We start from the raw sequence: 72089 nt of genomic DNA, 5'->3' as shown, positions 1-72089 counted from the left end.
CAAACTCCAAAAATGATAATCTACTTCCACGGAAATGGTCTTAACTTATGCACGAACCCATTAAGACCTCAAATACGACAACTTTCTGCCTTAGGGACTCATTTAACACTGAGAGTGGCAACTCTAAGTCTTAGAAATCGGATTGACCCTTAAAGCTTCCACCTTTGGACCAAAATGGTCCAAAAACTCACTCTAAGAGATCTAAGAAGATAACTGATCAAGATCAAAGCTTTATACCTTCATCAAGATGAGAATGAGTCCCAAATGCTAAATCCACAAGCTCATCCTTGATTCCCATCTTTGCAACAAGTTCCATCTTCTTAAAATGCACCAAAAACCACCCAAAATGCACCCACAAAGCTCACAACACTCTTGGATGAAGCTACCACTCGAAATTAGGGTTTAAGGCTATGAGAATGAAAGGGAGGCGCACCCCCTTGGACTTAAGGTGCTTTAAATAGTGAGCCAACCCTAAAAATTAGGGTTTAGGGACTCTGAGCGTACGCCTCCAACACCTGCGACTCCTCATCCCCTCTACGTTGGGCGTACCCCAGCTTAAGTTGGGCGTACCCTTGTGTTGGCCACCTTCCTTGTCACTTGTCTCCACTAAGGACTAATAATGCCAATACCCCCAAAGTACTATAACTTCCTCATTATAAGTCCATTTCCTGTGAACTTCATATCCACACAAAGGTGGTGAGAAACCCTACGTTCCCAGCTCCACACCCGAGCTCTACAACCTTCCGTATAAGACCCGAGACCCATAAAATATCAAATCGTCAAATTACGCTTATACCCTTGGTCTCTGAAGACAAAATCGAATACTTTCAAAACCGGGTGTTACAACAACACTTGTCAAATGAAAGGTATTTCGTTACACCTCGATCCATGGTTGTTTTAGTTGTTTGTAATGCTAGATCCATGATCCTCAATTCAATCTTTGTTATCAAAATTGTTTTGACACTGATATACAAAACTTACAACTACCCAATGGCTAGACTTTAAGAGGTGGAGTGGGTTCACTAAACTTACAACTACCCAATGGCTAGACTTTAAGAGGTGGAGTGGGTTCACTAACCTCCTAAATGCACATATTCATGCGGTACCACACACTTCAAAATGATATTCATGAAGATACCAACTATACCTCATCTATCTATCTCTTCATGCCGCACCACTCCCTCGACCCTTATAACCTTTACAATAAAAGAACTCGATTATTTTAAAATAAAGTTTTAGCATCACCCTTTAGCATATGCAAAGAGAGTAGAATAAGTAATACCCTTAACTAATCTATAAAGATATACTCAAAACCTTCACCGCCAAATAAAATAAAGGAAAAGCTAAGAAAAACCGCAAAAGTCACGCGTTGATTCCAAATCTATAACCTTCAACGATGGGAAAAAGTCGCACATACATACCTCACCCAGAAGCTCCAAAGAACTTTCTTGCTGATTTCACAAAAAACCCCCTCCACATACGTACATATCGAGACGATTTTTGATTGATCGCCAGAATTAGGGCAAATCGAGGGCGAATTTGAGGTTCTTTGGATTTTTCGTTTATAGCAGTAGGGGGATTTCAAGTGATAACAATCATAACTTTAAGTATTATTGTATCACTAACAACCGCGGAAAAAATTAGGGTTTTGAAGGATTGCATGATTTTGGGGTTGTGATGATGATGACAAACGGCGGTACCCCCTTTGAATGGCATGATGATGATGATACTGAATTAGGCGCGGATGATGGTGCGCTGAGCATGGACATTGAATCGTTTTTAAGTATTCTTGACGAAGACCGTCCCGATGATTCTTCCCAGGTGAGTTTCATTCGTTGATTTATTATATGAAATTAAGTGATTTGGAGTGTGATCGTTTGAATCATTGTTAGCATGTAAGTTAGTCTATTTTGCATATGTATGATTTTGTAAATTTGTGTCGATAAACTAGATATCATTCTAATGTGTTGCTGTAACATTTTCTGATTATGAATGGACTGATATGGTCATGTTCATTAAGGCTTTCTACGATTGGAACTAGTAGGCTACTATTTCAGATATGGGGAGTTTCTTTAGGGGGTTATTTGTCTCTCGTACAGTTTCAAACTTATAATCTGATATATATTTTTCAGAGTGGATTGGTGGATCCTTCTTTAAGCATTGCACTCTGTAACGAGTCAGCTTCAAATGTTGGTGCTAATGAACAATCCCAAATCCATGATGGTAATCTTTTCTCCTCATGAACAAACTTATGATTTCATTTGACATGTGAAGTGTTTTCTAGATTTTTGGCTTCAAAATATGTGTTATAACTTATAACTCAGTCATTAATCACTTGCTCTTTTCCCTTCAGATCACTCAGAAGCTTCAGCTTCTAGAACTGTTTGTTCAAGTGGTTCATCTGATTGTGAGAGGCAGACTGTTAATTATGGGTTGACAAAAGTGGAGCCTTTGCCAGCTGTCTCCTCCATGCACTTTCTCCCTGCTGATTGGGGGATGCCAGTTCCACCAAGTGATTTTTCATCATCTAGGCACTATGACAATAGGGAAACTAACTTTGAGAGAGCTACTGAAGGTGGGAGCTTCGGTATTAGTGATGATGATGGTAATCACCAATTAATGGATAATTCTGGGATAACTGATTTTGCAAACCTTTCTACAACACCAGAGGTCCCATTTATTGATGTAAGTGGATATTCTGACCTTCTCTGCAGCCCAGATGGTGAATCTTCAAGGCTATACAGAAACGACCCATCTGTGATTTATAATAATGGAATGTTTTTTAGTGATAAGATTGCATCCAATGAGTATCAAAACTCTGGTATTGAGCAATATGCAAGTGCCAAAAGTGGTATTGCTTGTTTACCAAGCAGTGAAAGCTCATCAGACACACCTGCTAAAGTGTCTACAAATGGAAATCATTTCTCTGGTAAGATGCTAAATAGAAGACAAATTGTTTCTATAATGGAGAGGACAAACAATGGGCCCTTCTCAATGAACAACCGATCAGCAACATCACATGATTTTTCACTTCCCACATTACCCCGTGTTGTGCCTTTTTTAAGAAAGGATCATGTTATGCAAACACCTTCACAATCTTTTATCCATCATGATACTTCAATCAAGAAAGAGAGTAAATTTGCTGCATTTAGTAGTATGGGTTCTATGCCTCCAAAAATGGGTCATGTTACATACATTGATGTTGATGATCCTGACATATGTATTCTAGAAGATATGAGTGAACCTGCACCCAGGAAACCTTCTCCAGTGGATTTGAGACCACCTATCCATAGGTCTTCAATTGGTGTTCCTCCAACCCACATGGGATATAACAATGCAAGGATCAAGGCAAATGATGAGCAGGTTATTTATCGGGTTGCATTGCAGGTGAGTAGTAATTCATAATCATATTCATGAATCATGTCATCTTAAAATTTGAAATTGCTTTTTCTTTAAGTGTTTACTTTGATGAATTTGGTGTTGTCCAACTGCAGGATCTTTCCCAGCCAAAGTCAGAGGCATCTGCACCAGATGGTTCATTGGTGGTTTCACTTTTGAGACATCAGGTTTGGAGCTATGCACATGGTTTTAATTTAGTGTGAAGACTTCTTATAAATGTCTGGTTACATAAAAATTTACTTATAGTTGTTGATTTTTTGTATAACATTATACTTAGGAAAAGACACAACTTCATTAGCACTGCAGGTGGAATGAATAAAATGCGTATTCATTCACAAAAAGGCTACAATAGAGTCAACTAAAGTATCTTGTTATGAAACCTTAGTTATATCCATGCTCCCAAAACTTGATGAGGTGACATAGTAACAGCCAGAAGATAAACTATCCTGGTTAGGTAAAAATGGAAAAAAGAAACTTTTAACCATGAACCCAAAAGAAAACATGACAAGTTGAACTGATTTGGACTTGGGGAATTAAATGATGTCTATTCACACACTCTTATATATGGCCAACTCCTTTGGCATAGTAGATGATTCTTCTGTTTGTTAGAGTAATGATATATAAATAAAAATCCTTGATTTTTATGAGTTTTTTTTGGTCATGAGGATTTGGAATTTTAACTTTACAATGAATTATTTGACAGCGAATTGCCTTGTCATGGATGGTACAGAAAGAGACTAAAAGCATGCACTGCTTTGGAGGAATCCTTGCTGATGACCAGGTGGCCTACCCTAATTGTCTATTTACAATTTTAACCTTTTCAATTACATTGAATCTAATTTGTGTCTACTGTATGATTGCTCTCTCACAGGGACTTGGTAAAACTATATCAACAATTGCTCTTATTCTAAAGGAAAGGTCTCCATCTTCTAGTGTCCGAACCACTGAAGTGAAAAAGATAGAAACAGAAACTTTAAACCTAGATGATGATGACGAGGATGATGATGTCACTGAGCTTGATAAATCCAAGAAAAAAAACAATTTGGAAATTAAAGGGAGTGAGACTCCAATCGATCTTAAAAACACTTCTTCTTTGACAAAAAGTAGGCCAGCAGCAGGGACTCTTGTTGTATGCCCTACCAGTGTTCTTCGCCAATGGAATGATGAGTTGCATAACAAAGTAACAAGCCAAGCTAATCTCTCTGTTTTAGTCTACCATGGTGCAAACAGAACAAAAGACCCTTCAGAATTAGCAAAGTACGATGTTGTCCTTACCACATATGCAATTGTAAGCATGGAGGTTCCAAAACAGCCACTTGTTGATGAAGAAGAAGACGAAACAAAGAGGCGAAGTGATTACCCTCCTGTTGGGCTTTCACCTAGTAAGAAAAGAAAATACCCTCCTAGCTCTAAAAAAGGTTCTAAAAAGGACAAAAAGGGTAGTATGGACAATGAGCTGTTTGAGTCTCTTGCACGTCCTCTTGCCAAGGTGAGGTGGTTTAGGGTGGTTTTAGATGAGGCACAGAGTATCAAGAATCACAGGACACAAGTAGCTAGGGCTTGTTGGGGACTTAGAGCTAAACGTAGGTGGTGTTTATCAGGGACTCCTATTCAGAATGCCATTGATGATCTTTATAGTTACTTTAGATTCTTGAGATATGATCCGTATGCTGTATATAAATCATTCTGCTCACAAATCAAAGGCCCTATTCAAAGAAGTCCTGGAACTGGTTATAGGAAGTTACAAGCTGTCTTGAAGACTATTATGCTTAGGCGCACAAAAGGTAACAGACATTCCTAAAACTTTCACTTTGAAAGAATATGCTCTTAATCTGTTTCTTGGTTTCTTATGTAATTTCATCAGCTACACTCCTTGATGGAGAACCAATTATCTCTCTTCCACCCAAGACCATTAATCTCAAGAAAGTGGAATTCACAGCTGAGGAACGAGATTTCTATTGCAGGCTTGAATCTGAATCCCGGGCTCAGTTTGCAGTATGTTTGTTTATATTTATCTTTTTTCTTCTCTATATTTATTAGGGTTATACTTTCATTTATTTGATAATTATATCCTTCCAATATTTGACATGAAGGTTTGATGCATTGTGTCAGGAATATGCAGCTGCTGGAACTGTGAAACAGAATTATGTAAACATATTGTTGATGTTATTGCGCCTCAGACAAGCTTGTGATCACCCTCTACTTGTTAGAGGATGCAGTTCAAACTCTGAGTGGAAGTCATCTCTTGATAAGGCCAAAAAACTTCCTCCTGAAAAACGAGTTCGTCTCCTAAATTGTTTGGAAGCTTCATTAGCCATTTGCAGCATATGCAGTGTACGCACATTACATCTTTTTTTATTGGTGTTTCGCTATTTTATTTATTGATACTTTTATTTTTCATGATATTCAAAATTATTATTATATGTTCCACAGGATCCACCTGAAGATGCTGTGGTGACAACTTGTGAGCATGTCTTCTGCAACCAATGCATTCTTGAGCATCTTTCAAGTGACGACAGTCAATGCCCATCTCCAAAATGCAAAGTCATCCTCAACACATCATCAGTATTTTCAAAATCCACCCTCAGGATTTCTCTCGGTGACCATAACACCCTTGATTCTTCTACTTCAGTGAAACCCGAGCCTCTCGAGCAGTGTTCATCAAGTGGATCAGTTAGTTCATCAAACATCGAGGCTGCTGAGGCACTCGATTCCTCAAAAATCAAGGCTGCAGTTGATGTCCTTACAAATATCGCTAAACCAAAAGAGATTCAATGTTCAAATGATTTAGATCTTAATGTGAAAGAAACCGTGGTTGTGAGAGAAAAAGCAATAGTTTTCTCACAGTGGACAAGAATGCTGGATTTGCTTGAAGCTTGTTTGAAAGATTCTTCCATTGGTTACCGAAGACTCGATGGGACCATGTCTGTTCTTGCCCGAGATAAAGCTGTCAAAGATTTCAACACTCTTCCAGAGGTTTGTTGGGAAGAAACAGCAACCAACTTTTATATATATATATATATATATATATATATATATATATATATATATATATATATATATATATATATATATATATATCTTGAAAATAAGTTGAGAAAAATTGTTGACTTTTGTAGGTTAGTGTTATGATCATGTCTTTGAAAGCTGCAAGTCTTGGATTAAACATGGTGGCAGCTTGTCATGTGCTTCTTTTGGATTTATGGTGGAACCCAACAACCGAAGATCAAGCAATTGATAGAGCTCACAGGATAGGCCAGACTCGTCCGGTTTCAGTTTTACGGTTGACTGTTAAAGATACGGTTGAAGACCGCATATTAGCTCTTCAGGTGTTAATATTATACTTACTCTCTGATAGGTAAATCTATTGAAATTACTAAAATACCCTTGGGTTTTTGCATTGCAGCAAAAAAAGAGAGAGATGGTCTCGTCTGCGTTTGGGGAGGATGAGACTGGTAGCAGTCAGACGCGGCTGACAGTGGATGACTTAAAATACCTATTCCAAGCATAATCAAAATCAAGGTTCTTTATGGTTTTGGTTTCCCTTGATAGATATATCAACCCGAGTAAATACTGAATATAATCACTGCTTTCATGCCATCAATATATAATGTGGTACAACAAATACAAATACAAAAACAAATACAAATACACATACAACTTTGTTTTGTTGTACTGATTATATCAACATGGTTGATGACATGATGCAAGTGTTGTGTTGAGTATTTTCTCTTTATCTTGGAATTTGACTTACAGTATATTCTCTTTATTAACATAAGCGGAATTGAGTACAGTTGAAAAAAGGTTTTTCTTGATAGTTGTTGGTTAGGAGGATTATAGAAAGATTGAATTCATTTTGGAAAGTGTTGCTAAGTTGTATAGAGATATGGATATTTGAACTCAAATGGTATATTTACATCAGGTAAAGATAGCGGGTTTTTGGGTGAACATGTTCAGTTTTCCTTTCTTTTGTTTGTTTTCACTTATTTTATTATATTACGTTTCTTGATGTATTTTTTATAACTTAGGGGAAATATCATTTAAGTCTCGTTATGCAAGACATGACATGGTAGTGTTTGTATTGATGTTAATAGAATTAAAATTTGTAATTATTTTTGGTCATAACCAAAAAGGTGAAAATGTACTGGCATATCATCCTTAGTAAATCATAAAAGTAAGTGGTTTGCAACTTGTGTAAAGATAAAAGGAAGATAATGGAGGTCATTATCCGTCTTTTGTGTATACGAGAATAGGCATCTTGTAAAATATATACATTAATATTCCATCAAGATTTTTAGTTTCTTATGATTCTATTTTATTGAATAATAAAGTGTATCTTTAAGTTTGGGTAAAACGACAACACTTTTTATCAATGAAAAATTGAAAATGTGAATGTAACTCATGAAAGTTAGGGTTTACTTTATTGTATCTGACTGTATTCGGTGATTGATGCCACTCTAGGCTTGTTTACGATAATTGCATCCAATATCTTTTCCAATATTGTATGATTGCATTCTCATATCCACAGCCTATATCTTCCTATCATGTGTCTTTTTTATCAACCAACATTCTGATCCGCATGACATAACCGACACCTTGTAAATATATCCCTTTAGTTTCAAGAATCAAATGCCTATTTTGTCGCACATAACTCTTGTGGTAACCTTCCTGTTTTAATGCAATGAGTAACATTGTCGTGTACATCTCCTTATTTGTGGATTATAGATCCCACGTTCTTAAAACTTTCATTTAATTAACACATTCACTAATGCACAGGGATGGCCCTATGGCAGTTCAAGATGTTCGACCGCGCATGGCCCAGAAAAATTAGGACCCGGAAATTATTATTCTATCAACCTTAATAATATTATAGACAAAACTGCAAAAATGGTCCATTGGTATGTATTTTTCCAAACCCCAATTTTTTTTGGATTGATGATTCTTTTTAACATGTTTGCATGCGTTTTTGATCCCTTGAAAAACTAAAAAAACTAAATTGCCTTTTTGATGTATTTTTAATGTTTTTTCTATTTAAGTTAAAGTTTTATTAAAATAAATGTAGGTCTCTCTCTCTCAATTTTTTTTAATTATTAAATTAAAAAATGTAAGAAAATTAGAAAATAAACACACCAATGGTATTATAGTCATTTTAATTTTCGGAGGGATCAAATATGCAACCAAACTAGCTCAAAAAGACTATGAACCAAAAAAAATTAAGGTTTGAACCAAGATCCGGAAAAATTCACACAATATTATATTATATATAACGTTATTGGAAATTATTTTTCAAAGTTTTTCTGCTGCTGTTTGGTTATGGGCGTATCACTCAGAATATATTCACACGTGTTCGATTCTTCCTATACGCGTTCATTAGTTTTTATTTATTTCTACGAGTAAATATATATTATACAAATTAAGAGGGCTTGTTTTGAACAAATCTTGTTGGTAAGAGTGCATTAGCTTTTAGTAGCCCACTATAGTTGCGGTCCATATTATTTTATTTATTTATGTATTTATTTTTTTATGTTTTCTACTTTAAACATAATGTGTATAGTTAGTTGGTTTCTAAATTTTTATGTTTTCTTTTAATCTAAATGATATTTGTTTTTTTGTTGTAATTAATTCTATATTTAGGAATTTTTATAAATAAACCTAATTTTAATAGGTATTTTTTTTTGTGTTTGCACAGACCTAAGATAAGTCAAGGTATACTTCTATTTCATTACCATTATGCACCCACTCCCACTGAAATTAAACAACATATATTCCATGTCATATTAATGATATGTAACCATTTTTTTCTTCGAACATAGTCCTGAAATATCTAACATGTCATTTAGCATGGCCCTATACTTTGTCACCAATGCAACATCATCTCTAAAAAGTACACACCAAGCCATTCCTCCCAGAATCTCACTGAATAATATCATCCATAACCTCACCGAGAAATCTCATCCAATATAAAAGCGAAAACTGTTCACTCGAGTTCGGACACATGTCGATGACATATCCTCTTTGAGATAAATTATCATGTCTTCTCAAAATCAATAAATACCATTCAAACATCTCTACCAATTTCTCTATATTTCTATCAAAGGTGTCCGAGGAGGCCTACGTAGTTGACCTCAAAGATATGCAGCCAAATTAGTTTTCAGTATTATTTGTTTAATGTTGCGACCTAATCTCCATTTTTTTTCAAAGTTTCATGACATGACTAAAAAACTTATTGCCTCCATATCTCAACTAAGCCATATGATATTTAAATTATAATTATAATAATATAAATATTTTCTTTCCACCAATTTTCTTATATTGAGAAGGGTTTACTCTTAAAAATAGATTTTAGATTATTTGTTTCACACCCATTACATCTTACATGTATACAATCCATTTGAAAATACGTAAATATATGTCTAAAGATTGTTGCACCGGAGTTTGTTGATGTTGGGTGTTGATATTATGGGTATTGGAGATAATTTGAGATTTGAGTTTTAGGAATTGATCTTGGGTAACACTGCCATCCACCTTCCCCTCGACAATTTCTACTTTGGGTAGAACACACCTTTTTTTTTTTTTTTTTTTGGATTTGCCATGTCTATAATAATCCATCTAAAATTGAAGAGAAAAAAGATTGGAAGAGAATTAGAGAGATTTGGAATGAAAATAAAGAGATTGTATAAAGTTGGCGTGGTTTATATAGAATAAAAGTAACTTGTGAAAATATACTACTAGGGAACCCTCATCTTTTAGCAATTTAAGCACGACTCAGTTCACCTTTAGATCCATTTGAATTTCTTTCATTATTTCCACACCTTTTGCATGTTTGCTGTTTGATTGCACTCCATCTGTGTAAGGATTATCTTAACATTTTTAACTAGTTATAAGAATAAACACACATGGATAGTCCATCTAATGATATTCAGTTACAGGTGTGGTAATTGCAGGGTGGAAGTTATCTTCGTTAATCAGGTAATGAAAGAACAATGGTGAAGCAATCATCATCGACTTCCAACATTCTTAAAACACAGTTCCAGTGAATAATTTATTTTACAGATGGTGAACAAACATCTTCAAATACACATTTGTTGATCAAAACAACAAAATCAAATCAAGTTTCTTCAATCTTCAACATCGATCATTCAACCACAACAAAATATCGCCACGAACAAGCTCAACATTCTCATCGGTTTCGCCAAACAACAGTGAATGCATCATCCCTTCGTAGATCTTCAAACTCTTATCCTTGCTCTTTGCCTTCTCGTACAGATCTTTACTCACTTCGGGATCTGTAACAACATCAGCGTTTCCATGTAACACGATGAATGGAATGTTCACATTGCTTAATTGACTGCTCAAATATTCCGTCACTCGTAGCAACTCCACCACTGTCCCCAATCTCGGTTTCCCTGTGTATCTCACCGGATTCATACCAGCGATGATTCTCTTTTCGGGAACTTTCACAGATTTATCGACTAAATCAGCCGTCGGAACGATCGCCAAACTTGGGGCGAACTTGGATACAAACATCAAAATCTCAGGAATCGGCCAACTAGGTCTTACTTTATCCGAGATCTTACACATCGGAGCGATCAGGATTGCGCCATCGAAGAATTTAGGTCTTTTGCATTCAATCAAGAGACAAATTGCGCCGCCCATGGATTCACCGAATAAGAATTTAGGGAGGTTTTGATAATTGGCATCGGTTGAAGTAACGACCGATGAGAAGAACGCCAAGTAATCTGCAACGACATCGTCGACGTTGGGGACGAAAGCTTTGAGTCCTTCAGATCGGCCGTGGCCTTCCATGTCAAGTGCGAAACAGGCATACCCGTTGCCGGCGAGGAAGATCGCGGTGGCTTGGAAAGTCCAGCTGATGTCGTTGCCGTACCCATGGACCATACAGATGATTCCACGTGGTGGGGTGAGGGGAAGCCATGATCTGGTGAATAAAGATAAGCCTCTTGGTGATTTGTAGAAAGAAGTAGTGGACTTGATGTTATGGAGTTTGTGGTATTCTTCTTCATCTGGTGTATTTCCCCAATAAAATTTTCGTTTCTGGAGAGCCTGTTCTTCCTCCATAGTAGTGGGGGTAAGCTTTTCTGATCTGTTTTGCATTATTCTTCTACTGTGTTTTACTTAATGGGTTATGATTTATGATTATAGTATTCAAACGTGGCTTCGAGTTGCGTTCGTATGTAGTGAACATGATAATTGATACCTGTTCGTCTGCCTACCACCTGTTTGTCAAAATGGCACAACTAAATATGTTTTGGACGTACTTGTACATTCCATTTTTCTTGTTTTAAATTGATTTTGTTTGAAAATTGTAACATTATTTTTATCCGTTGTAATTATTATCTGTGACATGTTATTATTGATTTTGGTCTACTAATTTTTTTTTATGTTCATATATTTGACTAATGATCAGAATTTTGTTGACCTATCATGATATCGATATCGGAAATCAAATACAATCATATCCATCTTCTACTCACTACATAATTAAGAGAAATTGACTTACAAATTAATTGTTTTTTTGTTTTATTTATATTTAGACAATTTTTAATACATTTGACCATTGTTAAATATGTTCATATATGTTCGTAGTATTCGTAAAAACGTAAGCATGCATAGGTAGAACGTCTAAATCTAATTTCATTTGAAGAAGTTATGATTTTTCAAAGTTTCAGCGTAGCAGTATATGACATAGAAATCGGTTGAATGTTAGGAAAAACAATATAAACGAGAGTTGTAGATCTTGTTAATACTTATTCGTCGATATAAAGACAATCGAAAACGGATATCGTATGAGAGAGTTATGATTTTATTCAGACTTTAACAGCCTAAGCTCGTTAAAACTATAACATTAAAAATAAAGTGAAAAATTAGCCGACGGGGTCTAAACAAAAGTTGTAGATCTTGTCGATAGCTACATGTGGGTATAAAGAACGTCAAAACGAAGCTCGTATGAAGAAGATATTATTTTAAAAAGTTTTAAAAATACAGGTGTGTCTAAGCACGTGTGACACACGACGCACACTGACAAATGGATGTGGACCACCAGATTTTGGACACGTGGCAGCAAGGCAGAAGAGAGACGTCACAGAAGTGCGTGTGGCGTAGGATAGGTAAGCGCAACACGCATATCAAAATTCGGCTATAAATATGCTGCAATGCCTCATTTGTTCCTCACACCTCTCCAAACCTTCCCTCTGATTCTATGGGTTATAGTTATGAAATTCCTTAGTGTTTAGGGTATTTTGGCGAAGCTCTGAGGTTCCTGAGTGTCCGACATTAGTAGCTATTAGATCAGAGCTCTACAGTACAATTTCCGAACTTTTGTCAGGGAAATCTCTATAAATTGAATTACACTCAATATTATTTTTGTGTAATTTATATTTAAATTCATAGCCGTTGTTATGAATTTATAAATAAGATTTATCAGTGGTACCAAGTCATATTACTGATTGATCTACTTACGGTGATGGTGTCTAGACTAGATTTAGTGAGGTGTTTTGTTAGGTTGTCAAACCCAACAAATGATTGGGGTACAATATACTCCCAAAGAAGACTGCTATATTGCACTAAAAAGTAGCATATGATAAGCAGAGTCGATCCACAGAGACACATGGCTAATGTCTATACCTTTTTGTGTAAGGTAATTTAGTCACCAAGAAATAAAAAGGGGAGGCGGGGAGAGGGGGGGTTGTATGTAACAATTCAAATAAATGAAACAAAGGACAAACAAATGATTAACTAATTAAAGTAAGTTCAGATTTTTTAAAGACTTCAACTCTATGTATAATGACTTAGCAATGTGATTCCAAGATGATATGATATTTGTTCAGTTCTACCTAAATTGGTACATAAAAGTGTTAACAAACTCTAACACTTTCCATTCACCACATTAATTAACCAAAATGATTAACCATAACCTCACTAACCTAATCTAAACAAGCTCTTAGATTTAGATTGAAAGATTGCATTAAACTTTATGTGAATGTTCCGAAAAACATTCAATACTCCTCACAAGCTCGGGAGCGTAAGAATGTATGAATATGATTTACAGTAAATTTATTCAAAAGAATTCAATTTAGTGATTGTTACTTGCGCTATTTCACAACACAATTATGGATTTTGCAAAATAGATAACTTGAATGATCTAACGCTAATTCAAATGGTCAATAAGAACTAAAATTGAAATCAAACATTCGATTTAAATGAAATCAAATTCACTAGATAGAAATTAGAAACAACCATCAAATCACATGATTGAAATCACAACTAAAAAGTCAAGACATAAAGTTGGAGAAACTAGGGTTCTAGCCACACATGGCTAGAACAATGAACAAGTCTAGAAAAAAAAAATGAAATAATCCGCATACGAGACTTACAAATCCAAAGACAAATGTTTCCAAATGATTACAACTGAAACCTTGCAAAAACCTTCGAATTTGCTCTGGAAATGAAGTTTCCAACACCTTCTTGTTTATATCGAACTCCTTTGCAAGTTCTTTGGTTTTGTCCCTGTCTAAATTTTGTGACAACACTAACTCTAAAAATTCATTGTTAGACAAGTTTAAACCCTACTCGGTTGAGGGATGGATCGTATTCACAAAATTGACAGATTGAGCATCAGAAGGAACCTTTTTTGCTTCATACATATCGAAGTTGATAACTTCCACATCAAATTCCATAGTTAAAGTTCTGTTGTAGACATCAATTTTTGTTTTAGATGTTTTAAGAAAAAGGTTTATCCAAAAGTATGGACATGAACTTGGGGAGTCATCATCTCTCATATCTAGAACATAAAAATCATTCGGGAAAACAAATTCCTTGACTTGTACTAACACGTCCTCTAGTACACCCTTTGGGTGTACTAGTGACCGGTCGACAAGTTGGATGATCACACTGGTTCTGCTCAATGTTTCTACATCGATTGATTTATAAATAGAGTATGGTAGGACATTTATAGATGCACCAAGATCGAGCATGGCTCGAGGTACATGAAGATTCTCCAATTTTCATGGCACGATAAAGACACCAGGATCTTTGCACTTCGGGGGCATCCTCTTTTGCAAAAATGCAGATACATTTTCCCCAACTGTTACGATTTGGTCTCCTTTTAATTTCTTTTTGGTTACACATAGATCCTTAAGGAACCTTGCATATCTAGGTATCTGCTTGATGGCCTCGAGGAGTGGGATGTTAATTTGAATTTTCCGGAACATTTTCATGATCTCTCTATCTCTTTCTCTCTCTCTCTCTCTCTCTCTCTATCCTCTCGTTCTTTCTTTGTGGTCCTTAATCTTTCAGGAAATGGAGCAGGTGTGGTTTTAGATTCGGTGATGACAGGCTTCTTTTGGGTTGTTTTTTCTTCATTTTCTTTTCTTTGGTTGCCTCTTCTACCGATATTTTTTCTTCCTCTTCCTCTTGATCAACCAGAATTGATGGACCATCGTAACTCTTTCCGCCTCTCAATGTGATGACACACACATTGTGCCTTGGATTCGCTTCAATCTGAGAGGGTAACTTTCCCTTAGACTCTTGTTTGCTTACGAAGGTGGCAAGTTGTGAGACTTGTTGCTCTATGTTCTTTATTCTTGATTTTGTTTTTTGTTGGAAAACTTGTGTACTAGTGGCCAAACTCTTCACTATGTCCTCTAAGGACATACTTGACGAATCCGCTTGCTGAGGTGGTTTTTGTGACAGCCTTGGCTGGAAATTTTGAGGTTGAAAAGGTGACATATGTTGATGTTAAGGAAATGGTGGTCTTTTTGATAATCCCCATTTTGATTTCCTCCCCAACCTTAATTGTTGTTCCATCTATAGTCGCCCTGCAGCTGCTCGTATCCTCTTTGATTTGACCCAGAATACCCTCCTAAGGCATTTGCTTCCGCATAATCTTCTTCTTGAAATTGAGGGAACATATCGGTAGGGTGCCCCACTTGAGTGCAAATACCATATGAAACGACCCAAAAATACGGCCCGAAAATTTCATTTTTAATATAACCATAATCATAAAACGGAGTATATCATAATAAAACCATGCGTTGCAAATCTCAAAACCATACTAAAATACAAATGAGAAAACGGTGTCATAACTGTATCAAAACATATATAAGATAACTGATCAACTCCCAGGATAAAAACTGTGGCTGTGGTGTGTGCGATGTCATCATCGCGAGCCCTTCCCTCTGCTTGCGGAAGTACCTGAAACCAAAACTGAAACTGTAAGCACGAAGCTTAGTGAGCCCCCCCAAACTACCACATACCACACAAACATATAAAGCACATATTGGGCCTTGCCCACTGCATCGGACCGAAGTCCGACTAACCGGGGCCTTGCCCCCTACATCGGACCGGAGTCCGAAGCTGACTGGAACATCGGACCGAAGTCCGAAGCTGACTGGGATCTTCGTCCCCTATATTGAACCGAGTCCGAAGCTGACTAGGACATTGGACCGAAGTCCGAAGCTGACTGAGACATCGGACCGAAGTCCGAAGCTGACTGGGACCTACGTCCCCTACATCGGACCGGAGTCCGAAGCTGACTGGACCTCTGTCCCCTACATCGGACCGAAGTCCGAAGCTGACTGAGCATAGCATAAACATATCAACTGGCATAAACACATATCCTGTCTGAACCACGAAGGCATCAAACATACTAACTACTACATCGGATCGAGGTCCGAAGCTGACTGCTAGTTAAACGGGCCGGCATTGTGGCCTTAGACCCGTTACTACTGGAAGGAAACTCACCTCGTGAACTGGCTGCTGTGTGAATGGCTTTGGAAGCTAATTGCTACTGCTCCGGTATCTCCCCGGTTACAAGGCCATAAACACACTCAATCAAATACTAAACATTGCACTGGGGTAAAATGACTCTTTTACCCTTGGTCAAAGTCAACCCTCCCGGTCAAAGTCAACCCACAGTTGACCTGACTCGCCGAGTTGGGCCACCAACTCGCCGAGTCTCTAATCTCATTTCACAACCCCACTCGTGGCTACTCATCGAGTATGGCATCGACTCGACGAGTACTCTCTCTATCCCAGAACTCAGACAATCTTCATCCGACTCGCCGAGTCATATGAACAACTCGACGAGTTGTTCTTGAGCTTAAGAAGATTGCCTTGGACTCGCCGAGTTGTATGAACAACTCGCCGAGTCCCTCCATTACTGAGTCTACTCTCCGACTCACTGAGTCCACTCTACTACTCACAGGCTTCCACTCGTCATCACTCAAAAGGGGAAAAACGGGGACTCGCGACTCGACTCACCGAGTCGTTCTTCCGACTCGCCGAGTCGCTTGCATGCAACAACTCAAAACTCGATTCTGCTTGAATCCAGTGTATAAAACTAATAGATCTGGACTCCCTTAACTCGATTAGCACGTAAAGATTCTATCTTTACGTGCCTATATGCATCCATGAAGCTAAAATGGCTCAAAAAGCATAATAAAGGCTAGATCTAGGGTTTTCATGCAAGATAACTTCAAAAAGGCAATAGATCTGGGCTCTACAACTCCTAAATGAAAAGATCTAAGGATATCTCGACATAATAGGGCATCCATACAATCATAAGGCTTGAGAGAAGCATCAAACTAGATCTAGAAGAGTTCTAATGGAGGTTAAAAGCATAAAACAGGAGGGAATCCAAAGAATACCTCAAAGAACTCTGATTTGCCCTTGGATCTTTGCTCTACACCTCTTCTCCTTGCTCCTTTCTTCTTCTCCTTCTTCAAGCCTTCAAAATTTAACACAAGAACACTTAGATCACTCAAGGATGGATTAGGGTTTTCTCACAGCTTTCTGAGGGTGAAGGAGGCGAGATTGGGGGCTATAAGGTGGATTAAATAGTGAGCAACCAGGGGATTTAGGGTTTCTCCCAGGCAGGCAGACTCGCCGAGTCCCGAATATGGACTCGCCGAGTCGCCGACTAACACGTGCTCGAAATCCCGTCCCTACTTGGCGAGTCAGGCTATGAACTCGCCGAGTCCCTCTTGCAAACTTCTAATTAAATACTATGGAATCATCATACCGGGGACGGGTCGTTACACCATAAGGGTGGGGTATGGGTTGCAAACCTTTATCTTTAGCTAGCATCATTACCATTTTTGTAAGTTTGGACAAATGAGCTTCAATTTGAGGATTTTGGACTTCTTTTACACCTTGGGGTGCATCCGTATACCACCCATCTTCTTGAGAAGTGTGCTTTGAATCTTCAGCCATATTCTTTATCAATTCCCGAATTTCTGTTGGCGTCTTATCAATAATAGATCCTCCACTTGAAGCATTAAGAAGCCTCCTTTCCCATGGCAACATGCCTTCACAAAAGTATTGAAGGAGGTTGTATTCGGAAATTCCATGTTTTGGACAACGAGTGCACAACTTCTTGAACCTTTCCCAATAGGTATGTAATTCTTCATTCTTTTTCTATTTGATGCCGATAATTTCCCTATGCAAGGCTAAATCTTTCATTTCTGGGAAATACTTCTCTAGGAACAACTGTGCAAGATCTACCCATGTAGTAACCATCCCTAGTGGTATGTCATAAAGCCAATCTTTTGCTACATCTTGCACCGTGAAGGGTAATGCCCAAAGCTTGATTTGATCCTCTGTGACATTGTGTGGTTTCATGCCGATACACACAACATGGAATTCAGTGAGGAACTTGTGGGGATCTTTGTTTTCAAGGCCTCTAAAGGTTGGGAGTAAATGAATGAGTCCGGATTTTAGTTGAAGGTTTGTGGCTGTCGGATATGTGATGCAAAGAGGTTGTTGAGTAACCTCTTGCCTCGCCCATTGGCGAAGGGTTTGCTCATGTGGTGGATTTGGAGGACCTTGATTCCCTCCATGGTTATCTCCCATTGTATGAGTATGAATTGAGGTATCTGTGGGCATAGAGTTTGGGATATTATAAGTAGGTGAAGACAGTGGAGTGATATTTCTGGGTAAGGATGGTTGAGGTGAGAGTGAGAGAGTTTCTGTTTGGGATGTGGATACACTTGAGAGGTGTATATCCTCTCAAATGTTAATGACTGGAGGGGTAGATGATGAAGAAGTCTCGGAAACCGGTTGCTTCTTACGAAGCTTGGCTTGCTTTCGTAACTTCTTTGCAGTCTTCTCTATCTCCGAGTCAATTGGAAGTGATGTACCTGTACGAAAAGATCTAGGCATAAACAATTAGTAACACCGTGTCCCCGACAACGAAGCCAATTTGTTTAGTGTGACAAACCAACAAATAAAGGGATAGATAATAACAATTAAGTTCAATTTTACTGCTACAATATACTAGAGATAGTATAGAATAAGCAGGGTCGGTCCATAGAGATACGAGACTTATCGTTTAACCATATTTTTCATGTGACACATCAATATCAATTATTAAAAAGGGGTTTTTTTGGTGAAATTAAACCTCATAAACAATTTGAAAACTAGATAAGAACCCTAATTCCATTGATCAAGTGAAAAGGGTACCAATGGATTCGTGAAGGATTTTTGATGGATTCTTGATAGATTTCCAATGGGTTTATGCCATATGTCGGAAAACTTACACTAAATTTATCATTAACGGGAAAATCTGAGGGATAGTACGTGCTATTTCGTGCTACTAATTCAGTCCACCCCTGGATGTAATACTTCAAATTGGTGCACGTGATGTGTATCTATTGGATGTACATAATCGTCAACAAACATTTGAATAATAAATATTATTAATCGTCAATAACTATCACATTGTTAACATAAGTACATATTTGAAGCCGATCGACAATAAACGAATTAACTATTAATAACAAACATATTTTCAATTTTCAGTAATGGTTTTCAAACTAATTATCTATTTCTAATGGCATTCAAAATGCATTGAACTCAATAAAATTAAAGTGATTGCCACATCATCATTTTATATTCCATACAACTCTATCAAATTTTGTTGAAATGCATTGAACTCTATAATATTCAATGAAAAATGTTATGGTTTGATATTGTGATATAGTTTGTGCAAAATATTGTTTGAATGGAACCTAATATTCTTATTGTGTACAAAGGATCCATTTAGAAGCTATTTATACAGGAATACATGAAAGGTCGAACTATCCAATGGGTTGTATAAATGGGTTATACACAAATATATATACTAACATCCCCATATAGTTTTATCGGGAGGTAAATGACAAACATTAAAACTGGAACATAAAAAAGTAAATAAACTCGAGGGAAGTCCTCTTGTGAAAATGTTAGCATACTGAGAAGAAGATGGTATGTAAAGGATGGGGATATGACCGATAGCAAATTTGTTACACACAAAGTATATGTCATTCTCAATATATTTTGCTAAGGGATTGGATGTCGTCTATACAAAACTAATGTTATCACATAAAACTAAGGTAGCTTTCCATGTGGGAAAATGAAGCTCAATTAAGATGTTGTAAAGCCAAAATATATCCACAAATGTGTCAGCAATGCCCCGATAGTATACTTCAACATTGGATCTGAAAACCATACCATGTCTTTTCGAGTTCCATGAAATGAGGTTGCCCCTTAAAAAGACATGATAGCCAGAGGTCGATTTCCTAGTGGTGGGCATCCCCCAAGTTAGCATCAAAGTAAGTGACTGGGGATATAGTTGGGGAGACGTGAAGCTATAGGCCATAATGAAGAGTAACATATAGATAACATAAAATACATTTAAGAGCATGAAATTGAGGCTCCAGGGTTATGCATGCAGAGACATATTTACTGAAAAACAAATGCAACATCAGATGTCGTGAAAGTGAGGTACCGCAAAGTTCCTACAAGGTTGCGGAATAGAGCCAGGTCGGCAACAGGAGGACTAATGGAGTCTAGTTTGTGAACTGGGTTTGTAGAAGTTCGACATGTGTTCTAGTTGGTCATATTATCATGCTCTAGAATGTCAGGTGTGCACTTTTTATAAGATAGAAACAAACATTCAGAAGAACGAACAAAACAAATACCCAAAAAATAGTTAAGTTGCCCAAGGCTAGTCATGTCAAACTCATGAACGAGTTTGGTGATGATCTGTTGTAGTAGAGCTGCAAAGGAGCTTGCGAGAATAATATCGTCAAAATATAATAAAAGATAAGTTGTAGCCTCTAGGGTCTACAATATAAAAAATACAAGTTAGTACGACTGTATTGGAACCCAATAGATATAACATGGTCATGGGGGCCTGTTTCAAGCCATATAAAGATTGCTAAAGATGGTAGATATGGTCAACATAGTGAGGATCCTGAAATCCATGTGTTTGATGCATATACACACACTCTCCTGTAAGTGCACGTGAAGAAATACATTCCTCATGTAGAGATGGTGGATCAACTAGTATTTGGAGACCATGATACTAAGAACTATGCGAATAGTGGCCGGGTTGACAACAAGATTGTAAGTCTTATATAGTCAATGCTCTGCTGCTGACTGTGCCTATTCGCTACAATTCATTCCATGTACTAAGATAAAGTACCATCTACATTAAACTTATGTCAAAATAGCCACATAGATATGACAATATTAACCCTTGAGGGTTGGGGGATAATGTTCCAAGTCCTATTTGTGATAAGAGCATTATAGTCATTATACATGTCCTCATGCCAGTTGGGGTCCTCAATAGAATGTAGGTGGAACCAAGAATAGAATAGAAAAATAATACATGTAAATTGAATCTCTAAATAGACTTGACGATTCTACTTTTTAACTGAGTGGTCATGAGATTCACCGAGGGAAGGGTTGTGGCTATTTTAGTTATAGCCAAGGTGGTAGAGGGATAAGGGTGAGTCTCAGTTTGAGCGGGGTGAGATATAAAGGAAGCTAAGGATGGTGTTGAGAGAGTAAGAGTGGGTTCGGTTTGAATTGAAGATAGCGATGATGGTAGAGATCTTAACTCTTTAGAAAATAAGGATATGGTGGTGGTGGTAGGAGTTGGTTTGATACATATGTAAGGGAAATGGAGATAGTGTGCCAGGTATGTCTTTAGGGAATGTTTATGAGGGTGAGTCATTAGGAGTATCTGATTTAAACATGAATGTATTTTTATCAAATGTGACATGGCAGGAGATGATTATTTTTCAAGTGGAGAAGTCTAGGTATCGAAAACCTCGATGATGAGTTGAATACCCTAGGAAAATGCATGGAGTTATGAAAGGAGATAGTTTGTGGGTGGTGTGTGAGATGTGGGAAGAGAACACATCTTAAAATGCATAAATAAGAATACATGGGGTGAGTGTTTAGGAAGCAAGAAGTAAGGGTATCATTTTGGATGAATGTGGAGGAAAGTATGCTAAGAAGATGTGTTGTTATCTATAAATCTTTAACCCAAAATGTGGGTGGAACATGAGCATGGAATAAAAGAGTGCATATGATGTTGTTAATTGATTGTAACATGAGTTCAAATTTCCCATTTTTTTGGGAAGTATGAGGGCAAGAGAATCGAATTGAATGTAATGATTGAAAAAATAGTCATAAAATTGGTGATTGTTGTATTCACCCCTATTGTCATATTGGAATATGGATATGTGTATAATCTAATGCAGGTAGTCGATTTTTAAATGTATTGAGCTAAGTAAGCATGAAAACCCTAAAATTTGAAGGTCACGACATGAGAGATAGGGTCTCATGACGTGACTTCAGTCTAAGACACGTGGCCATTTTAAGGCTCACAGCGTAAGGGTTAGGGTCTCACGACGTGAGATCAGGAAAACCCTAATCCCATGTTTTGCTCCCTATTTAAGTGTTAGGTTTTAGTATACTACAACATCCTATGGTGCACATACAACCCTAAATGCTTTGGATCTATGTTTTCTCTAATTATACATGCAATATTGTTTCCAAAGCATTAAGCCTACAACTAGCATACAATTGACATAAACAACAAAAAAAATACTAGTTAGGACTTTACCTCTTTATGTAGCTTGTAGAACTTGTTGTGTTTGGCCTTTAAAAACTTAGCACCCCAAGTGTGATGCCTCAAACGGTTCACAACACACCTAGGACAAACGAGAACTTGAAGGAGATGTTGCTAGCTCCAAAATCGGCTCTAATGAACTCCAAGAACTCTAGTTAACGATTTTAGGTGCTAAGGGAGTCCTTTTATAGTGTGGTAAAGTCTAGGGTTACACCCATGCAAACCCTAATGCCCATGACCTTTCATATTACTTAGGCTCCATGGGTTAAACCTCCATGGACTACCATATTGGTTTAGCCCATCCTAAATAACAATTGGCCCACACTATAAGAATCATTGATTTACCAAATCAATCCCCATATATTTAATTTGTCTCTTTTGATCACATAATTAATTCCAAATTAATTATTTATCAATACTAATTAAATAATATGATTTCATATTAATATATTAGAACTTATAATATATTAATAAATCATAAGTAACCTCTTACTCAAATATCAATCCTATCAAATTGTCCTGGTCATATGCAACCCGAAATAGACCATGCTACTCTCGGGTCAAGTACATACCAATTATAGTTATGAGATTAGACACCTAATCCAACAGTCTCCCACTTGGATAAGTCTAATAACTATTATTGCAAGTACGACTCCAAAATCCCGACTAGTAATCATAACTCTTAAAAGCCGTTGTCGAACTCTGACCTAGTTAATGACGTGTCCATTAGATAAGGTATCATATATTCCTCCATTCTAGATATCATATGGACATGAGACATGGACTATAATCATTTTCTCTATCCATCAGTTGTTTCCCGATTTCCGATTTATGACGACCGAGTAATTGAACAAATCAAATCAGTCCAGACTTGGCCAAGCACTTAGGTTGTCATCACTAAATCATTGAGGGTCCCACAAATATCGCTTTTATCCCACTTTGGGTAAAAGGAATGGATAAAATTCGACTCAAATGCTTGCTTGTACTTACTCATCAAATCATACACAACAATATATTTTATAACACCAAGTTACTAGTGCGTTTACATATGTCAATGTGCAACCGACTTGCAAACTAAAGCTCACATGTCTTGGTTTCAAGAATATAAGATATTATCATCCCACAATCACTCGTGATAAAATCCATGAAATGATTCAGATGAGCGTGTGTTTAATTCAATACTCGAATCTTATTCCAGAAGTACTCATGAACACTGCAACAAACTTGTGTTATGTCTAAACGCCTTTAGACAATCTACAAACCCATTAATGATAGTGTAGCTTCAATACCTACTTCCAAAATATGATCGACTATGGATAGTTTGAATAACCTAGTTATCCGGGAAGTCAAAACATGCAAAGTGAAACACAATAATAATCGAATCCATAGTTGTCAGACCTGAACATCTATATGGGAGAAATTTAAGTTTAGTTGATTTAAGTCCTTAATATAACACCCAACATGAAATATTAAGGTTAGGACCCAACACAATATTTTACAATTCGGAAGAGGGATGCCGTAATCCAATTGCAACATATTTGAAGGTAGGTAAATGACGATTTACCAATTTCCACCATAAAAAACGAAATTGATTATTAAGTTTTAAATGAATTGAAATTCCAAGATCTTTTGAGATTCATTGAACTTTTCAATGACATGTTTAAATCTCGATTGTGCCCTTCAAGTTTTTGACTGGGATGCCGATGATCACAAACGAGGTGTGAATAACCATGAAAATTAGCTTAGTACACTTAATGTTACAGATCTCCTAATCAATGTGCCGGTTAACCACATACCCTCCATTGATCTATGATTAACATCAAGCAACCCTTTGCCACACACTGTCAGTCCCAAATTAGTGTGCCGGTTAACCACACACGATCTACTAACGACTTATCAAGGTGCAATGTGCAATTTCATGGGTTAGCACCAAATTCACATTTTTTCCTAGGTAACTAAGATTGGGAATTTATAAGTGTCTAGTTACTTGGTATTTTCATTATACTTTTAATGAGAATTAATGTCCTATCCTACCCGTTCGGCTAACGACCCTCCACCAGTCAAGGAAGCGGTGGGTGAGAGTGGACACCCATTAAATCGCCATTTTATAGGCGGTAACCTTATACCCCTCCTTATAGACCGACTTTTTACTTATACATATAAGATATTAAACTTTTAATATTATAATAGTATAAGGGTGTATTTTAAACTTTTAAAATACTAAGTGGTTTAATCTATCAATTAAACTATACTCTTAATTTAATTAAACTTAAACCATGTCGTTATGGAATTATTAATTCTCTTTTAATTAAACACTTTAATTAACTATTAATAAAGTCCATAAAGATGTAATATGAATTTTTCAAAACATTAAGATGATAAAACAAAATTAAAACTATTTAATTTATTATTAAGTTATGAACTCATGAGTTACACTTTTGAAAACTTTTCAAATAACTTTAGTTTTAGAATTCAATGTCTCGTAAAAAAACTTTTCAAATTCCAAAACTTGAGGGCAAGTTTTATAACTCTTGAAAACTTTTAGAATTCTATAAAAGAGACTTTCCAAGTTCCATAACTTGAGCGCAAGTTATGAAACTCTTCAAAGCCATTTATAACAAATTTTGTAACCTTTTGAAGACTCTTGGAATTCATAACTTAAAGAGTTAATGAATGAGACTTTTCACATCCATAACTTATGGAAGTTTCAAAACTCTTAAGATCATAACTTTTAAAAAAAACTATTGAGATCCAAAATTTTATGACAAAATTTGGAACTCCTTAAAAACATTTAGATCAAACTTTTAAAACAAATAAAATAATCATATCATTCTATCTTTTAATAAAATGACCTAATTCAACTCTTGTAGTAAAATGACTCAAATTTTACAAATAATTAGTTTTTCATAAAACCAAGTAATTATCTTAAAATTTGACAAACTTCATGTTTTTTTTCAGCTTTGAAAATCAAACATTTGCATCAATATAATAGATTACAACCCATGGCTCTGATACCACTATTGGGTTTTAGTATACTATAACATCCTATGGTGCACATACAACCTTAAATAATTTGGATCTATGTTTGCTCTAATTATACATGCAATATTGTTTCCAAAGCATTAAGCCTACAACTAGCATACAATTGACATAAACAACATAAAATACTAGTTAGGAGTTTACCTCTTTATGTAGCTTGTAGAACTTGTTGTATTTGGCCTTTAAGAACTTAGCACCCCAAGTGTGATGCCTCAAATGGTTCACAACAGACCCAGGGCAAACGAGAACTTGAGAGAGATGTTGCTAGCTCCAAAATCAGCTCTAATGAATTCCAAGAACTCTAGTTAACGATTGTGGGTGCTAAGAGAGTCCTTTTATAGTATGCTAAGAGAACTTATCACTATATTACATGTGTAGTAGTGTATGTATATTGGCTAGCTGGGTCTTATTTGTTGATTGATGTTATTTGTGAAATTGTATGACTGATATCTCTTGGACTGTTGTGAGTCCATGGGACTGCTGATAGTCCTTATGGTTGTTGATAACCCCTGAAATGTGCTGCTAATCTACAGGGTTGGTAATAACTCATGACTATTTATTTTGCTGAGTTGCATGTAATATTTTTGGAACTCACTAAGTTTCATGCTTACAGTTGTGGATTAAATATGTTTCAAGTACTTCAGATAATCACAGGAATATGAAGGCTTGATTGTACACTCTGTCTTGTAGATTTTATGATTTTTATGTTTTGATACTTTGATATTAAATGGATGTATTGATGTACCTGGGATTTTCATGTCATGGTTTGTATGACTTTGGTGGTTTTTCTTAATATAAAGATGAAAAACCTTGTATTAAAAATCAGTGTGTTACAAATTGGTTTTTTATGTAAGCAGAAAATTTACAGAATTCTGAGAAAACGTTAGATTTTTGTCGTAAAGGATAAACCAAAAGATTGTGTGTCTAATGATAAAGAAATATGACATAATATTTTAAGCCATAGACATTGGTAATAGGAGATGTCCCAACATAAGAGTGAAAAATATCGAATACGTTATAAACAATAGAATCCTAAGTACCAAAAGGAAGTTTAATATGTTTGCCAAGTTGACATGCATGACACAAAGCATCATAAATAGGTTTATTACAAGGAATCAAATTATTGGAAATTAAAGATTAAAAAATGTAGTTGTTGGGATGACCAAGGCATTGGTGTCGTACAGTGTTGCTTACGGAAACAAAAACTTGAGAAGATTGAGAATGAACTACGTAGAGTAGACTATCTACTGTCACATCATATTAGGGTTTGTTAATTTTTGTACTCCTTGACAGTAAAACCAGATTCATCAAATTTAATTGAACATTTATTTTGAAGAGTAAATTTACGCACACAAATAAGGGTTTTAATGATCAAATAGTAAGAAGAACATTATTGAGGTAAAGTGAGCGGTGAAGAGTTTTGAGAGGAAATTTGGTGTGTCAGGTCGTGACTACATGTATTTTGGACCCGTTCCCTAGTATATAATGAGAGACCTGATCATCATAAATGGATTGTTGTATATCTTGATTTGCATGAATGTGGTATGTGGCGGCCGTATCCATCACCCATTCACTTGGTTCTTGAAGAGCCTTTAGCTAAAAAGTTGAGGTGATGTTGTGGGTTGTTGTTTGGTTCCGAACCAAGACCATGGTGGAGTGACATTGGACCGTCTAAATTTTATAGTAGAATTAGTAGCAAGATGGTCTTGTGGTGCGTTGGACTGGTGATAGGAAGTGGGTCCAAGAAGACACGTTGTGGGCTACTAATGCTATTAAGACTGAGGTAGGCCGAACCATTGAAAATGGATTTTGTATCGATTGTGCCATTGTTGGACTTAGACAAGAGGAGGATTAAAGACCTACCTATACTGTTGGGGTGGGTGTTGCACAAAGTAGTAGTAGTAGTTGTTGTTGTTGTTGATGTTTACCGATTGCTGATGCATGCACCCGTTTGGCTGCTATTGCTGGTGCTTCCCCCTTCCCCCACTTGTCTATCCATAAAGATGGTATGGAGGAGTTTCGACGATGATGAATGACCTATATTATGCAAAACATTGGGACCACATGAAAAAAAAAATCTTTGTTCTTCCGACATTAAAATGGACATCGCTTCGTCAAAAGAAGGAAACGAATTCTGGTGATGAATGATATTAGAAACATTGTCAAACCGTAGGGGAAATCCATTAATAGTCTAACTAATGAGATTCGTATTGGTTACCTAGGCATCATGACTTAGGTTCTCGAGGTGGTGGGGAATGGACTTAATTTTTGGTAGTCGGATATAACGATGAGATCCCCCATTGATATGTTTTGATGTTCGGTCTCCAACTGTATGGCTCACGAATCTTTGTTGTCACGAAAAATTCATTCAATGTTGAGCCATACTTGACGAGCATTGGTCTCCTTCTTGATGATGTTAAGGAGGTTTTGTGAGAGAGTGGAATAGATACAACCTTTCACCACACCATCAACTTTCTTTAATTATGGATCAGTTAGTTTTGTGATCGGTTCATCGTACTTAGCTTCAATGTGTTCTATGCCGTAATAAGCAATGTTCTAAATAACACGAGACATGTCGTGGCGGCAATATCAAGCCTCAAGCTTTATGAGACGCGACGAGTCACAATGTTTGTTAATACATGACTTAAGGCGATAATTTTGTTAAATTACTAATTATATATATATATATATATATATATAGAGAGAGAGAGAGAGAGAAAGAGAGAGAAAGAGAGTTAGGTTCAAGTATTCTAACTAATTATTGTATATTTATCGTATGCTATGAGAATGATAAATAAAATATGTTGTTTGATAATATAAATACGTTCAATCTTACATAACTATTTTCATTAACACACATTCTCACTAATTAAATCGTCTATAAGGTTATTATACACTTATTATCATTCTCATTTCTGTCAGAATGTTGTATTGGGTTGTATTCTCTCAGAATGAAAATGAGTGAAAAACGATGTGTGAGAACAAAAAAAAATAACGAGAATGCATGAAAATGACGATATTCTTGTAAGGTTGAACGTATCCGCATTGCTAAACAATTTATTCTCTTATTAATTCTCATAGCATACGATAGATGTACAATAATTTGTTTGAATAGAATAATCTAAGCATATATATATATATATATATATATATATATATATAATACTATTATCCATATTTATATACATATATGACTTAAGGCGGTATTTTCTCAAGGTGTGGCGTCAAGTACATGCATTAAAGCCATGGTACGCCATGGTGAAGCGTTTACGAGCTTTTTAAAACCACGGTCATAGGCATCACAATGATTACCGAGGAGTTCCCTCCAAGAGTCGTTGTTGGTTCTTCTGAGGTCAAGAACAAGCGTGACATAGGTTTATATGTTTGCAACATAGAAATCTTTGTGAGAAGGGATTTATGGCTGCCATGGAAGCTGATGGAGGAAGAAGATTAGGGTTAGGGTGGTGGCAATGAGTATTGCCGATTGTATAGAGGAAAGAGAGGGAGATGAAGAGTGATTTTAAGAAATCGACTTTGATACATAATATTATTTGAATGAAATGTAATCTTCTCATTGATTACAAATGATCCAAGATATTTATATAGCAATACATGAAAGGGCCAAGCATATAATGGGCCGTATAAATGGGTTATACACAAATATATACCAAGTATCATGAAAATTACAAACGAAAAAATGATACTCCAATTTCTAATTGTGTATTTATTTTAATTTTTCAAAATTAAAATAACTTAGTTATTTTTTTTCGGAACCAGCAAGAAAAAAATAAATTACAAAATTTTGAAAGGGAAACAACACCAATCCACCCAATTACAATTACGAAAACTACCCCTATGTTTAATCTAATAGGACACCAAATTAAAGGCACCGTCCTCCATCTTATGAGCAGAAATTTACGTCCCGTTAAATCTTTTCTCATTCCTCGCCTTCCACATGCACCATAGAAATCCATAAAAAATGGAAAGAAGAATCTTTCTATTTTTTGGGACATTGACCCCACATTGCTGCAAAGTTGACAAACTCCAACGCCAAATCGAAATGTTGCGAAGGGATCTTACACTAGTTGAGGATCCAACTCAAAGCCTCACATGGAATGTGACACTTCAAGAGGATGTGACTAACCTCATCGAAGCCACCATTACACAAAGCACAAGAGGTATAAGGAACATGGATACCTCTTTTCACAAGAGCTAAAGCAGATAGAATCCGGTTCAAACAAGCACGCCACATAAAAGAAATGACCTTAAGAGGCACGATTTGTAGCCATATTGTAGGGTTATTCACCTGCAGAGTAATTTTACCTTCAATGACGGCACAGAGGTTGTGAACGTCGAAACGAACGTAGAAACAACCATCGTTGGACAACTTAGACTTCCAACAATATTCCCCTTAGAGAAGTCATATTGCTCAATTATCGCTTGCAAGCAACCCAAGTCCGATAACTCCAAAGAGCTTTTAGGTTTTAATTATTAATTATTAATATTCTTTTTATAAAACTTAGCGGGGTGAAATCAGTTATAAATTTCAATTTCATTAAATGAGTTGAAAATTTAAACAAAACCTAATAATTATTGGACATTTAGCTTCATTTGACTCTAACTAAAAGTCTAATAGTTTAGGGCTTAACACTTAGTAGTAGAGATGTAATTATTGGTAGCATACTATTTATTTATTGCAACTTTTTATATTTTTTGCCAAGATACAAAATCGTATTTTTAAGACATTGAAAACAATCAAATTATATTTTCTGTATATCATCCGATATTAAACCAATCCGTAATCTTTGAAAACTGTGTACCACTTAATTCATCAATAGACTATCAAAATATTTTTAGAACATTGTTAACAATAATCAAAACAAGTTCTAACATATTAAATTCAATACTAAAACAACAATTAATAAACCAACGCCGGCCACCTTGATCCGCCATTAATCGTCGCCGATAACCTACCATCGGATACATACCGGAAAAATCAAGAAATTGGTAGAACAAGAGGGAGATACTGATTAAGAGTGTCCTAGTTGTAACACCCTGTTTTGAATCGTTTCCTAATTTGGGGCCATGGCCCGAAGATCGGTCATCATAAGGCTTAGGGCCTTGGGTAAGGAAAGGTTTAGACCCATTTGGGTGGGGACAATGTAGATTAGGTAACTTGGGAGTTTGATTTGTGTTTTGGAGACCAAGGGTATAACTGTAAAGTGGTAGTTCAAGCCTTTTATGAATTTTGGATTTAAGTTTAGAAAGTTTTAAGGAAAGAGTGAGTTTATAAAAATGTAGAGCTTCTCATTACCTTTCCGTGGATATAAGGATCGTTGAAATAGGAATTAGAACGAAGAAATTATGGCTTTCAGAAGTTTGTGTAGGGTTCAAAGTACTCGATCCATAGATTATGACAATGGCCCCCCTTGATGAAGTGTATGTTATTAGGCCCAAGACTTGTTTTATTCCCTATATATTATCATGTATTATTCATAATTAGGGTTAAGAGTGAGGCAAGATGTAGCCGCTAATCATAACGAGGTTTCTTAGGTAGAATAGATTTACTTTAATATTTTCTTATAGTGTAATTTATTCCTCATGTTCTTGAATAAAACGTTTGATCAATCAACATATCTTCATAATTGTGTTCAGGGCCGATCCATTAGTTTTTCATGCCCAGGGCGAGATGAATAATAGTGCCCCTATGTTTGTACTATTCAATGCGCCGAACACATAACAACGAAACATATATTAATATAAACAAAAACTTGCGAAATAGGGTGCTTGGGATTACTCACTTAAAACAAATCATATTTTTTACAAAACGTATTAACTTATCTATACCAAAACAAAGTTCTGAAAATGTGTTTTGAATAGCTTATGAGGCCAAAACGCAAAAAACTAGAAAATTGTTATTATTGTTTAACAAATTCAGCTTATACATATAAAATGACCAAAATGGCATCCTTTTAGTTATTATTGTCGTATTTTTTTTTCACATATAACAATTTCTTTTTTATCACTTGGAATAATATTTTAGACAATAAATTTTATCAGCAAGAGAAAATGAAATGGTTATTCATTGTTCTTCCCTTCGCCTTTTCTTCCTCCTTAATCCCATTCGAGATTTTTTATTTTTATTTTGATTCCACGTGTAAAAACCCATCAAATAAATCCAAGGCTTGACTAATCATTTATCAAAATTCATTAACTACTTACTCAATCCACCCAATTTTTGAAGCATATGTGAAGAGGATAGCTATTACAAAACATAACTACAAGTTGTTGCTGTCACTAATTAGTTTCATAGAAAACCCAAGATCCATTCTTCCTAACTAATCTTTCAATAAAAAGGATGTCAAGGAACTAAACTGTTTGATCACAAAAGAAAAGGCAAATTTTAAGGTCAAAAACACAGTAGGCCATTTGTTAACTTTTATGATCATAACAAATCAATATCAAAGACATATATTCAAAACAAATATTGTTAATGGGAATGTTACTGATGTTCACAAGAGCTATACTAATCGGAATTTTAAGGTCAAAAGCACATTAGGCCACTAGTAGCAATTTAAAGCAATGAAAACCAAATTTTAGTATTTGCTTCCTTAAAAAAAGAATCATGAGCACGGTAGCATCAATTAAAAAAACAATCAAACAAATAGGTGCGCAAAAAATTGCAAATCACTAATCGAATAAGAACAATAGAAAAAAAAACAATAACTAGTTAGAACCGAAAAATTAGTGATTTCACTAATCAATTAATTAGCACCCACAACAAGAAAATCAAAATTCATAACAGGTAAACTATAAAAAAGATTCTCAAATAAGAAATCGGAAATTACCTCATGCTCATGCTCGATCCACGTCGCCCTAATATTTCCACATCAGCAACACCACTAATCAAATTTAAGAACTTAGAAGAACTCGCATTCCGCTTTCCACAGACTCGTTTCTTAAAGACTCGGACTCTAAAGACTAGAAATCTGGATGAAAAAATCTGAACGCAACTAAAAATGAAAAAGACTCAAACGATTGGTTTTTTTACCGTTGGAGAGGTGAATGACAATCGAGTTAACATCGGCAATGCCAATGCTGATTTTCCAGATTGCAACGAGCCAACGACTAACAAGTAACAAGACTCCTCGTCTTCTGAATTACTTAGGGTGCGTTTGGTTGTGGAAAACTGTTTTCATTTTCTATGAAAATGTTTTCAGAAAATAGGGTTGAGTTTTCATTTTCAATTTTCAATGAAAACGCGTTTTGTTGGAAAGGGTGGAGTTTTCATTTCCCATCTTAGAAATTTGGAAAACTTTGGAAAACTATAAAAATCACTTTTCTAATTACATACAATTTGGAAAACTGAAAATTTTCATTTTCTTGGAAAACTGAACGAACCAAACGCGTTTTCGAAATTTTCTGATTTTCTTGGAAAATTTTCCTAGAAAACTGAAAAAATTTCCACAACCAAACGCACCCTTAGGAATTAAGCGCTGATTTTTTTTTTTTTTTTTTTTTTTTTTTTTTTTTTTTTTGCTTTTACCGTGTTTCATTCACTTTCCAAGCGATGCCTCTTTCCCTTGTTGAAGTATTGGATCAAACCTTTAGCCCAAGTAAAAGGTACAACCATAAGATATAGAATAAGTCTGAATATTTGATGCCCTGGGCCGTAGCCCAAGTCGCCCATGGCTTGGGCCGGCCGTGATTGTGTTCGTTCTTATTTTCCGCATTTTATTAGTCAAACCGTTGTGCGGGTTTTACCCAACAAGTGGTATCAGAGTGGGTCTCTGAAGATCTAATTGATCTTTGAAGTATCAATTTTTGATTTGATGTTTTTCTGCACAAGTTATTGAAGATTTATGGTGTTTTGGTGTTTTGGAATCAAGATTCTTGTTCAAGCTATTGTTCATAAAGACTTTTGGTGTATTCATCTAGGTATTTGTTTTCTCAATCTTATTCGTATTATCTTTGGATGTAATCAATTGGTTAGTCCAAAATTAATATATTGCTTCGTGGATCAATTTCTTTCAATTTGGCCCGAAGAGTTGATTCTTTACTGTTCATCCGATTTCTTCAAGCCCAAGTTTAATTTGTTATTGTTCGTCTGATCTTAATTCATCACTCGTGGCGTTCTTCATCGACTAACTGTTATCGATTTTTGAATCCTAAATCGCTATTTGGGTAATCGATTCAAGCCCGTTATGGGTCACGATTCTCCTCATGTCGATTTTTTATCAGATTTATTCTTTATTTAATTGATTTTTGTTCTTCAATCGGATCTCTTTTCTTCAAAATCTTTTAGCGATTCGTGGATTTGTTCAGGCTTATCGTTTAACTGAGTTGTCGATTTCATCATAATATGAATCGATGATATGAACTTAGATCGATGATTACTTTCTGATGAACTGATGAAGAACGTTTTCTATTTTGGTTGAAAATAAGTTTGATCTGAAATCAATATAAAGATAATGAAATTGGTGTTTGTTGACCATTGTAATGGGTCTCGCAATCGGAATTGATTAACTCACAAATCGGAAAATAAATTTGGACCTGAATTCGGAATTATGAAGTAGAATGACATGATTCCGAACGAAAGTGGTCTCGGAATCGTAACTCGCATCGACGATCGAAATGAATCCCTTGTAGTGATGAAGCCAATCTGGGCTCGGAATCGGACTTAAATCACCAATCACAATTGAAATACTGGACTCAGAATCGAAAACGAACTGGTTGCTCAGAAGCGAAGGGTTGATTGGAAATTTACTGGGGTTCGGAATTGATTGGTATTAAGAATTGTAACTCCAAATCGGAACTGTTCTTGTCTGTTAATCGGAACTTGAAGTTCACTGTCTCTCAAATCATAAAATCTAATTTTGACTTTAAAGGTCAAAGAACGAATTTCACAGATTGTATCAAGAAGATGAGTCAATTTTTAAATTCGGTCCCCAGAGATTTGACAAAGTGACGATTTTAGTCCCATTTTCGAATTTATTACAAACTAATGGGAAAATGATGCAGTGTTACCATTTCAGTCCCTTGACTTTCAGCAAAGTGACCATTTCTGCCCAATATTATGAAATGTTTAAAAATTTAAGGGCTGGTGAACATAAATGTGTTTTTTTAGTGAACAGAAAATTATGAATTCCAACAAGTCTTGGCGGTTCGGAAAATTGTATTTCGCAATAACGTCAATTTTTTTCAACTATTTCAGATTTTTCACTTCATTGTTTATTCCATTTTGTCGCAGGGTAGCATAGTATTTGTTTATCCATTCAAGATCATTCTCATTACCATTTGAATGTTTTATAATCACTTTTTTTATTATAAAAAAGGGGAGAATTTGATATAGCCATTCGAAATTGGATTTTGACTTTTCAAATTTGAAGATTTTTGATAAAGCTTGTTGTGACGATATGAAGGTAGATTTTATAGAAAAATTCAAGATAAACTCCTCTAAAGCTTTTACAGATAAGTAGCTTTTACAGAAAAGTTCAAGAGGAACTCTTCTAAAGCTTTGATATATCTCCGACTTCTAGTGATTTCTCGATCAAGTGATGTTACGAATCTAAAATTTAGTTTGTTACATGATATTTTTTGGTGGCTTATATCATTAGTTTATTCGAATATCATTATGACTTGGAGGTGGGGTTCTTCAAAGATAAGAAGTGATTTTGTTTCTTAATTCCAAAATGGATTTTTATGGCGGGTTTGGCTTTCTTGAAGATCTTTGGGATTACATTAGAAAATGAAGTTTAAAAACATTACTTTAGTGCTTGGTTTCGCGCACACACACACACACACACACACATATATATATATATATATATATATATATATATATATATATATATATCCTAGAACCCGTTTTGAAGACTATTGAAGAATCAAGATTCGTGGATCGCTTTTGATATTCCTCGTCACGAGATCCTTTTTTATTTGTTAGATGCTTGTTTTGGAAGTTGAAGACTTGTAATCTATTCCATAATTTGAGGGGGAGAATGTAGGCTTCAAAGTACTACATGGATTATGACAATGGTCCCCCTTGGTGAAGTGTAGGTTATTAGGCCCAAGATTTGTTTTATTCCCTATATATTGTCATGTATTATTCATAATTAGGGTTAAGAGTGAGGCAAAATGTAGCCGCCAATCATAATGAGGTTTCTTAGGTAGAATAGATTTACTTTAATATTTTCTTATAGTGTAATTTATTCCTCATGTTATTGAATAAAACATTTTATCATTCGACATATCTTCATTATTGTGTTCATTCTTATTTTCCACATTATATTCATCAAATCGTTCTTAGGGTTTTACCCAACAATAATTGTAGAGACAATAAAATAAAGATCGATAGAGTCAAAACAGTTTAGTTGAATGAACCAATAAGAAAAAAGATTGAATGTGATTGAATGAGTGTCGAATGCTTTATTATCAATATCTTAGAAGAGTTTGATAAGAACTTCTCTGTAAAGATACGTAGGGCTACCAATAACATTAACCCTAAAACGATACATGCATACTATATTTATAGTCTAACCCTAGCACCATAATAACGAATGGACAGGTCCAAAACCAATAATAATAAAGACTAAATACATGCATAATTAATTTGACACAACACAATAAATAACTCAACAATCTCCCCCTTTGTGTCAATTAAGGAAGCAAATACTTCATTATTGTTGGCGCTTCTGAACTTTGAAGAGTTTCGGCATCAGACCAAGTAAAGTGTTGCAAACTTGAATGTACCATTTGATCATGTCTGTGAAGCACTTCTTATCTGCAACAACATTCACCTTGCATTGTCCAGTAATCCACATGATGTAGTTCAGACAAGAAGTAGAATAGAGATGCTTGTCGGGTAAGGAAAATAAGAATTTCTGAACATTCGTACCATCTCTAGCACTTTGTTGAAACGCCACACTCCAATTGTCATTTTGGATTCTTCCAGGTTTCATCATGGTGACATCATTCAGAGCTTATTTTGGTTGCACAGTGGGTTTCTTTTGCAAAATAGCCGCTATCTCCAAATCCATTTTCGCAACTTCCAGAATGTAAGAGATCAACATCCTTTTCAGATGTGCCACAGTAGGTTAAAATTTCTATTCATCTTTCGATAGAAGATTGAACAAGGAAATCTAATCGTAAGGATTAAGGCACGACAGATCAGCAAGAGTGAATTCAAAGATTAACTTGCTTGCCCCTTGTGACGCTTTGAACTGAGCATTACTAAAGCTTTTTGTTTCTATCAGACCAAAGACCTTCACAACAGTAATCTTCTTCGAACTCCAATTTTGATGTTGGGGCTTTCCATGCTTGAGATAAAAGGAGATAAGCAGGAGATTGACATCGTTATCTGACTTAGGATCTTTCTCAACTTTATCAAAACATCAAGATACAAAGGCCTTCGGAGTTATTGGAATGTCGAGCTGAGACACTGAAGTGTTTTCCAATTCAAAGGAAGCAACTGACTCCAACCAGTATATATTCGGATTCTCAACAGCTTCGTTAAAAATATGCTCGATCGACCAAGGAGGGAAGAGGGCCTTCTGAGTTTTGAGTATGACTTGAGCATCACAAGCCTCCCTTTTCCGAGCTTTGGCTTCTTTGGCAACTCGCAGATTCTCATCAAACTCTTGGTCATGTTTCTTTCTTTTAAGCTTAGCCCCTTCTGATAGATCGTCCTCTTCTTCATCCTCATCATCAACCAAATTGACTTTTCCTTTTGATCCCGAAGCTTCATTACCCTTCGGATCATTTGATTTTGGCTTGTGTTCATACTCCCCAGATTCATCAGCAGGTTTCTTAGGTTCTTCATCAGATGGCCTTTTTGATTCTCCCCCTTGTTTCGGAAAAGAGGCAGCTTCGGAAACACCCTCGATATGGTTGAGCATAGAGAATACTAGTTTGAGTTTGTCACTGAGATGTTGGCGAACCAAGATCGTTAACCACGAATCACGAGTCCCCACTAGTTTTTGCAAAAATAGGTTAACATCCGCAACACAGGTTTTGATAACAGTTTTTCGGACTTTAAGGTATCAAGTTATTGGTTGGCATGAGCAAGTTAGACAAAAAGAACCTTTGCTTTTTTAGTTTTCACAACGAGCTTATCCATGATCTTATTTTCCATTGCAAGATCTGCCTGCAACTTTTCAATCTTAGAAACAATGGAGGCATTCATCACTGTATTATCATCTTTCAGGTTCGAACGGACTTTGGATAGAGCCTCTTTTTCAGTATGAAGAGTAAAGCCAAGATTCGTAATCACCTTATTTGCAGCTGATGTGTTTTTATCAGAAGAACTTTGAAAATCCTCCATGAATTGAGTAACATCAGCAAGTAGTTTTTTCAACTTTTTAGATCGTTTCACGCACATTCTTCTCTGAGTTTTCAACGACTTTGGTAGAAGCATCAAGGCTTTTGGCATGCTCTTTGGTGAGAGTTGCAATTAAGGCTTTGATAGACTTAAAAGAATATTCACTACTGGAAGGCATTTTGGAAGACTCAAGCAAAGTATCCAATTTTCCATTTAGAGTCTTGAACTGCGCTTTAGTCATGGGTGCCTCATCATCACTCTCGTTGTGAACAGTAAAGGGACTGTAGTGGAAGTCTTGAAAATCGTCCCGATCATCACCAAAATTAGTGTCAGGATCATCAGCCCTTAAAGGTGAAATTGGGGTAGAATCCTGACCTACGGTAACACCAAAAGCACTTGCCCCTGTATCAGTACGTTGACAGTCACTGGAGGTAAGCTCGTAGAAGTAGTTGTTGTTGTTGTAGATTCGGTGTAGAAGGGAGTGGTTTGAGCAATGGAGATATGTGGTTGCGAAGTACCAATAGATATATTCGGACATGGAGCAATGGTGATGGGTATCGAAACAGGTGGAGAAGTAGTAGTAAGAGAGAAGGAACATGAGATGTTTTAATTGGTGAAGGAACAGAAGTAGGAATCATAGATGATACCTTCGGAATGGAGTGAGTAGAAGAAAGTTCCGAGATCATTGATTGCTAAGTTACAGCTGTATCTTCGGATTCTTGCTGGTCTTGTTCTATTTTCCGAACTTCGGAAATAGTGTGAGACTCCGAATCCTCCTCGACAACCGGAGTAGGAGACCTAGGCTTCCGAGCAGCCTTCTTAACTTTCTTCTTCGGAGTTTGAGCTGGCTCAGAGGGGCCAACATTCGTTTTTCTTTTTCCTCCCTTTTTGGGCTTTTTTCTCCCTTCAAGTGCCTTTTGCAGATCTTCAGGTACAGGACGAACACCAGACACAGTCTTCTTTCGGTAATCATTGATGACTACATTATCAACCGGAACATTTAAGAGCATAGCTTCAGGAATTGAACCAACAAAGTTGAATTTGGTGTGATCAGAAACCATGAAGTTGGAGGTGTGCAAAACAGGGATTGCAGCAAGAACAAAATCTTATTTGCTTGAATATGAAGGCGATGAATAGCCCTTTTTACAATAGTATTTTTTTTATCCATTCAAGATCATTCTCATGACCATTTGAAGGTTTTATAATCATATTTTTTATTACAAAAAGGGGGAGAATTTGCTATGGGCATTCGAAATTGGATTGTGACTTTTCAAATTTGAAGATTTTTTACGAAGCTTGTGGTTGGTGTCGATATAAAGGTAGCTTTTATAGAAAAGTTCAAGATGAACTCTTATAAAGCTTTTAGAGAGAAGTATATTTTACAGAAAAGTTCAAGAGGAACTCTTCTAAAGCTTTGATATATCTCGGACTTTTAGTGATTTCTCGATTGAGTGAAGTTAAGAATCATAAATTTGGTTTGTTACATGATATTTTTTTGGTGGCATATATCATTACCTTATTTGAAGATCATTGTGACTTGGAGGGGGAGTTCTTTAAAGACAAGAAGTGATTTGGTTTCTTATTCCGAAATGGGTTTCTATGGCGGGTTTGGCTTTCTTGATGGTCTTTGGGATTATGTTAGAAAATGAAGTTTAAAAACATTACTTCAGTGCTTGGTTGCACATTTATATATCCTAGAGCCCGTTTTGAAGTTTATTAATGAACCAAGATTCGTGGATCGCTTTGATATTCCTCGTCACGAGATCCTTTCTTATTTGGTAGATGCTTATTTTGGAAGTTGAAGCCTTCTCATCCATTCCATAGTTTGAGGGGGAGATTTAGGGTTCAAAGTACTCCATGGATTATGACAATGGGCCCCCTTGATGAAGTGTAGGTTATTATGCCCAAGAATTGTTTTATTCCCTATATATTGTTATGTATTATTCATAATTAGGGTCAGTGTTGTAAAACTCGCCAAGTTGTCCGATTACTCCTCCGAGTACTCGCTACTCCCCCCCCCTCGCCGAGACAAGTTACATAATCCCGAGTACTCCCCGATCGACTCCTTACGAACTGAGTAGTGTTGTGAAATTCGGTCAACTCGATGATTAATATGTATAATATACTTAATGATTTATTATTTAACACACACACATGTGATTATTACTACATATATATCTTAAAATTTTAGTAATTATGAAGTGAGACCATTATATGTGTTTCATATTTTGTGTATTCACATGTATCTAATTTTGTTATATATTTCAATCAACTTATGATTTTATCTTATAATTTTGTCATATATAATTTCCCTAAAAATATTTCCACACAAATTTCCAAATCCGAGTACTCCCCGAGTACTCGCTACTCGGTAGTCGGCCGAACAGGTACCGAGTAACGAGTCCTACAACCTTGATTAGGGTTAAGAGTGATGCAATATGTAACCGCCAATCATAATGAGATTTCTTAGGTAGAATAGATTTACTTTAATCTTTTCTTGTAGTGTAATTTATTCCTCATGTTTTTGAATAAAACGTTTCATCATTCGACATATCTTCATAATTGTGTTCATTCTTATTTTCCCATTATATTCATCAAATCGTTCTTAGGGTTTTACCTAACAGTTTGGAGGTTTACGGGATAAGCCTAGTACACTAGGCGTATATAGGAGTACGCTGGTCGTACTAGGCAGGATGATTGCGGGTGACTTATGGAGTATGCTGGGCATAATTGGAGTACACTAGGCTTACTAGGAGTACGTTAGGCGTACTCTAGCCAGATGCACACCCTAATTTAGGGTCTTGGACCCTATTTAATGGACTTAAGTCAACTCCAAACCCTCTTGTCCTCATTCTCCATGTCACACTACAAACTAAATGACATTTAATAGCATAATTTTTTAATAGCATATTTGGTTTGTGCCACTATAGTACATTTTTAGTGGCACTTTGTTTATGCCACTATAAAAGTTAATACATATAATGGTATTAATCATATTGTGGCATTGGATTTATAGTTAATTAGTTATTCATGGCATGAAAGGATATCCGTAAAAGTTTTATATATAATATGTTATATTTAGTTTAAATTTTCATAAAATACGTATACAAAATCAATGTACTCATTTTTTCGAATTTAAAACCAATGACTTGTTTGAGAGAAGTAACCATCCCAAAAATTACAAAAACCCCTCCTCCTTCGTTTCCAGCGCGAAAATGAAATCCCAAAAAATTTGAAAACCCCGCCTGCACTTTGTTTATCCCAAATTCATCGGTTCAAAAAGGTTGTGAGAGAATCTTGCCTTCGTCTGTGGTTCGCCTTGCACTACTACTTCACCATAATCTTCCCTGCGCCGATCTACTTCGCTTTAGCTCACCCATCATCCATAGGTTTGTTTTGTTTTCCCTTTTTACCTTTTAGGGTTTCTCCAAATGTCTGCTATTTTTTTTAATTATGTTTTGTAGTGATAAACTCTCCATTGGACCGACATTTTAGTGTTCTGCTACATTTTGGCTAGTATTTTTGTGATATTAATATAATTTTGATGGGTTTCTTTTTATGGGTATTAAAAAAGCTGGATTACATCTCCACTTTTAGTCTAATTCATGTTTTTTAAGGCTACAAGGGAAGTTGTGGAAGAAGTTAAGAAAGAAAAGATAAGGTTACTGATGCTCTTCACGCTACATGGACAAATGTGGAAGAAGGAATTGTTCTAGGTAAGTTCTTCTATTTTAAATATTGAATATATTGATGTTCTTAACATAATCTATTTTGATGCTCACAATGTGTTTGTCAAATTGTCTAACAGAATGTCGTACCTAAAAATCTCAAGTAGTTTAATGCCATTTTTCGCTTTCACTGTCGACATTAATAAATTGTTTTTGAACATCATGCTAACTCCATTGTGAGATTATTTGATTTTTATCAACATGGTTAACTTGTCCGATGTTTTCACAATTTTGAAAAGCATTTACCCATTTAATATGTGTGGCTTACTAGATTCTGATTAAAAATTAAAACAAGTGTAAGTTTACAATCATAACAATTATTAATTTTAATATGACCAATAAGTATTATTGCTTTACGTGACTCATGTTTTTTGCAATAAGAGAATAGCCTATAGAAGGATGGTGTGCTTTGTTATCTGGCTTATTAGTTGTAGTGTTGATCACGTAAACTTTTTTCCAATAAGAGGGCACCCAACAAAAATTTTATGCTTTGGTATTCTACAACTTTTGTGCACTATTTAGCCTATGCATCATATGTGGTTTTGGTTTTAATGGTATTCAATGTTTTAATCTAAGTAAAAACTACTTGTTTAAAAGAAGTTAATGTTTTTTTCAAGGGAGTTCGAGAGACGACACCGAATGCATTAAAACAATACACACTTTTGTAGATGATATTCTTATTGGCTAATAACACTCAACTAACTTATTTCAAGGATTAGGCTGGAGGGAGTGGTGCCATCGAAACCGCACTCCCTCTCCCGCCATATCAGCGCCATGTCATTTTTTACCACTTAAGAGTGTAGTTTCTTGCCACACCAAGCGTGTGGTGCCACACTTTTCATTTCTTTTATTATTTTGTTTTTTTTTAAGTATTTTAATTTAATAATTTTTTTTTTAACTATTTTAATTTAATATAACTTCTATTTTAATAAAAAAAAACATAATTCTTCGTTACTTGAAAATTAAAAAAAAACGATATAGCTTTACCAAAAAAAAAACCACACACATGACATTTTTGGGAGAGTAGTGATTTTAAAAAAAATATTTTTTTTGAGAGATAGAGGAGATTGTGTTGTGAAAAAAAAATTTAAGTTGATATGTGTATATATAGAAAAGAAAAAGCAAAAAAAAAAAAGAAAAAAAAATAAACGAATCTTGCATTTCAACGGTCAAAAAGTGACCATCCAATCAGAATTCACGGTCTTGAGGGGCCGCACTGCGGTTTAGACCGCAGGAAACCGCAACCTGGGGGCGGTGTTCCATGCTTAGTTGGCAGAGAACTGCGGTCTCAGACCGCACCACACCGGCTAGCCTTATGGGAGTTGCACTCGCAGGTATTGCTTTTAAACTTTTTAGAGCTAATTATTATTAAAAAATTATTCAACTCTTTTAATTTATCAAAATTTTGTATGATGTATCATTATCATATGACAGGTAATTATTCCCTAGATGGACCAACAAGAAGAGATTTTATGCAAAGTTCATCCAGAATCAAGTTTTGTATTATTTTCCCAACAAGTACTTAATTTGAAAGTTTTACGTTTCAAGTGATTACCAGTGCAATGTTAGACTAGTGCAATGCCACACTTATTAAGCCTTTTGGAAGATGTTTTTGTATCAGATGTTAAGAAAATTGTTGTATGTCAAGTTAAGTTTTAATTTAAGTATTTTTTTGGGATTTTTATTTATTATCTTAATTATTTTATTATTAATAATATTTCATTTAAACTTATAACAAAACTGGACATAATTTTCAAATATAAATGTTTAAATGTAAAAAAAATGATGCTAAAAGCTGGAAAAATTGTTTTTTAGCAATTATATAGTGGCATAAAAAAGTGCCACAAAAGCCGAAAATGTTTTAGTGGCATAAGAAAAAGTGCCACTAAAGCCCAAAAAGGTTGCAACGACACAACCAAAAAGTGTCACTAAAGGTCTTTAGTGGTAGCATTTTTAGTGACATTTTTTTTTTGTGCCGTTGATTGCCAAGGGAGGTTTTAGTGGCACTTTTTTGGTTTTCAGTGGCACTCTTTTTGTGTCACTAATCGTTATTTTATTTGTAGTGTCATTAAACCCTAGATTCGAAATCCTAGCCTTTGTTTGAGCATTCTTGAGGTTTTTGGTGTGCCTTGGAGAAGAAGGAGATCTTATTAGAAGCATTGCTTGGCTTGGAGCTTGTAGATCCAAGCTCTAATCATCTTCATTAACTTCCAGGTAGTATAAAGTTTCTAACTTGATGACTCTATGTGCTAGATCTAGTCTAGGGTATGTTTTGGGTTCATTTTACTCCTTAGAGTCATCCTTGTGAGTATGAGCTACTCGAAGAGCTTAGAATGTTGGATCTTAGCATTTCTGAGGTTGTGGGTGCATAACAATGTCATCTTGTGGGGTTTTACTACTTCATGCAAGTATTAATAACCTTTTATTAAGATTGGGAAGCTTAGATTATATCTTGGACTCCATTAAGCCATGCAAAGTCATAAAGTTAGAAACTTTATGACTTAAGACACCCCTTACGGGTCAGATCTATGTTTAGACGTTCTAGACTTAACCCAATAAGAGCTTATTATGGATTTTCGGTCTCTGATAAGTACGTTGGACGTATGTAGGAGTACGCTCAACGTAATGTGTGGTTCATGCATCGACAACTTGTATGTTGGGGTGAGTATGCATGACGTACGCTTCTGGTACGCGGGACATACTCTCCGGGGGCTTTGACCCTTTTGGGATGTGGTATATGAGATGTTGGACCAATTATGGGAAAGGGTACAATGGTATTTTACCCTTTAGGAGGATAGAATATTGTTTGAGCCTTGGATTTTGGGAATTTATCTTAATTATTGATTAGGGATAATTTGGCTATATTCAGTGTGAGGATTCTGGCAGCAACAACTCATATGTTCGGTTATCTTGGTTTGAGGTGAGTCTCCTCACTGTACCCATGGGTTGAAGACACTAATGCTGGCTCACTATGATATGTTATGCTAGTTGTCTTTATTACTCTTACATGGTATGTTGGGCTAGGCCCATTTGTATGACGGACTAGGCCCATTTGTATGTTGGGCTAAGCCCATGGATCACGAAGGGCTAGGCCCATTGTATGTTATGTAGGGTGCTACATGTCTCTACGACTCTTGCATTTGTATGCTGGGCTAGGCCTAATGGTATGTATGGTATGTGGTATTTTGGAGAACTCGTTAAGCTTTGTACTTATCGTTTTATGGTTATGGTTTCAGGTACTTCCGGTTCGAAAGGGAAGGGTCTGACTTGATCGCAATGCATCCACCTATGTTTCCGCAATATGATGATTTTAGGATTGTACTATGATGACTGCTTTATTATGTTACACTTTGAATGTTTGAATAAAAGATAATTGATGTTTTGGTTGAATTAAAAATAAAATTTTTACCTCATAATTTCCAAGACGTTACACTAGCCGAATCAACATCCGGATCGAGAAAAAAGAGAAAAAGAAGGGGGAAGACCACCGTGAACCACTGCTTAATCTCTTGCTGCTCATGTTAGACCACAAACCTGGAATTCTCTTGAGCTTCTGAAACGTCATCTCCTTCTTTCTTGGCGGCTAATAGGGTTTAGGAGATAAAATGTTTTTATATACTCATATTTGACAGTTACAACCCATAAGTTTTAAATATTTTGCATTTCAAACCTTCTAATTTTTTACCTCTTACAATTTATGTATATAATTTTTTAATAAAAGACATCTATAAAAATTAAAAATTTAGTTTTTAGAACAATTTTGTAATTTTTTAATAAAAGAATTCTAAGTTTTTTGATATCAACTTGTCTTTTAAATAAATTATATTAAATTTTTAACAAAATATTTCAAGTTTTTTTAGTTTATATAAAATAATATTTTATTAAATAGATTTAAAAATATTAATAATTTATATATTAAAAAGAATATTTATAAGTACTTAATAATTAATTAATAAATAAAAGAAAAAAAGTAAATATTATTATGTAATTATGAGAGTTGATTATTACGATAATAATGAAGGGGTATGAAAAGATTATAAAAGAGTACCCATAGATGGACCCATTTTCTTTTAACTAAATGTATAAAACTTAATGATATTGGCTAAAAAAATACTCTATTTTTCCATTTAGATATCTTATTTGATTTTTAAAGTTTTTTTATGAGTAAATTACACAAATGGTCCTTATGGTTTGTTGTAATTTGCACGTTTGGTCCCTAATTTATTTTTTTAACTCGGAAGGTCCCTACTGTTTGTTTTTGTTGCGCGCCTGGTCTCTGTCTTACCTAAAAAAACTATTTTGCCCTTGATTTTTTAAATAAGGTGGGGTAGGTAAGGTAATGTAAGGTAATGTGAGTTGGAAGTGGGGTTGGGGGTGTGTTTATTTAAATAAATTAAAAAATCAAGGGCAAAATAGTCTTTTTAGGTACCAAACGTGCAATAAAAATAAACTGTAGGGATCTTCCGAGTTAAAAAAATAAGTTAGGGACCAAACGTGCTAATTACCCCAAACCATAGGGACCATTCGTGTAACTTACTCTTTTTTTATTGGTTGAATTTATATTGTTTTTTGAAAAAATAAATTATAAATAGTTTATTATAAGTTAACTTTTAAAAGAAATTGCTGATGTAAAGGGTGTCAATTTAACAATACCCAACTTTATCGAAACGGTTTTCAAACGGAAAAGCCTTGCTTTTTACAAAATTTCATTTCCAAAATCAAAAAAATCTGAACTATTACAATTGAAACCTCTTATAGTAACCTATTTAAAAATGATGTCTAATTTAAAAGTGATCTTTGTGCACCTCTACTTGGCAGAGTAGGTCTAACTTAAAACAATTGGCCCAAGATGGTCTAGGAGGCTAATACAGAATCCTAAATGCCTGAAACATCTTCTTGATTATCGGCCCCATATGTGGGTATACCAAAATTCTTATAACAATTAACAAGTGTCAAAGTGGAATAACTTTATAAAATCAACTAGTAGTGTCTATTATGCAGTAATTAAAGTTGTAATAAAATCAAATATTATAATAAAAAAAAACATGTTTGTTTACCACATAAAAATAAAATAAAGCCTTTTTAAAGAAATATGACCGCTTTGCTAGTTAATCTACTTTTCATTCCATGAGAAAGTGATATATTTCCTATTCCATAACAGTAATGCTCTAAAAACAATTACGAATTTCACTTAAATTGTTATTTTTCCCCAAAACAACTGAATATACTCAACTATTATAATTATATTTTGAGATTTCATGGTATTAAATCATTTTAAACAAACTCAGCGATTCATTTGATTTCAAATAATTGATCACTGACAATGCATCAACAGTGAAGTATGAATTTTCATAAAAGGTGTCTTCACTGAAAAATAGCATATGTTGCAATAGTTATTCACCAAAACCAATAGTTCTTTGACAAATAATAATTAATATCATATAAATAACATTTGTTTGTATAAATAATCACTGGTGTTAGTTAACCTATTATAATTAAACAATACACGAGCAGGAATAAAAGTAAAGGAATCCTTTCTAGAAAGGGAGACGTAAACAAACGCTGTTGGTTGGTGTTTGTGTCAAAGTTTAAGCAAGCAAAGTCATAAAGGATAAAGTTAGATATAAAGATAAAGATAAAGGCATAAAATTCACATTCCTTCCTAATTGAAAAGCCTATAGTTATGATATATTCAACACAGTTTGATCAGAAGTGAAAAACCACCCGCGTGCATAAAAGTGCATTTTATTGGATGAGTCAAATATGGCTATCTGATACCTTTTTAGCACTTTTGAATACTCTGATCTCATCATACTACTCTATCTTTGGAATCAAGTTAAAGCTTCACCTATTTTTTGTCAGCAAATGGCTATGGATGAAGACAGAAACTATGTATAAATATGGATCTGTGATTGTAGTAGATTAAGACATCGGCCTCGTACTTTAGTGCACCTTATCAATATCTATTTGAAGAGCAAATTATTACCAAAGATTTCAGGTCCAAATGTCACCATATACATGTACTGATAAAATGATGAAAAGACATACATAATGCACTTTATCTGAATCTGATAAGTGTTATTTCTTGAAGTGGGAATATATGAAAGGAATGGCATATAATTAGTGCTTGCTTTTGCCCCAATTTCCAATTCATAGTCGATGGAAACTGCTATGGCACTACAAGAAAGCACCAACGTCACAATCCATATAGTACATGCAACATGCTATTAGTTAGAGATTAATGAACATTCGATATAGTGCCTGATACAGTAGAAAAGTCACATTCCCTACATTGATTCATGCCCTCTCATGTGTATACTAATGATTCTAGTTGGATTGGACTTGATTTTTTGATTTTCAGAGAATCGTAAATGTGTATTTATGATATCTTATGTTATTTTTTGACCTTTTTGAATATAACTTTCATATGATTTATATAAAACATTACCTCATTAACTAGAATGCCGAAAACTGATAGGTTTTAGGTTGTTCATGATATAGATGAGTAAGAATAATTGGTACGTGTAAAGTTAGACTTGCATGCGATCCACTACCATCCATTAGTCCTTCAAACATATTTCATGATATGTTCCCCAAGCTTATCGTAGCAGTAACAACAAAAATACCTAAAATCCCGTTGTAAATGGGGTAAGGGAGGGTTAGATGTACGTAGACATATTTTGCACTAGAGGCAGAGATACGGCTTCTATAAATGACCTCCGACATAAGATGCCCATAGTGTTATAATGTAGTAACAGGTAAATAGACAATAATTAAGCATGATGCATAAATTAGGTAGGTATATACTCAATTACAAGTACAAAGACTTGTTAGGGAACAAACTTGAAGTACAATGTTAGTCACCCAATATATAACTTCTTAATTAATACTTACGTCTATTTTTAATATTCTAAATAAATACAACAGTCAATTGGTGCTTGAATATCACAGATCATGGAAGTAAATAAAACATTATCATTGTACTTTTTGTTTTTGATCCCGCAAATCTATTCTACTCCTAAGCTAACGTCTAATTCCACCTATGTCCACGACATGACTTAAACTCTCAATCTCAAAGAGGAAGGACAACGCCTGATACCGCTAGGTTAGAAACCTTTTGGTAATATCATTGTACTTCACTCATTGGATATTTCAAGTGCATGCTCGTAAAAATCTCAAAGTTTTTGAAGTGGTTGATCTCATGAGTTTTATAGGTATGTATATTGATAAAGATGGTTTGTAAGTACAACAACAAAATCTTCAAAAATATTTCTTGAAACTTCTAATCTATAACAAGTTCTCTAATAAGTTCCAAGTCTTCACACACTTCAACTATTTCCACGATAGCTCAAAGTACTATTTAGTGCTATATTTATTTGATCCTAAGTCAGTCTTTAATTTATATCTGTTTGATCTTATTTTACTCTTTAGCTACTCCAATATCTTTAGCAAACTTTCCTATACATGCTTGGGCTTCAACTGTTTACGTCAATAGCTAAATATCTTTACTTGTCGACAACTCTTTGTCTTTAGTGAAGCCATGGCTATATCAATTTTAGCTAATGACTAGCTCAAACACTAAGCATATTCATTATTTGATAGTGTAAAACCTGACTTTTAGGGTTAATTTTCTTTTTATTTAAATAAAATAAGTAAAATATTACTCCCTCCGTCCCAAAATAATAGTCCACAGACAAAAAACACACAGTTTAAGAAAACATTAAATACCATTAACTTTATTAAATGAAATGACAATCTTACATTTATGTTGCATTTAATTCTATGATAGTTGCATTTAATTTTATGGTAATTTAACTAATAATGAGGGGCATTATGGTAAAAGACATATTTATTTTTAGAAGTAGGCAATTATTTTAGGACAAACCAAAAAGGAAACATGAACTATTAATATGGGACGGAGGGAGTATAATAATATTAGACTAATACAAAAATTAGCTATGGTCATACCAAAAAAACCTAGATTGCGTATAGCCACATTTCTTTTTCATCAGAAATGTTACCAAAAGTTGTGCCATTTTGGGCACCATCCGCGCATTTTAAAATTTAGTGGATGTATTATATGAAAAGTAATGACCGTAACATAAAAGTGTGGCTATAGAGTAGGAAATTTTTGTTCTTGTAATCTATCATTTTATCCAATATTACGATCGTAAACCCTTTCTAGACACATTTTAGTTATTTTAGTTATTGTCTTTCACCGATGGTCACAAGGATTTACTTTCACTTTGGTGTTTTGATAATAATTCGTGACAAAAATTGTTCATTATGACTATTGATTATTTTTTATAGACACAAAATTAAGCGAATCATGATAATGTTCACAGAATGACCACATAAATTTATTTACACTGCGGCTTTTTGCTAATAATTCGTTACACAAAAACTTGTTCATTATGGTTATTTACTATATTTTAGAAACACACAATTAAGTGAATCATGGCCATGTTCCTAGCATGACCATATGAATTTGTTTTTGATGGGTTTTGTAGGTTATAAAAATTTTATATGTGGCGGAAAAACACTTAAACCCTTAAGTTCACATGCAAGCTAGAAATGATCTATGTTTTCTCTATTAATAGAAACTAATTATAAATATCAAGAAACCCTAGGAGAGAGGCTACAAAATTGAAATTCATACAAAATTAGGGTTACATACCTTTTGATTATTATTGCAAATAATCAAAGTAGAATCCTTCTTCAAATCTTGGAAAGCTAGCACCAAAGCAATGAATGCCTCTAATGACTTGTACCCAAAACCCTAGTAGCAAGAAGACTTGAGGAGATGAGAGGCTTGAGAAAATTTAGGCTCTAAGAAGGCTCAAAGGAATGGACAAAAATATTGAGAGCCAGGGAGGTCTTTATATAACTGAAGGAAACTTGAAGCCAAAGATAGAGTTTTCAGGATATGATCCAGATTAATTAATATGATAATTAAGTTGTCTTATCTCCTTATCCTAAGCCTCATGAACGAAATTTCTAGGTTATCCAAGCCAAATTTCGTCCACCCCCATTCGATGGGGGTTTTAGAGGTTTCCTGCTTCAACTTTCAATAAATAACCAAACAACCTCTGTACTTTTAATTAATTCAATTAATCCCAAAATTAATTCCAATTAATTTCTAATTAATTACAAGTTAATTACAATTATTTCCTATTAATATATAAATCATATAATATATTAATAAACCATATATTCCAATTTGTTAATCATATAATAAATTAGCAATTCGGCCTCTCTCTCTCTCTCTCTCTCTCTCTCTCTCTCTCTCTTTCTCTCCAAAGGTCATTCTATCAAAATACTATTTTTGAGGGTAACCCAAAAATGACTTTGCTTCTAATTCAAGAATATACCAATTTAGTTATTAGATTAGATACCTTAATCCAACAGTCTCCCACTTAGATAAGTCTATAACTATAATTGCATGTATAGAACTTGAAATAAACAACAAAGAGGTGATTTCCAAAGCCACTACCAAACTCTGATTCAAATCAGCTATTGGCCCTAAGATAAGAGAATAGTCATTCCTTCGTTCTTCAAGATATCATATGGATACGAGACATGGATTAGAATCAATCTCAATGTCCAAAATTATGTTTCTCGATTTTCACGATTTGTAAAGACTTTATTGGACTTCAAATTGAACACATCAATTAGTCTTGGTTGGGCCCTGAACTATATAGTCAACATCAAATCATCGAGGGACCCAATGATATCGCTTTTCCTGTTAGGTCAAAAGGAACGAATTACATTGACTATGTAGTCATACAATTTACATATCAAATAACACATGGAAGTACCCTTTATAACACCTAGTTACGAGATGTGTGAGTAAACCAATGCATAACTGATCTGTAAACTATGAACTAAATATATATGCTTTAAGAATAGTAGATATTATTGCCTTAGAATTAATTGTGACAAGAACCATGAAGTAATCTCTAAGCGTGGATTTATCCAATACTTAAAATCCCTATTTTCAAAGTACTCATGAGTATTGTAGCAATTCAATTTGCAATGTCTTAACCTTAATTGTAAATCTACAATCAATTCATGACATTTTTAATTCACTACTTACTTCCAAAGGTATGAACGAATGTGAAAGTTTGAATAATTCAAATTACTCAGGAAGTGTAAACATACAAAAAGAAACACAAGAATAAATAATTGAATAAGGCAGTATGATACTCATAAATAATTGTCTATTATTCATTCACCAAACCAATTACGTTTATTTTGTTACAAGTTTCAAACATATCACTTAACTACTAAAACTAATATCGTCTCTTAGGCCTATGCTCCTAGCATGCTGGTAGTGTTTGACTCTGCTCAGAGCCTTCACGAAAGGATTTGCAACATTATCATCTAATGATACTCTCTTCTCCAGAAGGTGTCCTTGTTCTACAGGATGTCGAATATAATGGTACTTTATGTTGATATGCTTGGATCTACCATGATCCTTTGGTTGTTTTGTTAAAACAATCGTGCCTTCATTATCACCAGATAGTTCCATGGGCTCCTGAATAGTTGGAAGAACTCCGAGATCTCCGATAAAGTTCTTTAGCCAAAGCGCTTCCTTTGACGCTTCACTCATTGGAATGTACTTAGACTCACACGTGGAATTAGCCACAGTGTCTTGCTTGGAACTTTTCCAAGTAATCGCACCTCCATTCAGTAAGAATACCCAGTCAGACTGCAAAAAAAAGTTGTCGCGATCTGTTTGAAAGCTGGCGTCACTATAACCATTCACTCTTAACATATCAATGCCGCCAAGAACTAGGAACATGTCTTTCGTTCTTCGCAGATACTTAAGAGTATTCTTCACCGCAATCCATTGGGCTCTGCCAGGATTTCCCTGAAATCGACTAACCATGCTCAAAGAATAAGACACATCACGGTGAGTACAAGTCATTGCATACATGATCGATGTTGGGTTTTGTATACTACAACATCCTATGGTTCATATACAACCCTAAATGCTTTGGATCTATGTTTTCTCTAATTATACATGCAATAATGTTTCCAAATCCTAAAGCCTAGAACTAGCATACAATTGACATAAACAACATAAAAGTGAGTTATATAATTACCTCTTTGTTGTAGCTTGTAGTTTTGGCCTTTAAGAACTGAGCACCTCAAATGGTTCAAAAACACCATGAACAAATGGAGTACTTTTGAGAGAGAATATGAAGCACTAAAATTTGGCTATGCTTCTCCAAGAATACATGTTCAACCCATTTTAGGCCAGAGGGGTGTCATATATATAGTGTAGGAATCCAAGAGTCATGGGTAAACCCTAATCCATACACTTGGGTTATGATCAATGTTTCATATGGGCTAACTCTCCATGGATACTTACATAAACTTAGCCCATCGTGGATCAATAGCCCAAACAATATATATATATATATATATATATATATATATATATATATATCACTAATTTACATAATCAGTCCCCGTTAATTTAATTATTCTCTTTTGATCAATAAATTAATTCCAAATTAATTCTTGATCAATACTAATTAAATAACATGATTTCATATTAATATATTGGAACTTATAATATATTAATAAATCATAAATAACATTTTCTCAAAAGTCTATCCTATCAAATTGCTCTGGTGAAGGCAACCCAAATGAACCATGCTACTCTCGGGTCAAGTACATACAAATTATAGTTATGAGCTTAGACACCTAATCCAATAGTCTCCTACTTTGATAAGTCTAATAACTATTATTGCAAGTACGACTCCACAACCTGATTAGCAATCGTAGCTCTTAAAAGTCGCTGTCAAACTCTGAATTAGTCAATGACGCATCCATTAGATAAGGGATCATATATTCCTCAATTCTACAAGATATCACATGGACTGAGACATGGACTATAATCATTCTCTCTGTCCATCTTTTGTTTCCCGATTTACAATTTATGATAACAGACTAATTGAACAAATCAAATTAGTCCAGGCTTGGCCAAGCGCTTCGAGTGTCATCACTAAATCATCAAGGGGACCACATATATCGATTTTATCCCTCTAAGGGTAAAAGGAATGGATAAACTTCGATTCATATTCTTGCTATATTTACTCATCAAATCATACACAACAATGCGTTTTATAACACCAAGTTACTGGTGCGTTTACGAATCATCAATGTGCAACTGATTTGTAAGCTACAACTCACACGTATCTGTTTTAAGAATGTAAGATATTATCATCTCGCAATCACTCGTGATAAAATCCATGAAGTGATACAGATGAGCGTGGGTTTAATCCAATACTCAAATCATATTCCAGGAGTACTCATGAACACTGCAGCAAACTTGTGCTATGTCTAAAACACCTAGAAAATCTATAGTCAGATTCATGACAGTCTTGCCTCAATACCTACTTCTAAAGTATGATCGACTGTGGATAGTTTGAATAATCTTATTATTCTGGAATTCAAAACATGCAAAGTGAAACACAAGAATAATCGAATTCAATATGGTCTCAAAACTTATGAATATAAATAAAACACCTTTTATTTAATCACCATATTGATTACACATTATTCATTGTATAATGTTTCGATTAATCAATTTAACACTTGAATTAGAACAATAGTTATCCCATGCTCGAAGCATGCATACTATGTTTTACTATGGTCCTTTCTTTGAGAAATAGATCAATTGAACACATTTTCAATGAAACTCATTTCTTAATTCCAAATCCTTACCGTAAACATAAGAATACCAAATTCTTGCCATTTACTGTAATTTGTTAGATTCTAAACTTATATGCAATGATCCTCTTGTAATGACTATGCACAAAGTCATAGAGACTTGGCAACAAACATTTCAAAGTATTCCAATGCATAACAATTCAATGGAAACGAATTCTCGTATTCAAAGTACATTCCTTTGAACATCCTTCTTGCATTAAGTTTTCTAATCTTACACAGATTTAAAGAATAACTTTCACTTATGGAAACATTTCCATATTCCTATTTTTACCATCACTTCTGAACAAGAGTTACCTCTTCTCAGATTATGTCAATATGGTCCTTCCAAAATTCAGAATATACTTCCAACTATCCATAAGCAACCAATCTTTGGTAAACCTCAAATTGTCCTTGACAATTGCTTAACCATTTTAGTTATATCTCTTTCTAGTCCTTTTCCCTTCTTAATGCCCTAGGCATTTGGAAAATTAGAACATATTAATATTATAGCTTATGTAATCGATCCTATATCCGAAGCATGTGGAATATGATTCATAATGTCTCACATAAAGACATGATACTTTACCAGTCTTTCGCTATAATATTTCCACATATAGAATATCCTTATGTTGAATCATTTCAACATTACATTCACATATGTCCATGACTAAATTCGATTAAAATCTCAATCTAAGCTTTTAGATTCGAAATGAAGTATATATTCCTCTCCCTTAATTATAGCAAAACAACTTTTCAAACCCTGCAACTTTGCGAATCGAAACTTTTGTTTTCTATAATTAACATTGCTAACTCACAACACTTAACGTAATAATTGTGCTCCCATTATCATAATAATTACATTCTTATTAGCATAACACTTATGATCCAACTAGCTTTGACATGTACCCATAAATCAGCTGGTCTTCTAGAAATCAATACTTATTGACTTTCTTACTAAAATTTAGATTTTGATACGATATGCTTCGATAAGACTTTATCTAGGCTTCTCAAATTCATACACCTTTCATTAGATAGTTCACATGTGTGTCTAAACAATTTTAGAACTTACAACCATAAGTATGAAATGTTTAGACCTTTTTCCATTTCTCACAATTCGAACTATGAAGAGGGATGCCGTAATCATAATTGAATTTAAGAATGCAAATAACACAATTTCTATCTCCTTAAAATCTACTTAGTGAAAGCATTTCCTCACAATCATTTTTCATGAATTGGAGAGAAACCTTATGACACTTAGATTTTATGGTGTATGTGTTCAATTTCTTGCCACCTTGCAGCTTAAGGGATTACCATTGCTTCCAAGTTGTTATGCAAACAATTGAGCACTCATAAAACTCACATGTATAGTCAACTTTAACTGGAATGGACACAGAAATAAGAATATGTCAACACGATAGGTTAAAAACCTCAAGTTGTGGACTAATGATTAACAATAGGGTTAGTCTTGACCAGTTCTTGAAATTTTTCAAGATCTTTAAGACTCCCACTGACCTCTTGACATATTAGATTCCCTTGTCAAGAATCATTCCTTGACAAACAAATATTCAAGAGTTAGTGTGGTTTCTTATCGAGACAAACACTTCACACAATTGGTCTTAGTTGGTCTTTGTCTTATCTAAGACATCACAACTTACCAATTTCAAATGTACAAGAGTAAGAAACATTTTACTCTACATTTGATAAGTGTTATAAGACTTTCTTAAGATTATGTCACTCAAGTTACAATTTTGGAGTATGACTCTAAGACTTGATTTTGGAACGAAGTATGATTCACCTTTTGATTTAACCATTTCAACAATTACCGATTCCTCTTCTTAGCCATACAAGTGCACTTAGAGGATCAATTATGATATGGTTCCATAATCACTAAGTTGATCATAAAAAACGATACTCAAGTACTCTCCCTTCTTTTTTCAGATTGGAGAAACTTTTATCTTTCTGCCTAATTTGATTCTTCTTATTCATTTTTCTATACATTGAAACTTTTTCAATGATTTAGAATTACACTTAATCTTGAAAGTATAACCATATTTACTAAACTTTTAGTAAATCATAAAGAACTGTCTTATCGTTCTTTGTGGTGGACCTGATCAACGCATAACCAAGTGTACCCGATCCCCTAGTCCTTTACTTGATTCACATATACATGTGAAATTGTGAACAAGGAATTATTCTTAATTTCTCAAAGATGAAGTTCTAATTCATCACACAATATAAGTTGCATGATTCCAAGTCTCTATCCAATTGAAACGTGGGTGATGAAAATTTTTCCTTAGTTGGTAAATCTTGACACTACCACAAACGAAAGAATCAAATCCATTTTCCAATATTTCTATTAATGGAAACACATAAACAACAATTTGAAAGGGCAATCATATTCTTAAGGGAAACTGTCTGTGAATTCGCAAAGATTGATGCATATATTTACCCTGTCCTTGCCAAGAAGCTCGATCTACCACCTCTTGACCCCGCACCGATGTTAAATGAAGGTTATCAAGAGAGATCTCTGGGTGCAACTAACTTCCCAGATCTTGGAGTCATTTTCGAAAGGAAACTCAATGAAACTAAACATTTCATTCCTATGACTGCCATGAATCGTCTCACAAGGAAGCAACTTGAAGTTTTTCGAACCGCAGTTCAAAAGTCTAAACACACAACTGCCGAATCAGGTTCGAAATTTTAAGAAGAATCACCTGGGTAGAAAATGTAAGAAAGTTTTGGTGGATTCTAATCAAATTCCTAAAACTTGATCTGAAGTCAAGTTGAAGAGATCACTTAAGGGGAAATTGTTGAATCATAAAAGTGACCCTCTTAAACTTGACCTACCGCAGTCATACAAGATCCGCAGTCAAGCCAGTTCATCTACCGCATCCAAAGTCATCATCATCCGCAATTCTCTTTCTAGCATTCTTAGTATACCTGTTTATCTGTTTTACTTAGAATACTTTCTTTTGTCCAGTATGCCTTGCATGGCTACGTTTAGATGGCTGAACATGTGAAATCTTTGAGCCTATATATAGGACTCAATCTTTCTTTTCAATACATCAGATAACACTTCGCATCTTAAATCTCTTATCTAATCTTGCTGCTCTCATCTCTCTTACTCGTAAAGATTACTATATCTGAATATCTTCTCTTCGGAGCAAGTCATTCGTGACTTAATCACTAAGTTTGATCTCACTTACTAACTTGGTCTGAATGCATTCCTTGTTAAGAATCAACTTATGTGTATGCTTGATATAACACCTGCTGTCATTTAATAAGATGGTCGGATGTACGAATCTGCCCTAGGTCCACAACCAAACAAGGAACAGGAGATAGGGCAGGAGCACATATTCTTAGTCTGCAGAATCTTAATTATATACTACTCTCTCGTATACACTTAGTAGTGATAGATTAACCATATTCGTCCTTAGCCTCTGTGCTTTAACTTGACCTGTTGGATGAGTGGTAGATCTGGGAGGTCTGTGGGTATACATCGGAAAGGTTTCGTAGGGTAAAGTACTCCTCTCATGAGTACTTTGGGGTATTAAATATGATAGATGATTATGAGGTTTGTGTAGGGTTATCGTTACGAGTGACGAGGGTTTCGTTAGTCGGTCTGTTAAGGCGATGGGTTTTCGTAACACATGAACTTGGTATGGCGAGGAACATGCCAATCCACATCGAATGATGACACCAGACTCTTTATAGAAACAAGTGTTAAATTAAATCGAAAGAAACTTCTGTTATAGCGATAGCGTATTCTGTGTATACTCGATAGCGCATTCTGTGCAGACTTTCTAGTGCTTTCAGTTCTATACTTGTTGTACCACTGCAACATATCATACCGAAATAAGCAAGTACTAGCAGTAAAAGTGCTTTGATAACTAGTGATGATACTTTAAATTATGATCCTTCTCAGGTACTTCTACGATTGCTTGGTATATACAAGTCATGTATAATTAAGATGAATAAGACGGTCGACTGAGTGACTCTGCCCTAAATCCATAACCAAACAAGGAACAGGAAGTGAGGCAGAATCACTCACTCTAAGCCTGCAAAATCTTAGTTATGCATAACCCTGATGTACATACTAAGCCATCATAGCTCACCTGCATGGATCTTTAGTTCTTATATGAATGTTGTAACTTGTTCGAGTGAATAATTTATAACTACTTTTAAGTTTTCCCTAAGTTTTAATATTAATATAAATTAAATGTTTAAAGTAATTTTATTTAGAAGACGTACCGCTGTTCACAGGTGGTTCTGGGGTAGTCTCTCATGCAGTGATCATCAGTATTCGCCCTTCCCTGCCTAGGTTCTTCGTTATTGGGCAGACCCTCTTGTAGTGCCCAGTCTCACCACACCCATAGCAAGCCTGGTTTACTTATACTATGGGGACTTGGGAGATTGGTTGTGCTGGCACTCTGCAGAAATGGGCAGTGTGCCCCTTCCTGCGGCATTCATGCACTGCATCTCCCGGCAAGCTCTGGTGTGGTGGTAGTTACACTTACTACACTTTGGGAGGGTTCAGGCATATCGACTGACAGGCGCTGGAGTGGAAGGTGCTGTGGTGGCGTGTACAGTAACTATTTGTTGCTCCAGTGGGGGTTCCTGTGTTGTTCGTTCCTTCCTCTTGTTCCCCGACTTTCTTTTATAGTCCCCCTTTGTTGGCTTGGGAACGGGGGCCACCGTGCCATGGCGGACTCCATGGTCAATGAGTCGTTGGGCTAGGCGTTTGGCGCTATCGAAGGTTGTTGGTTTAGAATCCAATACATCCCCTTGAATCTGGGTAGATAAGCCCCATATGTACTTCTCTATCTTTTTACTTTCCGGTGTAACCATCCCGGGGCACAGTGCTGCCAGGTCGCTAAACTTGTCAGTGTAGGCTACTATGTCTGAGTCGACCATGGTAAGATCCCATAGCTCTTGCTCCAGATTTTGCACCTCGCCTCTTAGGCAATATTCTTCCATCATTATCTCTTTCAGGTTCTCCCAACCCATTGAGTTAGCCACTGATAGGGTCAGTGAATTAACATGGCCATTCCACCATGTTAGGGCTCTGTTGGAGAAGGTGTAGGCAGCAAACTTCACCTTGCTCCCTTCTGGGCACGGGCAGATTTTGAAAACTGGTTCTGTTTTCTTGAACCATTGCATCAGATTAATGACTCCCCCATCTCCATTAAAGGATTTGGGTTTACAGTTCATGAAGTCCTTGTACGAACACTCACGTGGGTGTTCGTGAGTAACTCCAGAGTTAGTTAGGTGGGTACCGCTACCAGATCCATTGGTACTACTTGCATGGATTTGAATTATAGCAGCTATTGCTGTAGCTGTTATCGCTGCTTTGAAAGCAGTAGGATCGTGATGTGGTGGTGGAGGCGGTGGTGGATTCTCCGTTTTGTTATTGACCACGCGCCTTATAGGTCTACCACGAGGCATCTTTTGGTATAATGAATACAAGATGAAACAGTGATAAGTCTATAGCAGTGGTTATACATCGAATGCTGATTAACTAAGTTATCCTAGTTCGGAGTGTATCCTGTTCCGACTTTCATAGTGTTCTGAAAAACAATTCATAATGGAAGTCTATATAAAATACACTATATGAATTAATAGTGACTACCCTCGAATGAATTTTTGTGAATTGCATAACTGTTACCAGTTGTTACGAAAATGAAATAATCCTAACACATAGTGTGAGTAGTGTATTCACTAACTCACTAGGTTATTTTTAGTTTATTAGTTATAATTGTGATGGATAGGACGTTTGGTTTCTTCGGCTGATCCCTCCTCGGAAAACTCCTCATGAATCTCTTCTTATTCCTCCTTGAGTCCTCTGATGACTGCTATGATGGAGTGGTTACATCTATCTAGGTTTGCCGTGCGAGAATGGGAGTGTCTAAAGAATCTATGAGGTTAAGTGAAACATTATGGGGTGATCCTTATCGGGCCCTTCTATAATTGCGCAATGTATACAAGTTGTATATAATTCAAGATTAAATAGACATTTGAATAAGTGACCTTACTCTAAAACCACAACCAAACAAGGAACATGAAGTAGAGCATAGATCACCAATTCTAAGACTATAAAATCTCAATCATATAAAACCTTAGGAGTATACACTACGAAATTACAGACCTACCAGTAAGGGTCTTTTTAATTTTTCACATGAATTATTTATAGTGTCTAAAATACTCCTATAGTATTTAAATGGTATAAACTTGGTAATTTTTAAATTTGCTGTTATCTTATAGTATCATAAAATATTCCTATAGTATTTTAAATTTATATTCTGCTCTAGAATTCCTTTGTATATAGAGTTAGGTAAGTTTTAAGTCTGTTGCAACACCACATCACTCCCAAACACATGTTGGTCATATCTCAAACAAATATAGTTGATCAGGCTATATTGATCCCAAATATGATTACATAACTGTACAGGTTTGACCGCAGTGTCCAACCTTTAAATACTTATGTTTTGTTCTTCTTGTGATACTTGTTCTAGTATGTATATATGTATGTATGTATAATTATATTATAAAAAGTATAACTCTTGGTCAGAGTGTTTTAATCCCATTGTATTATAGTTGTATATCTTTTATGAGTTGATATACTAGTTCACTATAAACAATGCTCTGATACCAATATGTCACACCCCCAAACCAGATCAGTGGAAACATTCGGGGGTGGATGACGGCATGTTAAGTATCACAACACATGCATCATAGTAAAATACGCAACAACATCCATTGCATTAATATTAAAGGTTTACGTTGTATTCGAATCACATATGATTGACTCCAAAAGTAAATAACAAAACAAAGACATGAAGCTACAATGCTCCATCTTCTGAATCCCTGTGCATGTACCTGTCTACTAGTTTCCTGAGAATACAAGTAATTTTCAAAGAGAGTATCAACATTTAAGTTGGTGATTTTATAAGTATTTTGTTTTAGAAAGCATGCATTTTGTTCCTTGAAAAGCATAGTTTGATCCTCCAGAAAATCCAATATTTCCTGATGTAATCTATTGTAAGAAAATGGTGACCCAATACAGTTCCTCTTTGTTGGGTAGCAGATTCGTTTTTGTGTTGCGTCATTGGGCTCGGTTAATAGTCCAATATTTTGTACTCCGGTTTGGGCCTGTCCAACCGTGAGCTGTTAGGTTTACTATATAATAATATGCTTGCATGCATATTAGGTTAACGATCTAGATTACGATTGATAGAAGACGATAACTTTGCAGATTTCTTTATCGTTTCTGTAAATCTTTTAACCCTCTGCAGTTGATGTTCTTTATCGAGCTCTTCTGAGGGTTGTTTATAAATCATTCGACACGTTTGATTCACTTTTGAGTTGTTTACGGTTTTCGTGTTCTTGCTGTTTGTTCTTTATATTACCTGTTTAAGATCTAATCGATCTTCAAGTTTATGTTTTAAGCTTATCAATTGGTATCAGAGTAGGAGGCTGTGTAATCGATACACTTCTTTTCTGTGAAAAAGGTTTCAATTAGGGTTTTCCGCAATTACTGATATTTATTGAGCCGTCATCTCATTATTGACGTATCTTGATATTTATTGTTTTGCCCTAATCTGATTTATTACAAGTCTGATCTTTAAACAGGTTATTCGATCATTATGGACGAGTCGCAATCGAATCCCATCAATATTTCGAACAACATTGGATCTACCACGAAGATTCCCATCCTGTACACCCATGATTATGAAGTCTGGGCACATCACTTTGAAGATTACGTTATAGGATCTGAGGATAATGGATACCTCATCTGGGAAGCAATTATTTCTGGACCGTTTTCTCATTCTGCAACTTCAAGGATTATTAAAACTCAAAAAGAGTATAATGATCTTCTGAAAGATGTTAAAGATATTGCGCAAGATGAAAAAGATAAATTTCAATGCAATATCAAGGCGTTAAGATTGATCAGATTCGCACTTCAGTCCGATACTTTTAGACTGGTGAGTTCATGCACGACGGCAAAGGAGATTTGGGACAGGTTACGTGAATTGTACTCTACAGACGAGGATCTTGAACACTCCATTCAAACCTTACTCTTGTCTGAGTTTGGTGAATTCAGGCAAGGAGCCGAAGAAACCGTGACCCAAATGTTCGATCGCTTCAATCATCTTCTCAGCAAGATGATCAAACATGACATCGAAAGGAAGCTTATAGAGCAGAAGGTTACATTCTTAAATGGTCTCAGATCAGAGTGGAGAGCAGTTGTGTCCACAGTTAAAGCCCACGAGCAATTTAAATCATATTCCTTGGCGAAACTGGTGGGCATTCTCAAATCTCAGGAGAAGATTGTGTTGCAGGAAAAGAATGTGGTTTCAAGCCTAGGCTCGTTAGCCCTCCTATCCAAAAGTAAAGCTGTAATGGAGGACGAAGACCTCAACTTGGAGGATTATGACCTCACGTTTGAAGATTATGCTATGATGGTATCTAACCCCAAGAGGTTCATCAAGAAGAGATTCCCCAACAACAAAAACCGAAACTGGCAGGGGAGTTACAGTTCTGAAAAGGTTAAAGATGAACCGAAGGTTGAAGAGTCTAAGAAGGAACCGAAAGCGGAAGGTGATTCTGGAGTAAGCTGTTACTATTGTGGTGGAAAGAACCACTATGCAAAGGATTGTGTCCTTAAAAAGATGGCTGAAAAGGATGAGGAAGCTTTGCTGTAGAAAAAGCTTGATGAGATAAGGAAGAAGAAATCTACCGCTAACCCTTCTATGAATGCTCTAATTGTGCAGGGTTCGGTTGCTGATGACGAGTTCGGTGGCGTGGAGGTTTGGTTAACCGACTCTGAAGATGATGAAGTGAGGAAGCCTTCTCATGGAAAAGCTTGTGTGGCTAAAGAAGAAAGCAGTGGAGGAAGGTGCTTGATGGTGTCAGACGTATCTCAGATGAGGGGATACAACACTGATGGTGGGAGTAATGAACCGAAGGAGCAACAAGATATGTGCTTTACAGCCAAACCGCTCAGCTTGCAGTTCAACGAGCTCGATGAACTGATTAAGAAGGTACAATCGGTTTTTGTCTCATTTAACGTCCCACAATGCTCATATGAAAAAGAACTAAAAAGTGTTAATTCAAGAATCTCTCATCTAGATAGTAGTCTTACTCAAACTCGAGTCACCAATTCTAACCTAACTGATCAATTAAGCAGGGTGTCTTCGAAGAGTGAGGAACGGCGCATGTGGATCGAACTGAAGGAGTCAGAATTAATCAAAATAAAAGATGAAAACATTTATTTACAAAGAGACAATTTAAAGTTGTTGAAACAGCGAAATGTTTTTTGTCTGATTGCTAAACGTCTTTACTCTAATATTACTCAGCTTCATTTGGATTGTGAAATAGGACAAAAGATTCATCACATGATTTTGCCCTTCCTTGAGTTTAAGGAGGATGAAATTGATGCTGAAGCATATAATTGTGAGAGTGTGATATCATCTGAGGATGTTAATCCGACCTATATGTATGGACTGGACAAAATAGAATCTTTCATTAAATCCAAGGACCATAAGAACATGCTTAAAAACCTTTTGGATGAAAATGATAAACTGAAACTGAGAACCGAAACCATACAAAAATTTGATTCTTTAAACGCCAACTTGAGCTCAGAAAATAAAAATGATGTTGAAAATGCATCTGAGCTTATTGAGGACGATAATATGAGTGAAATTTCTGTAGAGGACACGGTTGACTGCTCAGAATTTGTAAAAAGTGAACCCGAAAATCACAAGAATCTAATTTCAGAAAATTCAGTAGAGTTCGCTCGTTTGTCCCAACAAAAGTCCCCGATTCTTGCAGAGAAGGCCGTTGTATATCAAAAGGTTAGAACCACTCCAAATCAGGTGTACAAGGTCACAGGCGTAACCGAACATCAGACTGCTGAACTCACAGCTATTGTAAACGAAGACAATGCTGATGGCTGTGATGAGTTCTTCTGGTCAGTTCCAATCGATAGTGTTGATGAAACGATAGGCTTATCTGAAAGGACCTCATGGAAAAGCAAAGGAAGATACGTACCAGAACCCTTGAATAAGCCTGATAACTTTGATGTGCCAAGTACTAGTGGTACGAAAGACATTCCTCAAGAAAAAGGAAGTCCGGCAAAAGAAGACACTCCCTCTAGTGAACCAGCCATAGAAAAACCGAAACCGAAAGTTAATATCCATCATCAACCGAAGCAGATGAGAAATCAGAAACGCCAAAGGAATCAAAGATACAGGAAGAATCTCTCTGAAAGAAAGCAGTTTTGGCAATCCCAGAATGCTTATTTCTCACATCAAGACAAGAACCTAAAGTATGAGAAAAATCCTGTTGAAATGCACGAGAGCCATAACAACCGAAAGCAAAAGTCCGGTTCAGAAAAGAATACCAATCGAAAGCAAAGGTTCGGTTCTGAGAATGACTCCAACCGAAAGCAAAGGTTCGGTTCAGAGAACGAAACCAACCGAAAGCAAAGGTTCGGTTCAGAGAACGAAACCAACCGAAAGCAAAGGTTCAGTTCTGAAATCAAAAGAGATCAAAACTCTAAGGTCAGTCCCACCAATGATCAAAAGCAAAAGGGTCACCTAGAGTCTCCAGCCAAGAAGTCATCTCAATCTAAGCCCTCTCATTCTCACTCATCTAATTCTTCTAATTCTTCCAACTCTTCTTCACCTCATTCTAAATCCCATTCTGCTCTTTTTCAAAAATCTCAATCTTCAGCTGAACAAAAAGGGAAACAGAAGGTTTCAGTGTCTAAACCTGAGTCTAAACCGAACGCACCTAATCCTAATAAAATCAAAGTTTTTACCATAAAAAAGAAAGATGAGACAACCCTAATTAAACGAACATATCTTGTTGACATCACTCTTACTATTCCTGTTCCTGTAAAAGGCTCACGAGGACCCAAGAAACTTTGGGTTCCTAAATCTGCTTAATTTTTGCAGGTTATAAGTGACGAGCAGTTCGACGAAGAATGGTACATTGATAGTGGCTGCTCACGTCACATGACAGGAAGGAAGGAAGAGCTAAGGGAATACAGGTCTCTTTCAAATGGTGGAAACGTCAAGTTTGGAAATAACTCCTTCGGCACCATAAAAGGATATGGAATGATTACTAACGGTGATTTCACGATAAGGAAGGTTGCATACGTGGAAGGGCTACAACACAACCTCATCAGTGTATCTTAGCTCGTTGGAGGTACCGGTCTTAAAGTCTCATTCGACGATGAGGGTTCTGAAATTATTGAGAAGAAGACGAAGAAAGTTATTCTCAAATCGGAGCGTAAGGGTGAAATGTTTCCTCTAAACCTCAAACCCATCAGAGGAAACCCAACTATCTGCCTGTTATCAAAAGCACAATTTGACGAAAGCTGGTTGTGGCACCGAAGGCTCTCTCATCTCAACTTTAAAGACATCAACAAACTTGTCACTGGAGGTCATGTTCGAGGTCTCCCATTGCTCAAGTATGATAAAGATCATTTGTGTGCTGCATGCGAAATGGGGAAGCAGAGTCGTCAAAGTCATCCATCTATAATAAACACTAAAGTTGTTGAACCACTTGAATTACTTCATATTGATTTGTGTGGTCATCATCTATCGAAAGCATCGGTGGTAGCAAGTATATTCTTGTTATTGTTGATGACTTTTCGCGTTTTACATGGGTGTTCTTTCTAAAGCTTAAATCCGAAGCGACTCACAAGCTAAAGGTGTTCATCAAGCAGATTGAAGTACAGCTGAAGAAGGTCGTTCGCAACATCAGGATCGACAATGGTCTGGAATTCAAAAATAGAGAATTTGAAGAATTCCTGGCAGAAAAGGGAATAAGTCACAACTTCTCAGCTCCCTACACACCTCAACAGAACGGAATTGTCGAAAGACGAAACCAATCTTTGTGTGAAGCTGCCCGAACCATCTAAGTTTCGCTTCCTTACCTCTTTATTTTTGGGCTGATGCTATTTCTGCTGCTTGTTTTACACAGAACAGGTCATATCTCAACAAGCGATTCACGCTCACACCTTATGAGATTCTCAACAACAGGAAGCCCAATGTGAAATTTTTCCATGTGTTCGGTTCATGGTGTTTCATCTTTAACTCTAAGGAACACCGCAACAAGTTCGATGTCAAAGCCGACGAGGGAATCTTTCTGGGCTATTCTCTCACTTCTAAAGCGTACAGGGTATTAAACAAGCGTTCTAAGAAAATCGAAGAGACTTACTACGTGACTTTCGATGATAGCTATGTCAAAAAGCTAAAAGCCAATGAAGACACTGCTGGGGAAATCTTTCCTCAAACTGGACAAGTCACGGTCTCGATCGCTAATCTATACGAGAAGTTTATGGAGCTATTTGACGAACCAGAGAAAGCCACTCTCTCAGAAGCAGGCGCAGCAGACAACAAGGTAGATCATATGAAGCAAATTGTCGAAGAAGCTGCCAGGCGAATGAATGAAGGAGGATCAAATTCTGACGAACCTCCATCACACAATGCTTCAGTTGAGGGGGAGAAACCACCATCATCATCCCAGCCAAGCTCACAAGTTGAGGGGGAGCCAAGCACTTTGCCAACCGAAAGCACTTCGCCAACCGAAAGTGCCAAATCATCCAAAGATGCATCTACGCCCGAAAGCTCCAAACAACAAGAAACCTCTGAAGCTCAAGGCATTCCTGAAAGCTCATCTATCGAGGAGGAGCATGCTGATATGTCATACGACTATGAAAGCCAGTCCAAACTAGAAGAAATGATAAATGCTGAGTTGGAACCAACCTTTGATCCAAATTACCCTCCTTTTACCAAATGGACCAGAGATCATCCTGTCTCTCAAGTGGTTGGTGATGTCTCTGAAAAGGTTCTGACCCGATCACAACTCAAGGCAAAACAGACATCCTTATTTTCCAAAGTTGAATTCTGCATGTTTAAGTCATTAGTATCAAAAGTTGAACCGAAGACAGTTAACACTGCTCCCGATCACTCCGATTGGGTTCAAGCGATGCAAGACGAACTGAACGAATTTGAAAGGAACAAAGTCTGGCGCCTCATTCCAACTCCTCCAGATGCCTCGGTTGTTGGTCTCAAATGGGTCTTTAGGAACAAAATGGACAAGGAAGGAAACGTTATAAGGAACAAAGCTCGTATGGTCGTGAAAGGATATTGTCAGGAGGAAGGGATTGATTATGAAGAGACTTTCGCTCCTGTAGCTCGGCTTGAATCAGTCAGAATATTTCTTGCCTATGCTGCCCACAAAAACTTTGAAGTTTTCCAAATGGACGTCAAGTGTGCGTTTCTTAATGGAGAACTCGAAGAAACAGTGTATGTGGAGCAACCTCCTGGTTTCGTGAACGAAAAGTATCCAAATCATTGCTACATTCTGGATAAAGCCGTATACGGACTGAAACAAGCTCCGAGAGCCTGGTATGAAACGCTAACTAAATTCTTAAAGATGTCCAAATTCAAACAAGGTTCGGTTGACCCAACCTTCTTTCGCAAAAAGGAAGGTAACCACCTTATGATCGTTCAAATTTATGTCGATGATATCATCTTTGGCTCAACGAATTCTAGCCTAACAGCTGAATTCAGAAAGCTGATGAAGACTAAATTTGAAATGAGCTCAATGGGTCTTATTAACTTTTTCCTTGGTTTAAATATTAGACAGGGACCCGAAGGCATCTTTATTAATCAGGAAGCTTACACGAAGACTCTCCTAGCAAAGTTTGGCATGATGGGAGATTCCAAAGTCAAAGTCCCAATGGCATTCGGCACCAAGCTCACCCCATCCCTGGACAAACCGACTGTTGATATCACGCTCTATCGTCAAATGATAGGTTCTCTGATGTATCTTACTTCTAGCAGGCTTGGCATCATGTTTTCTGTGTGTTACTGTGCTAGATTTCAGGCAAACCCACGCGAACCTCACATGCTTGCTGTAAAGAACATCCTACCATATCTCAAGCGAACTGCCTCCTTAGGTCTATGGTATCCTTCCAACTCAGGCTTCTTCGTTCAAGCCTACTCAGATGCAGACCTTGGAGGATGTGGACTCGACAGAAAAAGCACCACAGGTGGCTGCCAATTCCTTGACGGGAAGTTGGTTAGCTGGCAATCAAAGAAACAAACGTTCATGTCTTTGTCTACTGCCGAAGCTGAATACATAGCAGCTGCATCCTGCACCTCTCAAGTGATTTGGATCCAGAGTCAACTTCGAGACTATGGACTCAATATGAAGAAGATCCCACTATATTGTGACTCTGAAAGCGCAATTAGGATCTGTCATAATCCAGTGCAACACTCCAAAACCAAACACATAGCACTGAGGTATCACTTCATCAAAGATCATGTGGAAGATGGAAACGTCGAAGTACACTTTGTTAGAACCACTGATCAACTGGCTGATGTCTTTACCAAAGCTCTTCCTGAAGCGTCATTCAACAGAATATTACAAGGGCTAGGTATGACGGAATCAGAGTCAGTACCTCAAACTACCTCTCAACATCAATCGTAAGAAGCGAAATTGACCGAACGTTCAGGTTCGGTTGAATCATCTGACTCGCTTATCACTTCACAGGTAGTTTTCTTGCTTGTAAATTTCATGTACAAAGTTGTTTATCTTATTGTCAAAAGTATTTTCTTATTGCAAGCCTAAATTCCTTGGTTTTCTAAAATTTTCCAAAACCGAAACCAACCGAACGCTCGGGTTCGGTTTTTCAAAATTTTTCAAAACCGAAACCAACCGAACGCTCGGGTTCGCTTTTTCAAAATTTTCCAAAAACGAAACCAACCGAAAGCTCGGGTTCGGTTTTTCAAAATTTTTCAAAACCGAAACCAACCGAACGCTCGGGTTCGGTTTTCCAAAATTTTTCAAAACCGAAACCAACCGAACGCTCGGGTTCGATTTTCCAAAATTTTCCAAAACCGAAACCAACCGAACGCTCGGGTTCGGTTTTTCAAAATTTTTCTCAACCGAAACCAACCGAACGTTCAGGTTCGGTTACCAAATTTTTCCAAAGTTTTTTTACTCTTTCTAAGTCTTATTTTTTCTTGCTTATTTTTTATTTTATTTTTTATATATATCAAAAACTCCAAAAAAAATTTCTTTTATTTTATTTGTGTGTTCGTTCGTCTATGGGGATAAAATTGTTGGATTAGTTAAGTGTCCCTAGAAGCATGCTGCTGTATGTGTCCCAAGCCTCATAAATTCTGAATAATAGCCTTAATGACCTGGTATAAACGAACCTTGTCTTCCCAATTAGGCTACCACATTTATTCTAATCGTGAGCTACCTCACTCTCTTCTCACATGAGATAAGAGTTTTCTGCTTGGTCCTTATTTTCGCAGCTGAGGTACTTTAATTTCTTACACCATCTCCATTACATTCGTTTCATCAACGTAACCCTTGAGACTCTCAGAAATTACCACTGAGGTTTATGGTTACACAACAACTGTGTTTATGATCTTAGTTTCGTGCCACTACGAGCTGAGTGAAACCCAAAATTCAACACCAAATCTGAATTGACGGTGAACAATTAATTTGCTCAAGTTCTCACCAAAGAATTGACGGATGTATCTTGATGAAATCTCAAATTTTATTTTGTGTGATTCCTATGAAATTGTTAAAACACCATAACATTTCTTCCCTTGGGATCCAGTTTTAATTTTTTTGTTGAGATTTTATATTCTCCTAGCCACTTTAACATTAATTCCTACCTACTTGTTCAACAGACTACATCGGTCTCACAAGTACTTTGGTCACTTTCTATCTTATTTCAAGATTAGGAATGTTGAATCAAAGATAAAGCCACCTTAAGGAGCCTAATTAAAAGAAGCCTTTCATCACTTCTTAATAAGTGTTTGATCGTTATTCAACGGGAAACCACATTAACACTTTAAGGTCTCTCTTGACTGTGAAGGAAGAGATTCGTGCCTGGGATCATTTGTTTCGTGTCATTATTGACATCACATTTATTCCTAAAAAGAGTTGCTTTATTTCTTTTCTTTTTACACTCTTAGCACGAAAATCTTTGATTTTCCAAAATTCTGGTACTAATAATTACAGGCTGTTTTATTGCATCGGTGGTTAATTATAAAGACGTGGTCCAAATTCATCCATGTGGGAGTATCCTTCACAAGATGCCGTTACAGGGATAAGATGAAGGGTTGCTGACTCAGGCGGGAGATAAACGAATTGAATTTCCAACGGCGGTAAAAAGGGACGCATGCAAATTTGAAACGCCCATTTTTTAACTGACGTTATGGATGCGTGTGCGAATATGAAGCGGTTCCTCTCTGGCACAAACAGGCGCGTGTGAATTTGAAACGGTTTCTTCTGCAATGGTGCTTGTTGGGCGGCGTGTTACAAGGAATCTGACACTCTCTTTCATGCGTGATCATCGCATTCCTTAACTGTCACGCATCTGTCATTCCGGAAAAACCTTTCGTATTTCGATAGAAGATTTGAACAGATTTTTCTCTCTCCTTACACCCACTATAAAAGGCAGTCTCCTCTCCCATTTACCTCTTTACTGCATCCGAATTCCCAAGAGAGCAAAAATTCCCTTAAACCCTTACTGTTCATCTTCTTCTTCCCAACTTCAACAATGGCAGAATCATCGTCTGTTCATGCTACCTCACACATCCTTCCCATTCGCCCTCAATAGTGTTTGGTGATAGATTTAACCCCTCAGGTGTACGACTCCTTCATGTACCCGATCATTGAGTGCCTGAAGTACTCGCCGATAGCACCTGCACTTTCACGGGTGGAATCTGTGCCCATGGAGCTCCTATCGCAGGTTTATGCGACTGCCCATTACGATAAAGTAGTCGATAGGGTTTTCTTCGAGGTTTCTGATCACAAAACCTCGATTTCAAAGCAACGATTTGGCGCATTGCTAGGGTTTGCTGCTGACCCTTCAAGGATTAATCCGGAGACGATTCCGATTGGCCATCTCTACAGTATGTTTTACAACATGGGGTACACGGAGGTGCTTTCCTCCGTCGCGAAGTTTAAAAAATCATGCTTGCCGCCACAGTGGAACGGTATGTTCACTGTCCTTTTCAAGGGTTTATCTGAACGGAGCTCAGGATCAGACGGCTCCAGTCGACTCTTCCTGTCGATCATGTACGGCGTCTATAACGGAATCAACGTCGATTATGGGTTGGTACTCTGGCAACAACTTATCCAAAGCCTCTCTTATTCTTCACGACATTCTGAGGTGTCGTATGCAAGGTTTTGGACTCTCATTACAAAGTGGGCGATGGATAAGTTCGATGTCCCCACGGTTTCCTGTGCATTGATGTCTTCGATCGGTACTTTCCATACCACGAAGATCATCGTCTTAGATGCATCCAAATTCCCCTTTATCGGTTCTATTCCGGAGACAATGTATGCTGATGTCCCAGCAGACAGCAGGATCATCCGGACTATCAAGGAGTTCAAACAGTCTGGACCGAGGGAACTCACTCAGGAGATGCTCAAATCCATCCATGATGCTGATAAGCCTGTTCATAGAGGCAAAAAGACAGACAAAGGGAAGCAAGTGACCAGAGGAGCTAAAGGTCCTTCTCTCAGGAAGAGGAAATCAACAAAAGCTGCACAGTCCCCGCAGCAGAAGAGGCGCAAGACTCAACCGAAGCGAAAGCTGCTAATCACCTCCTCTTCTAGTGAGTCGGAAGGTGCGAGTTCGGATTCCGACGGCTCTCAAAGAGGCGAAACCCCTCCAAGAGGTAATACCCCACCCAGATCACCTACCCCTGACATGGAAATCCATAACTCACCAATTCCCTCTCCCACTCAAACAATTCCTACTTCCATTCCCACCATAACCCCCACTACCACTATTCCTCCAACCTCTTTCTCTATACCACCACCCATTTTCACCGATACAACAACCACATCAACCGCAAAGGTTACAACCAACGTATCTGATACGGGGGTTCATACCGATGCAACCGAACCA

At 36.2% G+C, this 72089-nt stretch overlaps 2 protein-coding genes and 2 long non-coding RNA genes across 5 annotated transcripts; 3 read left to right on the top strand and 1 right to left on the bottom strand.

The window, feature by feature from the left end:
* The first annotated feature begins 1356 nt into the window (after positions 1 to 1356).
* LOC145102066 (helicase-like transcription factor CHR28) lies at positions 1357 to 7349 on the top strand. Its single transcript, XM_079039400.1, has 12 exons — positions 1357 to 1544; positions 1645 to 1821; positions 2133 to 2223; positions 2354 to 3387; positions 3495 to 3566; positions 4103 to 4180; positions 4271 to 5183; positions 5264 to 5394; positions 5512 to 5733; positions 5833 to 6375; positions 6519 to 6728; positions 6806 to 7349. The coding sequence occupies exons 2-12, from the start codon at positions 1678 to 1680 to the stop codon at positions 6908 to 6910; spliced, it is 3543 nt and encodes a 1180-aa protein (XP_078895526.1). The 5' UTR covers positions 1357 to 1544; positions 1645 to 1677; the 3' UTR covers positions 6911 to 7349.
* A 3037-nt stretch (positions 7350 to 10386) lies between these two features.
* Positions 10387 to 11648, bottom strand: LOC145102065 (alpha/beta-Hydrolases superfamily protein). The gene has a single exon (XM_079039399.1). It carries the CDS (start codon positions 11512 to 11514, stop codon positions 10525 to 10527), a length of 990 nt encoding a protein of 329 aa, XP_078895525.1. The 5' UTR covers positions 11515 to 11648; the 3' UTR covers positions 10387 to 10524.
* Positions 11649 to 40830: 29182 nt separating this feature from the next.
* LOC145102064 (uncharacterized) lies at positions 40831 to 43091 on the top strand. Of its 2 annotated transcripts, XR_013705998.1 has the most exons (4): positions 40831 to 41068; positions 41297 to 41395; positions 41488 to 42741; positions 42842 to 43091. It is a non-coding gene; the product is annotated as an uncharacterized LOC145102064 (long non-coding RNA). The 2 variants fall into 2 exon arrangements; XR_013705997.1 differs by having other exon boundaries at positions 40832 to 41068; positions 41297 to 42741.
* A 120-nt stretch (positions 43092 to 43211) lies between these two features.
* Positions 43212 to 44809, top strand: LOC145100241 (uncharacterized). The gene is made up of 2 exons (XR_013704919.1): positions 43212 to 44571; positions 44644 to 44809. It is a non-coding gene; the product is annotated as an uncharacterized LOC145100241 (long non-coding RNA).
* Positions 44810 to 72089: the final 27280 nt, after the last annotated feature.

The sequence above is a fragment of the Lactuca serriola genome, chromosome 4 (assembly GCF_051521515.1).
Source record: "Lactuca serriola cultivar US96UC23 chromosome 4, Lser_US96UC23_V15, whole genome shotgun sequence".
NCBI lineage: Eukaryota > Viridiplantae > Streptophyta > Magnoliopsida > Asterales > Asteraceae > Lactuca > Lactuca serriola.
This window is presented reverse-complemented; position numbering and strand designations above follow the sequence as displayed.

Excerpts from the sequence above, each read along its gene's own strand:
- LOC145102066 (XM_079039400.1), top strand. The coding sequence starts at position 1,678 with ATGATGATGACAAACGGCGGTACCCCCTTTGAATGGCATGATGATGAT. Across the intron at positions 3,567-4,102 it reads TTTCACTTTTGAGACATCAG|CGAATTGCCTTGTCATGGAT; the intron begins GTTTGGAGCTAT and ends ATTATTTGACAG. Across the intron at positions 6,729-6,805 it reads ACCGCATATTAGCTCTTCAG|CAAAAAAAGAGAGAGATGGT; the intron begins GTGTTAATATTA and ends TTTGCATTGCAG.
- LOC145102065 (XM_079039399.1), bottom strand. The coding sequence starts at position 11,514 with ATGCAAAACAGATCAGAAAAGCTTACCCCCACTACTATGGAGGAAGAA.